This window comes from Elgaria multicarinata, chromosome 9, assembly GCF_023053635.1.
Source record: "Elgaria multicarinata webbii isolate HBS135686 ecotype San Diego chromosome 9, rElgMul1.1.pri, whole genome shotgun sequence".
NCBI classification, from domain to species: Eukaryota; Metazoa; Chordata; class Lepidosauria; order Squamata; family Anguidae; genus Elgaria; species Elgaria multicarinata.
In genome coordinates, this window is record NC_086179.1 from 2,415,399 (window position 1) to 2,480,857 (window position 65,459).

At 47.7% G+C, this 65,459-nt stretch overlaps 4 protein-coding genes across 4 annotated transcripts in view; 3 read left to right on the top strand and 1 right to left on the bottom strand.

Annotated features, from left to right (window-relative positions):
- The window catches only part of LOC134403944 (C-type lectin lectoxin-Thr1-like), a 10,719-nt gene extending 601 nt beyond the window's left edge, over positions 1-10,118 (top strand). The window contains exons 2-5 of the mRNA XM_063134488.1: positions 836-930; positions 4,068-4,208; positions 7,243-7,357; positions 10,051-10,118. Of these exons, the coding sequence (XP_062990558.1) occupies positions 836-930; positions 4,068-4,208; positions 7,243-7,357; positions 10,051-10,118 (419 nt within the window). The remainder of the gene's footprint in view (positions 1-835; positions 931-4,067; positions 4,209-7,242; positions 7,358-10,050) is intronic.
- A 7,077-nt stretch (positions 10,119-17,195) lies between these two features.
- Positions 17,196-26,083, top strand: LOC134403945 (C-type lectin lectoxin-Thr1-like). The gene is made up of 5 exons (XM_063134490.1): positions 17,196-17,253; positions 18,145-18,239; positions 19,827-19,961; positions 22,448-22,562; positions 26,013-26,083. Exons 1-5 carry the CDS (start codon positions 17,196-17,198, stop codon positions 26,081-26,083), a joined length of 474 nt encoding a protein of 157 aa, XP_062990560.1.
- Positions 26,084-32,768: 6,685 nt separating this feature from the next.
- LOC134403946 (C-type lectin lectoxin-Thr1-like) lies at positions 32,769-40,450 on the top strand. Its single transcript, XM_063134491.1, has 6 exons — positions 32,769-32,778; positions 33,713-33,787; positions 34,422-34,516; positions 36,940-37,080; positions 38,304-38,418; positions 40,383-40,450. The coding sequence occupies exons 1-6, from the start codon at positions 32,769-32,771 to the stop codon at positions 40,448-40,450; spliced, it is 504 nt and encodes a 167-aa protein (XP_062990561.1).
- A 10,082-nt stretch (positions 40,451-50,532) lies between these two features.
- On the bottom strand, positions 50,533-56,170 carry LOC134403947 (regenerating islet-derived protein 4-like). Its single transcript, XM_063134492.1, has 5 exons — positions 56,104-56,170; positions 55,231-55,343; positions 54,246-54,386; positions 52,294-52,414; positions 50,533-50,606 (listed from the first exon to the last, which is right to left on the bottom strand). The coding sequence occupies exons 1-5, from the start codon at positions 56,168-56,170 to the stop codon at positions 50,533-50,535; spliced, it is 516 nt and encodes a 171-aa protein (XP_062990562.1).
- Between the last annotated feature and the right edge of the window lie 9,289 nt (positions 56,171-65,459).

Here is a 65,459-nt window from a genome sequence, read left to right on the forward strand (position 1 = left end):
CAATCACAATACAGTTTTGCAACACAGTAACAAATGATAGACAAGGCATTTATGCATGTGCAGAGTGTAAATAATTCTAAGACTAGAAAAACAATACGTAGATGGGTACTGCAATCCTGGAACCTCTGTTCCTTTGTGGTTACTACTTGCTGGGAGGCTCACACTCTGACTAATGTGTCAACACTTCTTGTTGGTTGAGCAAGTGTTGCTCAATATATTTTCAGCTACAGTTTGGGTCAAATTGCTATAGAACTTAATTTCTAATAGAAAGGGCTTACGTCCAAACAGGGTGGGCACAGACAAAACAGCCCATTCACACATTTCCTCGACAGCTACCTTCTTCTCCAGGCGAAGGAGCCATTCAAAAAAGTCATCTGTGGACAAAAGCGTGACACTGCAAGTGGTTCTTGGCTCATGGACAACTTCCTGGAGGAGAAGGCTACCAGTCACTACTAGTCCTGATGGCTATCTGCTGCCACCAGTATCAGAGGCATCTATGCCAGCTGCTGGGGGAGTCGAGCAGAGTGTGTGGGCTATGGCACTCATGTCCTACCTGTGGGCTTCCTCTTGGGGGATCTGGTTGGCCCCTGTGTGGGAGCAGAATCCTGGACTGGAGAGGCCTTTGGCCTGATCCAGCAGGGCTTTCTTTGTGATATTGTTCAGGGGACTCCTGACAACAGGACCATTCTTTGCCCATTCCCCAGCTGCAAATTCCCCTCCCCTCCATCCAGCTGCTGCACAAATTCAGAGAGTCATTCAGTGTGCACCCCATCCCCCCACCGTTGCAAGCCCAGGCCGGCCTCTGACTGGACTTTCCCTCTGACCCCCTGCTCAGGTGCCGAAGCCAGCTGCTGCCCCATGGAATGGCTGCCCTACCAGGGCTATTGCTACAAGCTCTTCCATGAAAAAGTGAGCTGGTCTGATGCAGAGGTGAGTGCTGCTCTGTGGCTCCTCTGGGCACCCCTCTCCCAAAGCACGGGAGATTTCTCCGTGTAATCAGTCTTAAAACGGTGTGTGTCCTGCTCCTTTTATGAAGGGCAGCCCTGCATTTGAAGTGCTGCCAGAGGACCCTCTTCTCTTTTGCGCTCTGCCCTGTCCAAGTCCAGTTTAAAGATAAAGAGCCATGAAAACTGTTGATCAAGAGCAGGGCCTTCTCTGCTGTGGCACCCCGACTGCGGAATGTGTTCCCTAAAGAGGTTTGCCTGGCACCTACGCTATACTCTTTCAGACGCCTTTTTATTGTCTCAGCATTTTCTCAGCATTTTAACAGTCTATCAAATTAATTTTAACTTTTTCGTTTGTATTTTAAATCGGTATTAATTTCTGAATTGCTGCTTGATTTTTTCCTGGCTGCGTTTTTATATTGTATTTTATATTATGCTTTTATACTGTTTGTTTTATATTTTGAATGGTTTCTACGGTTTTAATTTTTGTAAACCGCCCAGAGACCTTCAGCTATTGCTGTAAAAAAATGCAATAAATATTATTATTATTAAACTTTATTGCATATTAGCCGCATGGGCCATTTGCAAACAGATGAGACAATAACTTACCCTCCGCGAGCTTGCCACTAGCCAGCAAAAGTGCTACAAAAAAGAGAGTTAATAGGATAACAATCATCCAGGTTATAATTACGATGTTAACCAACATATAATATTGTTTATTAGAGTTAGGGTTAAATAAATCATCAATTGTTTGCACCTGGGCAGCAGGCTAAACAAGCAGCCTTTCACAGTATAACGAGATGTACTGTATTTCTATTTAATTTTATTTATTTATTTATTTATTGCCTTTCTATACCGCCCAATAGCCGGGGCTCTCTGGGCGGTTCACAAAAATTAAAACCATTCAAAGTATAAAACAACAGTATAAAACCATAATATAACATGCAATATAAAAGCTCAACCTGATAAAAACAGCAGTAATGCAAAATTACAAATTTAGAACACTGAGTTAAAATTTATTTATAGACTGTTAAAATGCTGGGAGAATAAAAAGGTCTTCACCTGGCGTCTAAAAGCATATAATGTAGGTGCCAAATGAACCTCCTTAGGGAGCTCATTCCACAGCCGGGGTGCCACAGCAGAGAAGGCCCTCTTCCTGGTAGCCACCTGCCTCACTTCCTTTGGCAGGGGCTCGCGGAGAAGGACCCCTGAGGATGACCTTAGGCAGGTACATATGGGAGGAGGCGTTCCTTCAGATAGCCTGGCCCCAAGCCGTTTAGGGCTTTAAATGTTAATACCAGCACTTTGAATCGGGCCGGACCTGGACTGGCAGCCAATGAAGCTGGGAAAGGACTGGGGTGATGCGGTCTCGTAGGCCAGTCCCTGTTAGTAACCGTGCTGCCCTGTTTTGTACCAGCTGAAGTTTCCGGACCATTTTCAAAGGCAGTCCCATGTATAACGCATTGCAGTAATTCTAACAAGAAGTTATCAGAACATGGATAACTGTATCTAGGCTCTCTACGTCCAGGGCGTGGTTGGTATATCAGCCTAAGCTGATAAAAGCTGATAAAGCTGATAACGTAGATTACTAAATTTGCACTTATACACATAGACCAGCATATGCAAAATTGCACACATCACTGTCCTCTTTTGATGTCTTATTTTGAGATTCATACTTGGCCAATCTATCTGTGAAGCAGGTTGAGCGTGGTCCAAGGGCAAGCTAGAACCAGTTGGAGGCAGCAGAGGGCCATCTCCAGATAGCCAGTTTACAGTCAGGTAGCTTGATAAACCTGGGCTTTGTAGGACCTGGGATACTCAAGGACTTTCTGGACTGGAGTGGATTTAACAGTGTCTAAAGCTTGGGTGTCACTAGTCTCCACTAGTGACACCCAGGTGACGTTCGACTGGGGAATTCGCAGGGGTGTTGCTTTGGCCTGGAACTTTGTACTGTGGCACCCAGATATAAAATGTACAAAGCCCACATACAAAGACAGGAAGGAAAATACAAAGACAAACGAGGAGTAATTCGTAGATGCAGAAATGTGAGTTTGCACAGATGGGCACCTGGTATAGTGCCCATTTCGACAGGTGAGTCATTCACCTGTTCGACCAAATTATTATTATTATTATTATTATTATTATTATTATTATTATTATATTTATTTGTATCCCACCTTTTGCCCAATGCTGGGCCTCAAGGCGGCCTTACAAAGTTTAAAATATACATGGGGGGGGGGGAGAGAAACAAAACCATAAACATTTAAAATACACAACAAAATTATAAGACATTAACATAGATGGAGGGCCAGACTATTCTCCAAAGGCCTGCTAGAACAAAAAAGTTTTAGCCTGCTTCCGAAAGCCCACCAAGGAGGGAGCCAGCCTAGCTTCCCCGGGAAGAGAGTTCCAGAGCACCGGAGCAGCCACCGAGAAGGCCCTCTCCCATGTTCCCACCAAGCGTGCCTGTGAAGATGGTGGGACTGAAAGAAGGGCTTCTCCAGAAGATCTCAAAGCACAGGCAGGCTCATAAGGGAGAATACGTTCTTTCAAATAACCTGGACCTGAGCCACATAGAGCTTTACAGGTCATAACCAGCACTTTGAATTGTGCCCGGAAACAGACTGGAAGCCAGTGGAGCTGTTTCAACAGGGGAGTTGTCTGCTTCCTGTAACCAGCCTTGGTCAACAATCTGGCTGCAGCTCTTTGAACCAGCTGGAGTTTCCGAACACTCTTCAAAGGCAGCCCCACGTAGAGCGTGTTACAGTAATCCAATCAGGACGTAACTAAGGCATGTGTCACCATGGCCAGGTCCGACGTCTCTAGGAACGGGCGCAGCTGGTGCACGAGCTTTAACTGTGCAAATGGCACGGCTGCTGGCACCATTTATGATTGTCCAAAGATGGGCATGTAAAATGGAAGCAGCTGGCAAGACTTAGCAGGAGTAAAAACATCTGACTGGGTTTGGCTTTGCTAAATTCTAAGCTGTGGCTTAAGTGGAGGAATAGCTTTCGTTATTTCTGATGAAGACTGTTGAAACAGGCCCTCTACCAGATGCAGCACGTCTGTGTCTTCCGTCCCTCCTGGGTAAAAATGCCTTTTCTTTCCATCGCCCCCTCTCAGTTAGCCTGCCGGTACAACATGCGTGGCTCCCACCTGGCCTCCATCCATAGTGATGCAGAGTCAGCTGAGCTGGCCAAGTACATTGTCAAGTATCGCAAAGATGGCGGTAATGTCTGGACTGGACTACGTGCCCCCTTGAAGGTGGGTATCTGTGCTGGTTCCTTTGCTGCTTTTTAAACTTTTACCGTTTCTGACGTGCTTTTTCGGCAGTTTAATCCATAGCCGAGTCAGGGTATATATACTGTGTATAAAAAAGATGATTGTATTTATTTATTTAAAAGATTTATCTCTTGCCTTCTGGCAAATGTTTCGAAGGCGTATAACAATAAGAATGCAACATTCAATAACTAACATGAATTTAAAACAACGAAACCTTCCAGTTGCAGAACAGCAGTAAAAACATTTAATTCTGCAGCTGTTGATAATGAATGAAATCTTTATTGCTAAAAGTTATAAGCCATCACAATTCGACATAATAAAAACAAGTAAAAAGATAAGCTAAAATAAGTAAGTTAAATAGGTTAAAATGGATAATATAAAATTAAATTAAAATAATGAACACAATTGGAATATAAAGATAAAAATCATATTTACATACATTAAGAACCCGTGAGTGGGGAACTAGATCAGTACATATATCAGAACAAAATCTCTTGAAATCAATAAAACAACTTGATTGTATTTATTTATTTAAAAGATTTATCTCTTGTCATCCAGCAAACATTTCCAAGGTGACTAACAATAAGAATGTAAAAAACCATTTAATTTCGCAGCTGTTGAATTTCAGAAGCCAGAGATCTGTCATTTGATCTCCAGATGTAGGGATGTTGTTTCAATACCACATGCAGCTCATAACCTCTCCCAACAACTAAAAAAGCTGGAATAAATTATGCAAAGTAACAAATTAGTTACCTGTGAACATAGTTTGTGGAGAAAAATCAAATCTAATGAAAGGTTTGACTTAGCTAACTGTCTTAGAATCATAGAATCATAGAATAGCAGAGTAGGAAGGGGCCTACAAGGCCATCGAGTCCAACCCCCTACTCAATGCAGGAATCTACCCTAAAGCATCCCTGACAGATGGCTGTCCAGCTGCCTCTTGAAGGCCTCTAGTGTGGCGCAAACCTTTCCACCACAGCAGAACAGAGTGGATGATTCGCCATTGAAAAGCAAGGCATCACAGCGCTCACAAAACTTGACGTGGTTGCTGGCATCAAACCTGTCAATAGTGGTTGCAGGAGGCACAGTTTGCCTCCTACGCCTGGGCTGGTTTGAGTTAAAGACCGATCCAAGGTCAGCCAGAGCTTCACAGTCTTCAAAAGGCTGACAGGTCACTTGTAGAAGCAGGCTTGGCAAGGTGAGTGTGGCAGCATTCAGGCAGGGGCTGGAGGGGTAGAATTAGCACAGCAGGTAGATTCGCGGTTCACCTGCTGGATACTTAGGGTGACCAACTGTCAGGATTTCCCCGGATTTGTCCTGTTTTTTGTTCTTTCCATGGTGTCAGGGGGGATTTTCTATAATTTTCAATAATGCCCTGGAATGACACACCTTCCTCTTTAAGGCTGCCATTAGCATGGCAGGAGGGAATGACATGCTTTCTTGAGGCACATCATTCCCCCACCCCGAGCTCCAATTGAGGTCTTAAAGGGGAAAGTGGGTCATTCGTGGACATTATAGAAAAGGCCCCAATTGGAGTGGATGGTGGTGGTGCAGAATGAAATCCTTTCCCCCCTTCCACTCCAATCGGGTTCTTTAAGGTGGCGGGGGAATAACGTACTTTCTGCAGGACTCAGAAAGCTGCTTCCCCACACACATACTAGGTGTCCTCTTTTTTGGGTTCCCAAATATGGTCACGCTATGGATACTGTTCCCAGTAACCATGTGACCTGTAGGCATGTGAGTAATGTGTGGAATGTATAAATGTTCTTTTGTTAAATGTAGCAGCTAGATACTTCCTCTAAGTGTCTCTTAATCCCTTCATGATTTGTTTAAAGGCCACGTATTATTGGCATATCATGGTTCTTTGGCCTTCTTCCAGTGCTTATAAAGATGTTTACAAAGGTGTTCTTATTCCATTTTGCCCTAATTTACAATGGATTATGTTTATTTAATTATACGTGACTTTTTAAATTAAAAATAAAACTTTATAGTACATTATTGAGAGCCTAATTCTTAAAAAAAGAAAAGAAAAAGAAGAAGCTTTGTAGACATAAAAAAACTGCCAAGTTTGAATTACAGTGAAAACCGTTGTCATTTGTGGAATTTGGACCTCAAGGGGTTTCCAGTGAAGCAGGTTTTGTGAGAATTGGTCAATGGGAAGGCAGTCAGAAAGAGATGCCCAACTAACACCTGACTTTGAATAATAGATAGATAGATAGATAGATAGATAGATAGATAGATATAGATATTACAGAATATAAAACTACAGGTTGGGGATTGGTGTAATGGTTGCTGATGTCACAAAGGCAATGATCATTTCCTAAAGCAGGAGAAACACACAGTATTCTCCAGTGCAGTTCTGGGGGGCAGTTTTCATAGAATCATAGAATAGCAGAGTTGGAAGGGGCCTACAAGGCCATCGAGTCCAACCCTCTGCTCAATGCAGGAACCCACCCTAAAGCATCCCTGACAGATGGCTGTCCAGCTGCCTCTTGAAGGCCTCTAGTGTGGGACAGCCCACCACCTCCCTTGCAGATGATTGCTGGTTTTCCAAACACAGTGTATGATCTTCCTTTCTTTCTTAGCTGCTCTTTGGTGCCTCTCACATCCATGCAGGGAATGTGGTTCATGGGCAAAAGATGGAAAGACCTCAAGGTGTGTGAGATGTTTATAAATCCAATGGTCAAATCCACACATGGGCAAACCAATCCTCTGGTTCATTTTGAGCCCTCCAAGGTCAGAGCACTCCAACATTTCCTATGCCCTGCCAGGCTCCTAAGTCCTGGCCAATCATCCCAGCCACCCACCCCATTTACATTTCCCTCCCTTTGTGAGCATTTGGGGCGGTTCTTGGGCTGGTCTAAATACCCCTCCCGCCTTTGGGAGCATGGTGATAGTAAACCCTTCTGCCATGGCCGCCCCCACTGCCATTCCATGAGCCTTGATTTGGCGTATGGACCACTAAGCGCCAAGCTCTCGTCATGGGTTAACCAAAACGGCTTTGCTGTCAATACAGGATAGAGTGTGGAGGTGGAGTGATCAATCTTCAGCCAGCTATAAGGCCTGGAATGATGGAGAACCGAACAATCTGAGGAATGAGGAGAACTGTGTTGAACTTTGGTCTCCCTCAGGTGAGCTCCTGTGTCATAGAATCAGAGCACAGTTTTATTTATTTATTTATTTATTTGTTTATTACATTTCTATACCGCCCAATAGCTGGAGCTCTCTGGGCGGTTCACAAAAATTAAAACCATTCAAAGTATAAAACAACAGTATAAAACCATAATATAAAATACAATATAAAAGCTCAACCAGATAAAAACAGCAGCAATGCAAAATTACAAATTTGAAACACCATGTTAAAATGTATTTATAGATTGTTAAAATGTTGGGAGAATAAAAAGGTTTGAATCCTAACAGCAGTGGTTTGCATTTCCTGTAGACCTGGCGAACCAATAGTCTCACAGAACACTCTGTCATTGTCATGACCTGGAGGGGATCTACACTAGTGTATGAAACATTGTTTTTACAGGCATTGAACGTTTTGTTTTTGAACGATTTAAAACGTAGCAATTTTTAAAACGTTTTCTTACTTTTCTCTTTCCCTGGGAATGCATTCCTTTTGGCCACACTAGGAAAAGAAATCAGTTTGTTCTTTTTCCCTGTCTGCCGATTTCCCCTCCCACTTCCTCTTCTCTCTGAGAACCCCTCACTTACAAACGATCCTGCAGCCCCCCAAAAGTGAAACTGGAAGTGTCTGCAAAAAAGAGGCTTGAAAGAAAAAAATGGCTCCAACTTTGGGTGTGGAAATTACATAAACATGCCCCCCCCTCGGAATGCAATTGGCTAATTAAGGACTATAGGAAACCCATTTAATACGATGAAATCAGCCACATCATACCAAATAGAACAACTTATTTCAGAGAAGTTCAAAATAAAAAACGGAGAACAGGCAACAATAAAACGTCACAAACTGAATGCCATGTGGCGAAATACTACCAAACGCACACTTAAAAACGGTAAGACACGTTCTAACTTGACTAGTGTAGATCCCCTCTAGGCCTGTTCCCATTAGGCTTGGGGAAGGAGTTTCAGGTGATCAATCAGAATTAGGTGATCAGCCAGAAACATTCCAGCCTATACGGGGCGTGGAGGAGGTGACTCTCATGGGCTCTTCGCCAGCTGGGAGCAAACTTTCTCCAGACCTTATCTCTGAAAGTGTAAACAAAACACAGTCCGTGGGAAGTCAGTATTCTTCCAAGGGGGAGAGCACTGAAAGGCTAGCTGATCCTAGAGTACGCCGCAGACTCAAACAGGTGGAGCGAAAGGAAGATGAGAGAAGACCGGCCTGGCTGGCTTCTCGCAAAGTCTTCTTCAGAACCAGCCTCCCTGAAGTTAAAGCATTCTGGGAAAAGGGTTCCCGTTCTTCTTGAAAGGACAATTGTCTCGCTTAGTTTGCCTAGTTTTGCCTAGAGGAAAGTTCTAGAGGTTGGACTCTCTTCAGGTGGGAAGAGATGTTTATTGCCTGAATAAAGCTTTGTGGATTACATGGCGGACCTCTGTATTGTCTCCCAGTAAGGCAGGAGGTTTTGGGAAGCACAACAGTCATCTCCATATCGGCATATCTAGTAGAGATGCAGGGCTGGCCCTACCATTGGGCAGAGTGAGGCATACACTTCAGGCAACAGATGCTGGAAAGTGGCCACATGGTGTTGGAGGAGAGAGCTGTGGGCCCCCTGGCCTGCCTTGTCCCTCATAAGCAAGCCTGCTGCCTTCAGATGTGGTGGAGGAGGATGACATCCCATTTCCAGTGTTGAAGTGTTTAATTTTTGTGAACCGCCCAGAGAGCTTCGGCTATTGGGCGGTATAAAAATGTAATAAATAAATAAATAAAAATAAAGAAATATTCAATTACTAATGCAGTTGGTTTTTGTACATTGAATCAGAAGGGCTGAGGATCTATGTTGGGGTCAGTATTTTTTAGCGCATTCAAAAATTACCTGGAGTTAGTGATGCAAAGTGAGGTAGTCTCATTTGTTGATAACACCAAATTATTTAGAGTGGCCAAAACAAAAGGGATTGCAAAGAGTTCCAAAATGATCTCTCCAAATGGGAGAATGGGCATAAAATGGCAAATGGGGTGTAAGCAAGTGTAAAGTGATGGATGCTGGGGCCAAAAATCCTAACTGTGTGTACTCTGATGAGATTTGAGGTAGCAATGACTGACCAAGAAACAGATGTTGGGGTTGTGGTGGACAGCTCAATAAAAATCACAAGCCAGTGTGGCCTGAAAAAGGCAAATTCCAGCAGCTCTCTATTTTTATGAACTGGAGATGCATAGCTGCACATTATCAAAGTAAAGGAAAACAGATCCTCCACAAATGCAAACAGGTGGAATTTTGCAATTAAGAAAGACACACACACTGCATTGATGCCTGAAAGACTGTCAGATAATTTTGGGGACAATAGAAGCTCTGATTGGGCACAGTAATTGCGCAGTTTCAGGCTGCCGTACTATTGTATTTGCCCCAAAATAAAAACATAGAATAGATAGACAGACAGACAGACAGACACACACACACACACATTGCAGGTGGAAGGAGAACGTAGGGGCTGGGGTGGGAGATTTCGCTGGCACAGTAGCGATACAGGTGAAAAGGTACATGAGCTGAAATAGCGCAACGACACACAGAGATGAAAGTGCCCAGCGCTTGACTCACTAAGGAAATGGAGGGGGAAACCGCAGAAACTGTGTGTGAGGGGGAAGTAGGTGTGATGTAGCTCAGAATAGAACATCAGCTGCTGATTCTGTTTTGATTTCTAGGGTATATGCTCTGGAACGATGAGAGCTGCAAATCGGAGCGTGCGTTTCTCTGCAAGTACAAACTCTAGGACAGGCAACTGCTTCACCTGTTCAGCATCTGAGGAGGGGCCACGAAGATGACAGACCCAACAGGCAAGGAGGTCTCTGCACAAGGAGAGGATGCCTTCCTGCCAAGAACCCCGATCTACACCCTTGTGTTTTAACGTACTCTCTGTGTGGCTGTGGGTTAGTTTGTTTATGGCCTTATCTACACCAAGCAGGATATTGCTGTATGAAAGCGGTATATAAAAGGCAGGAGCCACACCAAGCAGCATATAGGCATATGAAATTGGTCTATGGTCTGTGTCAATGGGTCCCAACAGTTGTCAGTGCACTTCAATAGCACTATAAAGCAGTCGTGTAGCTCCTGCCTCTTATATATCGCTGTCCTCCCAGAGTGCAGGACACGGAATAACGGGCTCAAGTTAAAGGAAGCCAGATTCCGGCTGGACATCAGGAAAAACTTCCTGACTGTTAGAGCAGTACGGCAATGGAATCAGTTACCCAGGGAGGTTGTGGTCTCTCCCACCCTAGAGGCCTCCAAGAGGCAGCTGGACAACCCTCTGTCAGGGATGCTTTAGGGTGGATTCCTGCATTGAGCAAGGGGTTGGACTGGATGGCCTTGTAGGCCCCTTCCAACTCTGCTATTCTATGATTGTATGATTTATACCACTTTCATACTGCAATATCCTGCTTGGTGTAGATGAGGCCATTGTCTCTTGACTGTAGATTAACGTTACCACCAATTAAATGCTGCCCTCATTTCTTTGTTAATTGAATAAAATTAAATCAGATTCTATTATTAGCCTCTTTATGGTCCAAATTACAGCCCACACATATGGGACAACCTCTGTTCATTCTATAGGATGATGGAGCCAGTTTATTAGGGTATTAGACCTGGCTGAAGCCCCTTGAACACAGTCCGACAGTGATGACGGGGATTGTGAGGCTGTGCAGGCTCCTGAGAGTGAGGGACCAGTGTCAGCAGACTGCCAGAGCTCAGAAGCAATGGAGCTAATTGCCAGCACCTGGTGCCAGGTTGTTAGGAGTTAAAAGGTTCTGAGCAGCCCAGGGAAGATGCTGGAAGCAGCGTGTAACGCCCAGCGCTCGGCCCATTCGGCTCTCCATGTGTTTGGACTCCCTGGTGAACCTAGACCCCTTGGACTGCAACCCCAACTCTGCCTGCCTCTAAAGCCCTACTTGGGGACTGGGTTATTCAACTCTGCTGGCGCCCCGAGCAACTAAGGAATTCCAGCTGCAGTTTTCCTGGCTTGGCTTCCACGTTCGATGAGGACCGTTGTCAATCTCCACTCTCTGGGCTCATCTACACCAAGCAGGATGTTCCACCATGACAGTGGTATGAAAGCATTATATAAAAGGCAGGAACCACACCAAGCAACATATAGCAGTATGGAAGCATTTTATGGTATGTGTCATGGGCCCCAACAGTTGTCAGTGCACCAATACCATTATAAAGGAGGAGATTATGCACAGGAGCCCCCAGGGAAAAGGGATGTTGCAACTGGCATTTGGGGAGAGAATCTCAAGAAGGGGGTAGGCGTTTGGTCTCATGGCACTGCTGCGTTCAAGGATCTGGGGTGTTGCCAGGTGGAGTCTTAACCTCCCCAGTCACTGAGGGCATCATCCATTCATGCCCCAAATGCTGGGTGCCCATGCCAGAGTCCACGCCTAGTACGAGGTTTTCTCCTTGCAAACATATGGCAAGGTGTTGGAGCAAGGGCACCATGACCATTTGGAGGATGGACAAGACTGGATGTTAGCAGCCAGACCATATATGGAGACAGCAAGGTGGGAGGCTTGAGGATTTGATGTAGTCAAAGTCCAGGGGGTGCCTTGATGGTAACACATTTGCACCACCACACCACATTCCCCCGAAACCCACGGTTTCACCCCTGCAGGGCTGCGCTGGATAATCCCCACGCCAAGGAATTACTGGACCGCTTCAAGTCTATTTCCCCAGTACTTTCCAAAAGAGGGCAAAATGCTTCACAGAGTCAGCATTTCAGAAATCTTTCTGCATGTCCTAAGTTGGGTGTTTGTGTTTCTTCAGGCCTTTGAAGTTCCCCTCCTGGCTTGTGTCCCCCTCTCCAGTGAAGCACTATGAGTTGGGGTCCCCAGGGCATTTGCAGAGTGGGAAGTCTGGCCTAAGCCACTGGCATTGAGACCCCAGCCCCCACATCCTTTGGACTTGTTAAGTCCCAAGGCAGAAGACCCCAGGGTAAATGGATCTTGGGTTAAGCTGTATGTCATGTCTAGGCCTGTTCCCCTTAGGCTAGGGCAGCCTTCCTCTACCTGGGGCGTTCCAGCTGGGGCGTTCTGGGAGTTGTAGTCCAACACATCTGGAACGCCCCAGGTTGAGGAAGGCTGGGATAGGGGAAGGAGTTTCAGGCAATCAATCGGAATCAGACCCTGAAGCAGAAGAGACAGCACCAGAAACGTGCCAGCCTACACATGGGGAGTAGCGGAGGTGACTCTCACAGGCTCTTCACCAGGTGGGAATGAACCTTCCCCAGACCTTATCTCTGAAAACGTTAACAACACACAGTCTGTGGGAAAGACTTCAGAAGGGGAGGGCACTTCAGGGCTAGCTGATCCTAGAGTACGCCGCAGACTCAAACAGGCAGAGTAAAAGGAAGGCGAGAGAAGGTTGGACCAGCTAGCTTCTCACCAAAGGCTTCTTCAGAACCAGTCTTCTTGAAAGTTAAAAACTTCTGGGAAAAGGCCTTCCGTTTTTCTTGAAAGGTCTCGCTTAGTATGCATAGTTTTGCCTAGAAGACAGTCCCTAAGGGTTAGACTCTCTTCAGGTGGGAAGAGATGTTTATTGCCTGAAAAAAGCTTTGTGGATTACGTGGCAGACCTCTGTATTGTCTCCCAATAAGGCGGGAGGTTTTGGGAAACACGACACAGTGATGGTCATCCCTAATGGGACCCCATAGGCTACACACACCCTCCCCCATCTCAGTGCATGTGGATACCTAGATGATAAATTCTAAAAGTTGCTGGGGAGCCAATCAGTGCTCTCCTCCTCATCTGCCAACTGGTGCCAACCAGCTGGGCACAATGGAGGCACACAAAGCAGCTGAAGTTGGCCAAGTGGCATATGGGGCCTGGGGGCCACCAGGTGCCTATGCGTGCTCCCCATAGTTGGATTTTGGATGAAGGGCACCTCTAGGAGCAGTGCCTGCTTTTCGGGCAGGCCAGGAACACCCTCGCTTGCGAGAGCTCCTGGTGGGCACTGAGACAGAAGGGAGGGGGTGCCCACGGGCCAAGGTTTGCCCATCCATTCACATTCATAGCTTGCCCCATACTTGTCCCTCCCCAACCCAGTCTTCCCCCAGACCAAACCACAGCAGCAAAATGCCTCTTTCCAAAGCCACCTCCCCACCCCAACCAAAGGATTGCCCAATGTTCTTGTACAATGTGAAACCTGTCTTCATTGCATTCATGCAAGCAAAACACTTCCTGGTGGCTGAGCCAACGTTCTGTGTTTGTTTTCATAAGTAGCACCTGAGACCGTCCCCATCCTCTCTGCCTCTGATGCAGCCCCTTTAAATGGCACCGTTGGCGTAGCATTTTGCACAGGTGGAGCGTGAATTGCTGCCACGCCGGAGTAGCTAACCAAACAGAGAGATAAAGAGGTGAGTACCTAATGGACCACTTGGTCCAGCTGTGGGACAACTGCCCTGAGGGCTCCGTAGCAGCCAGGTCCCTGGAAGAAGAGTGCAGATGAATCCCGCGGTGTCTTTTTAGTCTTCTGGACACCCCAATGATCTCAGCCGCAGCTGCCATCAAAACAGAGGGCAAGAAGAGAAGCAGCAGTGATATTTCAAGGGGGGATGAGAGATGGTTTCCAAGACATGATCAGGACACTCTCTGTCTATCGGGGTCTAAGCTTGCATATGGGTGTGTGCATGTGTGTATGTATGTATGTATGCATGCATGTGCATCTTTCTGTATGGGTGAGAGGGACAGAGTCACTCTTCTAATTGATCAACGGGGAATGAATGCCGGACCTCTGCAGAAGACAGAGCTGTTGGGGTAGACACCGGCCACTTAGGTACTAGATTGAGCAATTGTGTAGCACCAAAAGACCATTGTGGTAAACTCATGATATGAGATAGGCCTTAGCTAGACCTAAGGTTTATCCCGGGATCATCCCTGTTCATGTAAATGACACACAGGATATCCCGGGAGCAGGCAAGGACGAGCCCTGGACAATCCCGGGATGAAACTTAGGTCTAGCTAAGGCCGAAGACGTGGTCTGCAGATGCTTCCAGGAACCTTTTCTTGGTTGTTGTTCTTGCCTGGAGCTGGAGGGACGTGGCACTGAAAGTAGACCCCAGGACCTGTGGTAAAGCCTAGAACTGCCCCATGGTGGTTTCTGACCTAGGTAGGATTGCCAGGTTCCATCTGTGACAGTGTTATGTACGTGGACCCCACTTATTATTATTATTATTATTATTATTATTATTATTATTATTTATTTATATAGCACCATCAATGTACATGGTGCTGTACAGAGTAAAACAGTAAATAGCAAGACCCTGCCGCATAGGCTTACAATCTAATAAAATCATAGTAAAACAATAAGGAGGGGAAGAGAATGCAAACAGGTACAGGGTAGGGTAAGCAGGCACAGGGTAAGGTAAAACTAGGGTGACCAACTGTCAGGATTTCCCCGGATTTGTCCTGGTTTTTGTTCTTTCCATGGTGTCAGGGGGGATTTTCTATAATTTTCAATAATGTCCTGGAATGACACACCTTCCCCTTTAAGGCTGCCATTAGCATGGCAGGAGGGAATGACAGGCTTTCTTGAGGCACATCATTCCCCCACCCCGAGCTCCAATTGAGGTCTTAAAGGGGAAAGTGGGTCATTCGTGGACATTATAGAAAAGGCCCCAATTGGAGTGGATGGTGGTGGTGCAGAATGAAATCCTTTCCCCTCCTCCGCTCCAATCGGGTTCTTTAAGGTGGCGGGGGAATAACGTACTTTCTGCATGACTCAGAAAGCTGCTTCCCCACACACACGTTAGGTGTCCTCTTTTTTGGTTTCCCAAATATGGTCACCCTAGGTAAAACTAACAGTAGAAAGTAACAGTAGAAGTCTGCACAACATCAAGTTTTAAAAGCTTTAGGAAAAAGAAAAGTTTTAAGTTGAGCTTTAAAACTTCTGAGTGGTAAGAAGTTCTAGAGGTACAGCCCCTGCCCTCCAGCCTTCAATTTCCCCAAAGAGGGAACACTGGGGACAAATTGCATTTTATGATGTAACCTTTACACACACACACACACACACACACACACACACACACACACACACACACACACTTAGGCCATAGCTAGACCTAAGGTTTATCCCTGGATCGTCCAGGGGTCAAACCTGTTCATCTAGGTGACACACAGGGGATCCAGTGCTCAGGCAGGGGCGAACCCTGGATGACCCCAGGAGAAACCTTAGGTCTAGCTATGGCCTTGGTTTCACAGCATTAGCACTCCAGCAGATTCTTGTTCCCATCAGATGCCTAGAGGAGCCCTCATTCATTCATTCATTCATTCATTTCATTTGATTGCTGCATTGCTCATTAGCCGGAACTCCCTGGGGTGTGTGTCTGTTTCCGCAGGATTTCCTACAGAGTCATCTTTCTGACTTCTTTCCAGACCTTGTTCCAGCACTAATTGCTTGCTAACCCACCTGCTTTCTATGTACTTACCTTAGGTTCAACTGAAAGTTTCCTTGGGGTGGGTCGCCTCCCATGGGCTAGATGGAACAACTATTAGGTGGATTCATAGTTGGCTACAGAATCAGACTCAAAGAGTCCTTATCAATGGAACCTTCTCAAACTGGGGAGAGGCAACGAGTGGGGTGCCGCAGGGCTCAGTCCTGGGCTCAGTGCTCTTCAACATTTTTATTAATGATTTGGACGAGGAGGTGCAGGGAACGCTGATCCAATTTGCAGATGACACAAAATTGGGTGGGATAGCTAATACCCGGGAAGACAGAAACAAACTTCAAAGTGATCTTGATAGGCTGGAGTGCTGGGCTGAAAATAACAGAATGAAATTTAATAGGGATAAATGCCAAGTTCTACATTTAGGAAATAGAAACCAAGAAGCACAGTTACAAGATGGGGGATACTTGACTCAGCAATACTACAAACGAGAAGGATCTTGGAATTGTTGTAGATCGCAAGCTGAATAGGAGCCAACAGTGCGATATGGCTGCAAGAAAGGCAAATGCTATTTTGTGCTGCATTAATAGAAGTATAGCTTCCGAATCGCGTGAGGTACTGGTTCCTCTCTATTTGGCCGTGGTTATGCCTCATCTAGAGTATTGTGTCCAGTTCTGGGCTCCACAATTCAAGAAGGATGCAGACAAGCTGGAGCATGTTCAGAGGAGGGCAACCAGGATGATCAGGGGTCTGGAAACAAAGCCCTATGAAGAGAGACTGAGAGAACTGGGCATGTTTAGCCTGGAGAAGGGAAGACTGAGGGGAGACATGATAGCATTCTTCAAAGACTTAAAAGGTTGTCACCCAGAGGAGGGCCAGGATCTCTTCTCGATCCTCCCAGAGTGCAGGACACGGAATAACGGGCTCAAGTTAAAGGAAGCCAGATTCCAGCTGGACATCAGGAAAAACTTCCTGACTGTTAGAGCAGTACGACAATGGAACCAGTTACCTAGGGAGGTTGTGGGCTCTCCCACACTAGAGGCCTTCAAGAGGCAGCTGGACAACCACCTGTCAGGGATGCTTTAGGGTGGGGTTGGACTCGATGGCCTTGTAGGCCCCTTCCAACTCTGCTATTCTATGATTCTGTGATCTAAGATCTGGAGTTGGCCAGGCTAACCCGGACAACAGGATCGACCTATTCTGCCTGTCTCTTTTTGAAGCCACAGTTTCCTTCATGGGAGAAGCTGGACTGGCTGGAGCTCTTTTCATATAGCAAAGGTCCCAAGAATATTTGCACTTGGCAAGTGTGGTCACAGCACGCCATTGCTGATGGAGGCCACTCCAAAAACGTTGGCATTTCTCTCTGCCCCCTCTCCTCCACTGCCCTCTCTTGCTCTCCACAGGGAAGGAAGAAAAAAGATGGGGCTTTTCGCCTACTTCAGTTTTGGCTTCCTGATTTCTGGACTTTTCCTAAGAGGTGAGTTCCTGCAAGGAACCTCAGACTTGCAGCTATTATTCAGATTAGGCACGGTTGGATTTACACAGAACCTTTTTTTTAAGGATTCCCACAAAGGTGTGTACATGGCGAACCTTATGTCTGCACATCCATCCTGATTATTGTGGGAAAATCCCACAAGTAGGGCTGGTAGAAAAAGTCATGCAGGTTGTATTTTAACACAAATTTACTTAATTTCGCACCTTTGAATTATGATGCAAACCAAAATTGTTATCCTTTGAAATTTGCACTTTTCCAAATTTTTCAGTGGAGTTCTCCAATCAGAAATTACATACAAAGTTTCATATCTTAGGGGGAAATAACATTGAAAGCAGTATTATCTTAGAAAAATTGCTTGGAAAAATTGTGTATATTTGGCAAAAGTGTATACAAAAATGAGAAATATGGACAAAATTTGGAGAAATATGGACCAAAATGCTCCTGCGAGCTTGGGAAAAAGAACACCTCAAAGTTTGCGATGAAGCTTTCTTAAGACAGGAGAAATGCTGTAAGAGTGAGATGAAACAAACTCAAGACTGGAGAAACTAGAAACAAAAAAGCGTCTGGAATCGGCAGATTTATCCGCCGCTACTCATAAGCAGGACTCTGTCCTCTCCCGCTTACAAGGTGCTGCCAGAAATGTCCATGTTTCTGAGCTGCCTTTTTCTCCAGGCGAAGGTCACTGAGTGAACCACTGAGCAAAACTGTTATCCTGGAAGCCACGCTTGGTTTTTTGCCAGTTTCCCTGCGAGGAATCCCCATCTCCTCCATCCAGCTGCTGCCCAAATCCAGAGACATTCAATGTGTGCCCCCTGCCCTTCCCCCCACCATAGCCAGCCTCTGACTGGGCTTTCCCTCTGCCTCCCTGCCCAGGTGCTGATGCCGACAGCTGCCCTGTGGGATGGTTTCCCTTCGAGACCTTCTGCTACAAGCTCTTCACCGTTAGGATGAGCTGGCCTGATGCAGAGGTGAGTGCTGTTTTGTGGCTCTCGACCGCTCACTCCCAAGGCACGGCTCACTGTCCTGCAGAACCTGTCCTAGCGTGCCTGTGTCCTGCTCTGGCTGGGCTGGTGGCCTGTGGGTATGGTCCAAGGTCAACTAGAAGCAGTCAAAGGCAGCAGAAGGGCAAGTTTGCAGGCAGCTGGAGAGAGCTGGGCACTGCAGAACCTGGGAAACCCAAGCGTCATCTGGACTGGAGTGGATCTGACAGACGCCAAAGCTCTGGTGAGTCCTCCTTGTAAGCCCATCAAGACCCATTCATGATGTTCTACTGGGGAATTCAAAGAGGTGTTGCTTTGGCTTGTGGTTGGAGTCTACTACCCAAGTAATGGGTATTCTGAGATTTTTGCTCAAGTGAGCTAACCAATGCATAGAGTAAAGATGTCAGGATTGGACCTTGACTCCCTCCAGAGACCATGGTTATCAGAGTCAGAGGATGAGATGGGCCAGGAGGTGGGGGAGGAAACGCCTCCAAGAGACCCAGGAGACAAGGAGGGATCTTCTCAAGGGAAAGCGAGCCAGCTAGAGCCAGACACAGACACCACGTCTCCTTCTGCGGAAACTCAGCAACCAGCAGAAGGGGAGGGGGTGGGTGCAGCAGATGCGTGGAGCAGACGTAGAACTAAAAGGGCTGAACAAATGAAGGGAAGAAGGTGGTCAGCCTGATTGACCTAACACAATAAGTCTTTAGGGGAAGCTCCTGAAAAAGCCTGTCAGGTTCCTGGAGGCAAAGGCTATCAGCGGCTACTAGCCCTGATGGTTGTGTGCTATCTCCAGTATTTGATGCAGTAAGCCTGAGTGCCCCAGTTGCTGGGGAACATGGGTGGGAGGGTGCTGTTGCACCATGTCCTGCTTGTTCATCCCTGGCCGATGTCTTGTTGGCCACTGTGTGAATAGGGTGCTGGACTAGATGGACCCTGGGTCTGACCCAGCAGGGCTCTTCTTAGGTTCTGTGCTGAGGCGTAATGTTAGGATTGCAGCAACTCTCTAACCTGCCATACTGCGTCTATCCGAGAGAGTTTCATAGAATCGTAGAATCATAGAAAAGCAGAGTTGGATGGGGCCTACGAGGCCATCGAGTCCAACCCCCTGCTCAATGCAGGAATCCACCCTAAAGCATCCCTGACAGAGGGTTGTCCAGCTGCCTCTTGAAGGCCTCTAGTGTGGGAGAGCCCACAACCTCCCTAGGTAACTGGTTCCATTGTCGTACTGCTCTAGCAGTCAGGAAGTTTTTCCTGATGTCCAGCTGGAACCTGGCTTCCTTTAACTTGAGCCTGTTATTCCGTGTCCTGCACTCTGGGAGGATCGAGAAGAGATCCTGGCCCTCCTCTGTGGGATAATCTTTAGTTTCAAGCAAGCCCGTTAGGGTGGAGCAGCGTAGTCAAAGCACTGGCAACTGAATTGCTGTAAGACTCACTGCTTAGCCTACGTAAAAGGATCTCCATTGCCTAAGAAAATGGGGCACACCGTAGAGGGACACTGAACACCTGCCCTCCAATTCCCTGGTTTCTGTCCTTCCCAGGTAAAAAAAGTCTTTCTCTATCACCCTCTCTCAGCTAGCCTGCCAAAGCTTCAACTCCCACCTGGCCTCCATCCATAGCAAAGAAGAGGGAGTCCAGGTGGCCGGCTACGTTGGCAACCATCTCAAGTGGTTCGATCATGTCTGGATTGGACTGCGGGACATGTGGAAGGTGGGTGCCTGCTCTGATTGCTTGCTTATTTTTCTTCAACCTTTTCTAAGGTGCTTTTCGACAATTGTATCCAAGGTGGCGTACGGGCAGCCCTTGAAAAGTTCCTGCAATCAATAACACAACTTATGCTTGGAATTCTCTTCCAGAGCATTTGTGGAACACCACTTCAACTACTGTTTTTAAAGCTCAATTGAAAACTTTCCTTTTTTCTACGGCTTTTAGAACTTGACTTTGTTCTTACTTTTACACTGTTAGTTTCATTTATTTATTTATTTATTTATTTATTACATTTTTATACCGCCCAATAGCCGAAGCTCTCTGGGCGGTTCACAAAAATTAAAACCACAGTAAAACACCCAACAGTTTCATTGTCCCCTGTGCCTAATTGGTGCATTCTCTTACCTCTCTTATTGTTTTATTATGATTTTCATAGAATCATAGAATAGCAGAGTTGGAAGGGGCCTACAAGGCCATGGAGTCCAACCCCCTGCTCAAGGCAGGAATCCACCCTAAAGCATCCCTGACAGATGGCTGTCCAGCTGCCACTTGAAGGCCTCTAGTGTGGGAGAGGCCACTACCTCCCTAGGTAACTGGTTCCATTGTTGTACTGCTCTAACAGTCAGGAAGTTTTTCCTGATGTCCAGCTGGAATCTGGCTTCCTTTAACTTGAGCCCGTTATTCCGTGTCCTGCACTCTGGGAGGATCGAGAAGAGATCCTGGCCCTTCTCTGTCTGACAACCTTTCAAGTATTTGAAGAGTGCTCTCATGTCTCCCTTCAATCTTCTCTTCTCCAGGCTAAACATTTTAGTGGAATGTAAGCCTATGTGGCAGGGTGTTGCTGTTTTATTCTTTTACTATGTCCAGCACCACGTACATTGAGATGCAGCCTGGCTACTCATAAGCCTCCGAACTCGGAGACCGATGACGAGTATCCTAGGCAGAGCGGGAGGCGCTTTGCATCCCCTACTCTGCATTTTAGCTAAACAGGCAATTTCGCCCATCTAGTGGAGGCTTCCAGAAGGGGGAGGGAAGGCAGCTGGGGACTGCTGGGGAAATCTTGCATTTCCTCACCCCACTCCCCGGTGTCCTCCCTCCCTGCCCTGGGAAAATTTAACCATGATAATTAAATTAAGGCATTCAAATCACTTAAAACGCAATACATTAAAATAAATCTGCAGCTGCTGAACCTCAGAAGTCAGAGAGGAGGTGGCACTGGCTGACCAGAGTTTGGGGTGGGGTGGGGTGGGGTGAATTCAATGGAATGTACAGCTACACACACACACACACACACACACACACACACACACACACACACACACACATCACTACTAAGAAAGATAGAATACATTATGCAAAGCAGTCAATGTTGCAGGATAAATTATATCAAATGACAGAAATGATGTAACTTTATTTCCTTTGTGTGAAATGTGGTTACTAATCAGGCAAATAGATCTGAGCTGAGGTTGGGGATTGGCGTAATGTCTACGCGTGTCACAAAGGAAACAGTGGGTCCCTAAAGCAGGAGAAACACTCTATAATCACCCGTGCAATTCTGGGGTTTTGTTTTGGTGGGCTCATTCCCAGATGATGGGTTGCAGTTTTTCCAAATACAGTGCATTACTTTCCTACTTACCTTTCCTTTGGTGTCTCTCCCACCCACACAGGTAATAAGGTTCATGAGCAAAACATGGACAGAAAGATTTCCAGATGTGTGGGATGTTGATACACCATGGAAGTATTTGTTTCCCACTTTTCTAGACAAATACTCCCCACAAAGCAATTTACTCTATAATCAAATTAATATGCATTTTAAACCTACGGGGAGGTCAAGGCTCCAGTAGGAGCAGGGCCTTTTCTGCAGCAGCCCCAATAAGATCCCATGGAACTCTGTTCTGAAGAAGGCTGATACTGCCTCTCCCCACTTCTGGCCCTTTGAAGGCATGTATGTTCCCACTGGCTTTTGGAATTAAAAATTGGGAACTAAACACTAAGAACTGACTACACCATAAGTCCTTGCCTGATATTGCTGTTGTGTTTGTTTCTTTATTTGCTGATGTTTTTCTTTTCTGTTTTTTCATATGCTTTAATTTTTTCTTAGGCCATGGCTAGACCAGGCCTATATCCCGGGATTGTCCCGGTATCATCCCTGTACATCCAAATGACACACAGGGGATCCCGGGAGCAGGCAGGGACGACTCCTCCATTTGCCTGGGATAATCCTTCGGTCTAGCTAAGGCCTTATTTTATTGTTGGGTTTTTAATCGTAAACCACTGTGATACACACACACACACACACACACACACACACACACATGCACGAAGAGCAGTGCAGAACTATTTTAAAATGAAATTAGTAACAAAAACACCAAGCCCCTCCATCGCCCCTGCCCACTGCCTAACAACAGCTTTGACTTGGCATCTGGACCACTAAGTGTGGCGGTGTCTTTCTTGGCTAACCAACGTGCTTTGCTTTGCTGTCAATGCAGAATGGAGTGTGGAGCTGGACTGACAACTCCCCGTCTAACTATACAGCCTGGAATATTGGAGAACCCAACAATCAAAGAAGTCAAGAGAGCTGTGTGGAGCTTTGGTCTTTCTCAGGTCAGCCCAAGTGACATGTTGCAGACAGAGACTTTGGCGGTCAACAAACAGGATGAACCAACTGTCGGTCTTCCAGGAATGGGAGTGTTTTCACACAATGAGAGTGCAGTTTTGAACCCCACCCTAGTATTGGTTGCTGTACCATTCGTTTGGTGTGTCCTGTGACTTACTAGACCATTTGTAATCAGGAGTGATATTAGTTAACCCTTCCAGAATTTTCTGTCATGCTTTATAGCTGCTCTAATAGCAGTGGTTTGCATTTTGTATAGACCTGGCAAATCAACAGGTCCGCAGAACACTTTGCTACATAGTCAGGAAAACATAGGGCGTTGCTAGACCTACCGGGTGTTCCGTCGTTGAGGAGCGGTGAAAGCGGCTTTTCCCGTTCAGCCGTGACGCCTCATGCTCCACACCTGCCTTCGATTTGTGGCGGAAGTTTGCGCCGGTTGTGCTGCTGCCGCCGCGAGAACGGTTGCGCAGCCACACCGGCCTGATTGCCGCGGCTTTTTTTTTCGCTCGCTGCACGGTTTGCGCACGTCCGAAAGACCGCAAACTTGCGCAGCCGTCAGCGATGCCGCCGCCGGCCCTGGCGGCGGCAGCGGCGGCAGTGCCAGTGCCAGCTGAAGTGCTGCTGGTGCTGTTGAGGGTCAACATTGATGCGCTCACTTCCTGATGGGGGTCGTGGCGGGTGTCATATGACCCGAGGTCAATCGTCTGCATGGCCACTCTGTGCCTACATCTCCCATCATGCCTCTGAGGTGTCGGCGGCGATGATCGCCTCTGTGCCCTGTGCCCCATCCCAAGGAGCCAACCCACATCTGGCCGTAGCCATGGCAGCAGCCCACAAACAGCTCTGCCCTCTGCCAGCCTGGTACCCACACTAACAGGCAGCGTACAGCACCGCCATTATGCGGCCACGGTAGCTGCCCACCGCAAGGAGTCACCAGCCACTTTTCCGTTCCTCCGTTCCTGCGCAAACTGTCACTGGGGAAATAAAAAAAAAAAGCCGCTCCGCCACGCTGCCCCAGCTGGCGGACTGCGCGCAAATGGCGGAGGCGGCTTGACCGAAGCCGCTGACCACTCCCCCTTAGCACGCCTTTTCCTGACCAGTGCCGACCGCAGTGACCTCACATCCTCCCACACGTACTCCGAATTACCGCGGGACAGCAGGAAAAGGCGCCCTAAAACTCACTTTTTTAAAGTCGGGAGAAAGAGGCTTCACCGCGGGATAACGGCGGATCCTCGTGAACGTCATCTGGAAGCCTCGACGTGACTGCGGAAGGTAACGCGCGCTAGAGCCTCGTCTAGTAACGCCCACAGTCAGTGCTCCCAACGGGAGGGTGTAACCAGGAGTCTCTCCCAAGGATCTGTTTTGGGATTGGTGCTTTTTAACTTGTTTGTAAATGATCTGGAGTTAGGGGTGAGCGGTGAGGTGGCCATGTTTGCTGATGACACCAAATTATTTGGTGTCATCACCAAATACTTAAAAGGTTGTCACACAGAGGAGAGCTAGGATCTCTTCTTGATCCTCCCAGAGTGCAGGACATGGAAAAACGGGCTCAAGTTAAAGGAAGCCAGATTCCAGCTGGACATCAGGAAAAACTTCTTGACTGTTAGAGCAGTACGACAATGGAAGGCTCTCCCACACTAGAGGCCTTCAAGAGGCATCTGGACAACCATCTGTCAGGGATGCTTTAGGGTGGATCCCTGCATTGAGCAGGGGGTTGGACTCGATGGCCTTGTAGGCCCCTCCCAGCTCTGCTATTCTATGATTCTATGATTCTATTTAAGGTGGTTAAAACAAAAAGGGGCATTGAAGAGGTTCGAAAAGATCTCTCCAAACTGGAAGAATGCATTTAAATGGCAAATGCAGTTCAATGTCAGCGAGGCTAAAGTGATGCACATTGGGGCAAAAGTCCGTAACCACATATGTGGTGAAGGAGTCTGAGCTGGAGCTGACTTTTTACGGAGGGATCTTGAGGTTGTGGTGGATAACTCAATTAAACGTTGACCCCGTGTGCAGCTGCTGTGAAAAGAAAAAGCAAATTTCATGTTAAGGATTCTTTAGGAAAGGGATTGAAATGAAAACTGTCAATGTTGTGAGGCTGTTGTGTACAAAGCTACAGTGGACCCAGACTTGGAGTTGCACCGTTCTGGTCACTACACTTCAAACAGAATATTGTAGTGCTGAGAAAGTGAAGAGTGAAAGGGCAACCACAGTGACCTGGGGGCTGGAGCAACTCCACTATTACACCAACAGCAGAGCTATTTAATTTGCAGCTATTTCATTTAAATAAGAGCTGAGTAAAGGAGCATGAGTGAGGTGTACAGAATTATGCATCATGTGGAGAAAGTGGATAGAGTATTCTGTCACAATACTAGAATGGGGTCATCCAAAAATGCTGAATGGTAGGAGGTTCAGGACAGTTAAAAGAAAAGAGTTCTTCACACAGGGCATAGTTAAACTATGGAATTTGCTACCATAAGATGCAGAGATGGCCACCAGTTTGGATGGCTTTAAACAGGGGACTGGACACATTCATGAAGGAGAAGGCTGGCAAAGGCTGCTAGTCCTGATGACTACAGTGCAGCTGGACAACCATCTGTCAGGGATGCTTTAGGGTGGATTCCTGCATTGAGCACGGGGTTGGACTTGATGGCCTTGTAGGCCCCTTCCAACTCTGCTCTTCTATGATTCTATGATTCTATGTTACCTCCAGTATCGGAGGCAGTATGCCTATGTAAATGAGTCAGTGGGGAACTTGGGCAGGAGGGTGCTGTTTCACTCATGTCCTGCTTGTGAGCTTCCAAGAGGCATCTGATTGGCCACTGTGAGAAACAGGATGCTGGATATGATTGGCCTTTAGTCTGATGCTAGCAGGGAATCTTCTGAAGTTTTCATCTTGTGATAAGCTGTCGTAGGACTTCTGCTGTATCCTAAAGTCTCCCAGCAGGCACAGTGATGATTCCAGCAGTGCATGGTACTATATAGAATAAATCTTATGGTTTTTTATCAGTAGGATCTTCGGGATAGGATTAAACTGTCCGTCTGAGTAATATTTATTTGATACCCTACAGTGGTGCCAAACGCAGCAGCAATTCCAATTTCTTTACATCAAGAGCTGTCTGAATAATAAAAAAGGAGTGTCTTACTTATTAGGACTCAGAAAGCCCCTTAGAAAACCGATGGTCCAAACATCCCAACACACCCTCAGTGACTTATCTAAAACATTCCAGCTTCTGAATGCATTATCAGGCTTCCAAACATCTTTGCTGATGGGAAAAGTTATCGGGTTTTGCTCCTTTTGACTCCAAGCTTTGTATTTCTTGTTGTCTGAGCGCCTAGGGCAACTCATTTCCTCAGCCAATCAGGGACTCAGCACCTCTTAAACACTGCTGGGGTCCATTTTAGAGTGGAACATCAGACGCTAATTCTGTTTTGCTTTCTAGGGTATATGTGCTGGAATGACAAGAGCTGCAAATCAGAGCGTGCGTTCCTCTGCAAGTACAGACTCCAGTGAAGGAGTGGTTGTTCAGCATCTGAGGAGGGGCTACCAAGATGATAGACTCAACAAGCAAGGGAGTCTCTGGGCAGGGAAAGAGTATTTCCTGACAAGAACCCAAATTGCCCCTCCTCTGCTTTAATATGCTCTCTCTATGGATTGGCTGTGGGTTAATTTGTTTCTGTCTCTTGATTGTAGATTAGTGTAACACCAAATAAACTCTGTCCTTATCACTTTGTTAACTGAATAAGGTTAAAAAGGATTCTAATTATTTTGTGTTGTTATGGTCCAAATGACAGTCCACAAGAACAGCACAAACCCTGTTCCTTTCATAGGGCCATGGAGCTGGTCTGTAAGGCCAACCTAGAGCCCTCCGGATGTTTTGGATTACAACTCCCAGAATTCCTGATTCTTGGCCATGCAGGCAAGGGATGATGGGATTTGGATTCCAAAGCACCTGGACTGCACCAGATTGGGGAATGTTGTATTGGGGGGGGGGGGAAAGGAACATTATGTATTGGACAATGAATATTCAAAACTATTAGAGATAACTGGAACAGAATGTGGCTCTTCGCAGATGTGGGCCACACTCCTGCCACCACTGCTGTGACAAAAATAAAAAAATAAAAAATGGGAGGGGATTTCTGTTATAAGGGCCTCCATAGCTAATACCAAGGCATAGAATGGACCGTTTTCATTTTTATACAAGCTAATCCTACCAATTCTAAGCCTCTATAGTGGTTTGCTGCCAAATTTTGATGGCAATCCATGACCCATCCCACCTTTCTTCCAGGGGCAACAGCTGGGGGCAGAGGCTGGAATGGGAGGAGGTGGGGGGGCTGTGTGTTGCCCACCCCGGGCTATTAGGATGATAAAGATGCAGGTTTGGCTTACCAGGGTTAGGACAAAACCCACAGCTTTGGGGACAAGGCTCAATGTTCAAACATCCAAATAGATTAAGAAGCCCATGCAGGTAACCGAGTAAGTCCCGGGGGCTGCTGTCTATATGTCTTCTAAGCTCCAAAGTGGCTGCACAATGGCGCTGGGTTATTTATACAATGCACCCACAGACTTGCAGCCACTGAGGGGCTTTTTGTCAAAGTTGCATGGTCAGAAAGTTGGGAACTCTCCCACGCTAGAGGCATTCAAGAGGCAGCTGGACAACCATCTGTCAGGGATGCTTTAGGTAGGGTGACCCTATGAAAAGGAGGACAGGGCTCCTGTATCTTTAACAGTTGCATAGAAAAAGGAATTTCAGCAGGTGTCATTTGTATATATGGAGAACCTGGTGAAATTCCCTCTTCATCACCACAGTTAAAGGTGCAGGAGCTATACTAGAGTGACCAGATTTAAAAGAGGGCAGGGCACCTGCAGCTTTAACTTTGGTGATGAAGAGGAAATTTCACCAGGTTCCCCATATATATAAAATGACACCTGCTGAAATTCCCTTTTCAATACAACTACTAAAGATACAGGACCCCTGTCCTCCTTTTCATAGGGTCACCCTACTTTAGGGTGGATTCCTGCATTGAGCAGGGGGTTGGACTCGATGGCCTTGTAGGCCCCTTCTAGCTCTGCTATTCTATGATTCTATGAACTTACCCCCAACTTTTTTCTTCAAAGCGAGGCCACCACAGCCCTTCTGATGTGTGTCCTTGCTCCAGGGTCGAGCAGGGTGTGTGGATGGCAGCCCTGATTGGTTGCCAGAAGCCAGGCAGAGGACAGGGTTGTGTTCTTTGATGCTGCATTAATTCTGTCAGGAATTGACTTAGCAGAGATTAAGCAGCAACACAGCAGCTTCAGCATTTGATTCTTCTGCTTGGTTACTGAGCACTGTCCCTCCAGGAAGAAAATATACTCACAACACGTACAGCTTTTATTCAGCAAAGATTTTACTGAGGCATATAACGTCTTCTGTACAAAATACACCCAGCATACACGATATCACCAACCAGCATCCACCCACACCACCATTACATCTGTACAACTTTATATACATTTCATACATGGTATTGCACACAGTTTCCTCAGCCAATTATTCAATCAACAGTTGAGTCAGGAGGCCTTGACATTTTACAGTCCAGTAATGATGTGTAACACCTGTAGAGAATTGAGGGTCCAAAGATTGTGCCAAAGTCCATTTTTTCTTCTTCCAGGAGGGGATCTACACATTGTCGTGAAGGCGCTTGAGTGCGCCTGCAGTGTGCCCTGAAACTCATCTTGTAGATCCTCCCCTATCCTGGCCAGAAGAGGAGGAGGAGGAGGAGGAGGCAGCAGCCCCGCATCGCCCCTTGCCGGGACAGGGCGAAAAGTTTCCAGGCTCGGTGGCTTCGCTGGGGATTCCGGCCACGTCCTTGCCGCCGCCGCCACCCACCTCCCAGCCGGCCTCCTGCTGCCGGTGAAAGAGCCACCCGGGTCGGAGAGCTCGGCGGAAGAAGCCGCCGCCCCACCTTCTTCCGCCAAGCTCTCTGACCCGGTTGGCTCTTTCGCCGGCAGCAGGAGGCCGGTGGGGAGGTGGGCGGCGGCGGCGGATTCCCCAGTGAAGCCGCCGAGCCCGGAAACTTTTTGCCCCATCCCTGCGAGGGGCGATGCGGGGCCGCTGCCACCTCCTCCTCCTCCTCCTCCTCCTCCTCCTCCTCCTCCTCTTCTGGCCAGGATAGGGCAGGATCTACGCAATGAGTTTCGGGGCGCACTGTCCGGTTTATCTGTGAAGTTTACCCTGTCCTGGACAGGATTGCACTCTCCCTAAAGGATCAGGTCCGTAGTTTGGGGGTGCTCCTGGATCCAGAACTATCACTTGAGGCACAGGTGAACTCAGTGGCAAAGAACACTTTTTATCAGCTTAGGTTGATATACCAACTGCACCCTTATCTGGACAGATGAACCACCCGCTAACAGTACCTCCGTCTTGTCTGGACTGAGTCTCAGTTTGTTAGCCCTCATCCAGTCCATTACCGTGCTTGATGGCAGCAGAAGCATACCATGCAAGGGGGTCTGGGGAGGCAAAAATGTATTCAAATGTAGAACCGTGTATTCGATAAACGGTATATCGGGGCTTTTTAATGCTGTGGTCTGGTTTCATCTAGGTATCACCAGAATCTGTTTTGACTGGGCCCTGAGTGGATCAGGCTTCCAAATCAATAGGGCTTCTAAGTGCATCTTGGCCTCCATGCAACATTTAACTCTGCCTTCAAATAACTAGCAATGCCACTGAAATCTATAATTAGTCTGTCTATACTATGAATCTAGTTCATGATATGCAGTTCCCATATATAGAAAACAATCCCTCGATTGAAACGGCAACATCTTAGTAATTGGAACTGAGATTGATTAAAGGTGATATTGATGTTTCTCAAAGCTGCAGCCTGTAGCAATGTATCGATCTGCTTGAATAGGACAGATCACGGTCCGTGGAGCAGGACGAGGACATGGACCGGGGTAGCACGATCTGTGCCTGTGTGACTTATCATGTCATCCAACCCCAGCGGTCGTAGGTGGCACGAGGATTAAACAACCCTTACATAATCCTAAAACAGCCCATGGTTTCTGGGAGGGTTGTTTAATCCTCACACAACCCACCCCAGATGACTTGAGTATCCCAAATACCCGCCCGCATGCACCACAACCCACTGTGGCTTATTTAAAAACCCACTGTGGCTTATTTAAGCTTGAGTGGGTTGTTTGATCATGCAAACAGACCCATCCTCTCTGCTGTTCCAGCAATTTTCGGTAAATGAATATGATACGGTGGGTCTTAAGCAGGAATGGAATAAGGAACTGCCTAATCAATGCCTAATCAATGGATCAGGGCTTTAGTGTCTGCATCTGAAGCGTCTATGTGGATTCTCCACATCCTTTTTACAGCAAAAAGACTAATATTACAATAATGCTCACAGTCAATAATGCAATGTATTGAGGACTTAACAATACCTCGAATGGGTAATAAATAGTAGTCATGAATGGATAGGTATATAGATATTTGATTGTTCTTTGTTGAAGTTAATGTATCTATATATCTATACACACACACACACACACTCATACATACACGTTTCATATGCACCAATGGAAATTGATATATTCAAATTATGGAGTCATCGTTTTTTTCTCTTCTTTTTATATGGTGTTATTTTGTTTTGTTGAAATTTACAATAGCAAAATGATTATTTTTTAAAATTTCCCAAAACAGGACACTTAAATTATAATTCACATCTGAGTTCTCTTCCTCAAACTCTGTTGTCTTTGGATTATATCTTAGCGGTGAAGTGTTTTCTATTCACCTCCCAAAATATTTCATATCACCTTCACTAATTTCCACCATAAGCAGAAAATATTTACACTACTGTCTTTACTACCCAACCAGTAACCCTTTCCTTCAACCTCCTTATCTGAACCAGATGTTATTTTTTCCTGAGTTTAGGTTCACGAAAATTCAATCTTGTTTTTCACTTGTCATTTGGTTTAATAAATGGAGGTCAGAAGAAAAACACAGTGAATCATTACAGTATGTCAAAGTCAATGCATTTGCTTGAATCAAAATGATGCAAGTGTAATCTGATAGTCTATCTAAGAGTTTGTATTTTTCTGAGACATGTAGAGAACAAAATATTTAGTTAGGATGAATATGTGTGACAATGCATCTCCAAACTTCTAACTTGGTTCTTCAGAGAGGGAGAGGAATTCTGGCCAGAACAGGGCTGTATGCCCAACTTCAGGTCAGCTTTCCTGAAGGTCAACATTAATCCCATAAGAACATAAGAACGTAAGAAGAGCCCTGATGCTGGATCAGACCGAGGGTCCATCTAGTCCAGCATTCTGTTCACACAGTGGTCAACCAGCCATCGGCCAGGGACCAACAAGCAGGATAGAGTGCAACAGCACCCTCCCACCCATGTTCCCCAGCAACTGGTGCACACAGGCTTATTGCTTCGAATACTGGAGATAGCACACAACCATCAGGGCTAGTTGCCATCATTAGCCTTCACCTCCAGGAATTGATCCAACCCCCTTTTAAAGCCATCCAAATTGGTGGCCATCACCACATCCTGTGGCTTGCCTGGATTAGCATCAGTGTGTTAGTTGACACCCAATCCATCACTGCATGTGGACACTGATGCATAATCTTCGCAACCTCCTTGACATTACATGGAGAAGAGAGATAGAGCTGGGGGTCACCAGCATATCCATGGCACCCAGTCCCAAACCCCTGGACCACCTCACTCAGGGCTTTCTGGTCGCTCTAGTTAAATGGCATGCAGGCTAAAGCAGAACCCCAAGGAACACTACAGGCTAGGAGTGGACCACCATTTTGGGTTTAGGGGCTGCATGACTGGGCAGTGCTGTTGGTCTGTGGGGCAGCAGTGGGTCGGTCCAATACACACGGAGCCATTCTTCTCTCTCCCCCCCACACACATTATCTTCCTCTCCTCCCCAGTAAGACTTCTGGGGGAGGAAAGACTTTCACTTTGCCCCCCTCTCAGTGATCCTAACTGAAATTGCTATTTGCCTACTACTACTACTACTACTACTACTACTACTAGCAACAGAGAAACAGTTCTCTGTTCCTCAACACTCAGCTGGGAAAACTGGGCAGGACCCCCAGGGCCAGCTGGCTGTACAGAGAGCACCCAAAGGCCAATGGTGAAGGGGTTGAACAGTGGTCTTCTAGCACCATAATGATCCAGAATGTGGGCCCCTTGGGGTCAGGACCTGTCACAGGGAATGGAGTTAATTCTGCAGTTTCCAGGAAAGGCAGCAGCAGCAGCTGCACCACTTTATCAGTTTCCCAGCCCTTCAAACGTCCCACTTTCCTTGACCTTCTCTCCACATTTCTGTTCAGCTGATCTTGCATCTCCACATGCTCTGTTCCTGCTGGAGGGTGGGGATGGGGGTGTGGGGCAGACATATGGCTCCCTCCCACTACTTCTGCAAGCATAAAAACAGTGCGCCCTGGGCTGTGCAGAACGTGTCTTCCTTGGAGTGAACATTGCCTCAAAGGTGAGACCAATGGGCTTCATCGTTCTTTTCTTCATGGTGACATCTAACTAGATGCTGGAGATCAAAACAGGGGTTTCATTCAAGAAAAAAACATGTCATGAATAACCTGTATTTATCATTTTCTCTAGGTCATAAATATCGATCACTATCACCAGAAATCTTTGGGTAAAAGATGCAGCTGTCTGTCTGTCGGTCATTTATTATACAGCACCAATAATGTACACGACACATTACACAGACATCAAAAGGACGGGTTTAATCTGTGAGGAGCTTTCTGTCTATAGGGGACTTAATCAATCCATTCAGACCATGTCATTTTATGTCAGTAATATTAGGCAGTAAAGATGGCTCACATGAAGATTAAAAATGCAAACCAAGGGAGAAGAGTGGAGGGAGAATAAAGAGGCCAGTAGGTCAAAAGGGGTGGACGGGAGCAAAGTCAGTTCCACGAAATTAAGGTTTGAGTCAGGTGGGCGCTGGAGAACTACAGGAGTATCATTTTCCAAAATGACTGTAGGTGGTACTCTCTTTCTGCCCAGTTCCTGAGATCCAGGCCTTAGCTAGACCTCAGGTTTATCCCGGGATCATCCCGGGGTCGTCCCTGCCTGCTCCAGGGATCCCCTGTGTGTCATTTACATGAACGGGGATGACCCTGGGACGATCCCGGGATAAATCTTAGGTCTAGAAGTTGCCTGGTTTTCAAACCATGCAGCCAAGTGAGAGGGGTAGGATTAAGAGGGATCAATGCCAAGTTCTACACCTGGGAAAAAGAAACCAAATGCACAGTTACAAGATGGGAGACACTTGGCTCAGCAATAATACAAGCGAGAAGGGTCTTGGAATTGTTGTAGACCACAAGCTGAATAGGAGCCAACACTGTGATGTGGCTGCAAAAAAGCAAATGCTATTTTGGGATGCATTAATAGAAGTAGAGCTTCCAAATTGCATGAGGTACTGGTTCCCCTCTATTCAGCACTGGTTGGGCCTCATCTTGAGTATTGTGTCCAGTTCTGGGCTCCACACTTCAAGAAGGACGCAGACAAGCTGGAGCATGTTCAGAGGTGGGCAACGACGATGATTAGGGATCTGGAAACTAAGCCCTATGAGGAGAGAACTGGGCATGTTTAGCCTGGAGAAGAGAAGATTGAGGGGAGACATGATAGCACTCTTCAAATACTTGAAACGTTGTGACACAGAGGAGGGCCAGAATCTCTTCTCGATCCTCCCAGAGTGCAGGACACAGAATCATGGGCTCAAGTGACAGGAAGCCAGATTCTGGCTGGACATCAGGAAAAACTTCCTGACTGTTAGAGCAGTACGACAATGGAATCCGTAACCTAGGGAGGTTGTGGGCTCTCCCACCCTAGAGGCCTTCAAGAGGCAGCTGGACAACCACCTGTCAGGGATGCTTTAGGGTAGATTCCTGCATTGAGCAGGGGGTTGGACTCGATGGCCTTGTAGGCCCCTTCCAACTCTACGATTCCTCTACGCCCCAGGTTGAGGAAGGCTGTTCTAAAGAGAGAGAAATTGTGTCTTGAGAGTCTGTGACCACCACTCAGCGAACCACGGGGACCTGCCCTTTCGGGTCCCACCACACAGGCTCCCTCCCTCAGCCCCATCTCCTCCACTGCCCTCTCTTGCTCTCTGCAGGAAAAGAAGAAGCAAAGATGGGGCTTCCCCCCTACTCCAGTCTTGGCTTTCTGGCTGTTGCCTTTCTCCTAAAAGGTGAGTGCTGGCAGAGTTCCTCGGAGCTGCAGTTCCTAAGCTCAGTTGTGCTTTGCACAGAATACTCTGGAACAATTCCCACACAGGCAAAATTCCATATTGTTCAAGAGCTACCTTCTTCTCCAGGTGTGTGTTACTAAAGGAGCCATTCAAAACAGTAATCTGTGGACGAAACACTTCGACTGCAAGTGATTCTTGGCTCATGGAGAAATGCTTGGAGGAGAAGGCTACCAGACGCTACTAGTCCTGATGGCTAAGTGTCTCTTCCAGAAGCAGAGGCATCTTTGCCAACTGCTGGGGGAGATGAGCGGTGTGTGTGTGTGTGTGTGTTTGCTATGGCACTCATGTCCTACCTGTGGGCTTCCTATTGGGGGATCTGGTTGCCCCTGTGTGGGAGCAGAACCCTGGACTGGAGAGGCCTTTGGTCTGATACATCAGGTTTCTCCTTGTGATATTGTTCAGGGGACTCCTGACAACAGGACCATTCTTTGCCCATTCCCCAGCTGCAAATTCCCCTCCCCTCCATCCAGCTGCTGCACAAATTCAGAGAGTCATTCAGTGTGCACCCCATCCCCCCACCGTTGCAAGCCCTGGCCGGCCTCTGACTGGACTTTCCCTCTGACCCCCTGCTCAGGTGCCGAAGCCAGCTGCTGCCCCATGGAATGGCTGCCCTACCAGGGTTATTGCTACAAGCTCTTCCATGAAAAAGTGAGCTGGTCTGATGCAGAGGTGAGTGCTGCTCCGTGGCTCCTCTGGGCACCCCTCTCCCAAAGCACGGGAGATTTCTCCGTGTAATCAGTCTTAAAACGGCGTGTGTCCTGCTCCTTCTATGAAGAGCAGCCCTGCATTTGAAGTGCTGCCAGAGGACCCTCCTCTCTTTTGCGCTCTGCCCTGTCCAAGTCCAGTTGAAAGATAAAGAGCCACAAAAACTGCTGATCGTCATGTGTTTGCACCTGGGCAGCAGACCGAGGAGGCAGGCACAACTCATCTGATTTACAGTCTTTCATATTATAGTGAGATGCACTGTATTTCTATTCAAATTATGTTAATTTCTAAATTTGCTCTTACAAAATACTAGAACCCAAGGGGGATCATTCCATGAAGCTGATTGGTGGGAGATTCTGGACAAATAAAAAGAAGTACTTCTTCACACAGCACATAGTTAAATTATGGAACTCACTACCCCAAGATGTAATGATGGCCACCAATCTGGATGGCTTTAAAAGGGGGTTGGATCAATTCCTGGAGGAGGAGAAGGCTATCCATGGCTACTAGCCCTGATAGTTGTGTGCTATCTCCAGTATTCGAGGCAGTCAGCCTGTGTGCACCAGTTGCTGGGGAACATGGGTGTGTGTGTGCTGCTGCACCATGTCCTGCCTTGTTGGTCCCTGGCCAATGGCTGGTTGGCCACTGTGTGAACAGAGCCCTGGACTAGATGGACCCTTGGTCTGATCCAGCCTCAGGGCACTTATGTTCTGAAGAACCTGGGGATCAAATCGGGAACCTTTTTCATACAAAGCATGTGCTCCATCACACTGAGCTATGGCCTCTTCCCCACCCCACACCTACCCAAAAGAATGTTTTTTCCCAGCACTGAAAAGCTGGTGTTTTAGGGCTGGCTGGCTCCGCTGTGTAACATTGATGGGGCAGAGCTGATTTCATTATACTGCGAAGAATAAGAGCAATGCACTTTCTTCCTGTGCTTGTGAAGATGGGGGTGGGTTTGGCTTGGTCCAAGGGCAACCTATAGCCAGCTGGAAGCAGCAGAGGGCCATGTCTGGATAGCCAGTTCGCAGGCAGCTTGATAACACCGGCCTTTGCATAACCTGGGAAACTCAAGGGTTATCTGGACTGGAGTGGATGTGACAGAGTCCTATTATTATTATTATTATTATTATTATTATTATTATTATTATTATTATTATTTTATTTGTTACCCACCTCTCCCTTTGGATCCAGGTGGGGCGCAACACAAATGCAACATCATACAACTAATTAACACGTTTAAAACCAATACATCACTAAAAGCAGTCCAAAGCAGCGTCCTTCTTATACAACCATCAAGGCCCAATTATTGCACTAAAGCTGAAACTAATTATACAAAGCCCATATACAAAGCAAGGATGAAATGCAAAGACAAATGGAGATTAACTGGAAGTTGTGCAAAAAGCTGAGAATGCACAGGTGGGCATCCGATAAAGAGACCTTTCCACAGGCGAGTCACTCACCTGTTTGACCAAAACACAGGGCTACCAGCAACATTTATTATTGTCCAAAGATAGGCATGTAAAAAGGAAGCAACTGGCAAGTAGTAGGGATGTGCTCCGCTTCTCTTTGTTTCAGAGAAGCAGGAGCGAGGCGGCCTAATTCGCCTCCAGAAAAGGCGGAGGCGAAGAGAGTCAAGGGGGCTGCGGATCGAGGTGAAGAGGATCGCCTCAATCCGGAGCTTTGCCTGCAGGTAAGTGGGGGGGAGGGGGACTCATCTGGCGCTGCCGGCGCCACCATCCATGCGGAGGTGGCGGCGGTGGTGCCAGGTAAGGGAGCAGGGAGGAGGGATGCTTACCTGCCTCCGTTGCGGGCTTCAATTGAGGCCCTGGTTGAAGGTGGAAGTGAAGGCTGAGGCCTCTTCTGGCTTCAACCGGGGCCTCAATTGAACCCCGTGACGGAGGCAGGTAAGGGGGCGGGGTGTGTGGCTTATCTTGCGCCGCTGCTGCCGCCGTCCATATAGCGACGGCGGCGAAGCCGGAGACGGGCGAAGCGGTGCGAAGTGGATTGGGCCCGATCCGGATTTTCCGGATCGAAGCGGATTGGGGGGGTCCGTGCACACCCCTAGCAAGTAGTATGAGGGTGAAAATCATCTGTCATGTTTGGCCTTGTTAATTACTTTCATGATTTCTGATGAAGATTGTTGAAATAGGCATTCTAGCAGACGCACGTCTCTGCTGTCTCGGATTTGCACATTTCCCAGTGAATCCCCATTTGTATTTATATTTCCCCTTTATTTGTATTTGGGCATAATCATTTCCACCTTTGGTACAATAAATGGCATTTTTTTGGGGGGTGCACACCTTAGAGGACCACTAAATCCCCCTTTCCCTGACTCCCATCCCACTTGGGTAAACGTGCCTTTTCTTTCCCTCGCCCCCTCTCAGTTAATCTGCCAATCTTTCATGCCTGGATCCCACCTGGCCTCCATCCATAGTAACACAGAGGCATCTGAGCTGGCCAACTACATTGTCAAGTATCGTAAAGATGGCGGTAATGTCTGGATTGGACTACGAGACACCAGGAAGGTGGGTACCAGCCCTGGTTCCTGTCTTGCTTTTTATTTATTTTTATCATTTCTAAGGTGCTTTTTGACACTTTAATCCACATCAGAGTCATGGTACAACATTTAAAAAACCTTGAAATCAATAAAACAATTTGATTGCATTTATTTATTTAAAAGATTGATCCTTTGTTTTCCAGCTAAACATTTCTGAGGTGTCTAACAATAAGAATGTAAAATTCAAGAAGTAACATTAACTTAAAATGATAGAACATTCCAATTACAGTACAGGAGTAAAAACATTTCATTCTGAAGCCACAGAGCTGTCATTTGATCACCAGAAGTTAGAGGTTTTGTTTCAGGGTCACATGCAGCTCCTGACCCCTCTCAACAACTAACAAAGCTGGAATAAAATATGCAAATATTTCATAATGCATTAAATCCAATACCAAAATTATGCAACTTCATTTCTCATTGCTAGCCATGGAAATTGATCTGAGATGAGCTTGAGGATTGGCGTAATAGCTGCCAATGTCACAAGAGTCCCTTAAAGTAGGAGAAGCACACAATATTCTCCAGTCCTGGGGAGGGAGTGTTTTGATGTGCTTCCTCGCAGACGATAGGTTGCTATCCAAACACAGTGTATTATCTTCCTGTCCCTCTTAGCTGCTCTTTGGTGCCTCTCACACGCATGCAGGGAATGACTTGAAGGTGTGTGAGAAGTTTATAAATCCAGTAGTCAAATCCACACATGGGCAAACCAATCCTCTGGTTCATGTTGATCCCTCCAAGGTCAGAGCACTCCAACACTCCCTAAACCCTGGCAGGCTCCTAAGTCCTGGCCATTCATCTCACCCACCCCCATTTTCATTTCCTTCCCATTGTGAGCATTTGGAGTGGCTCTTGGGCTGGTCTAAATACCCCTCCCACTTTTCAGGGCATGGTGAAGGGCTAAGAGGGCTTTGGATACTGCATACGATAACGAAATTAGTGAACCCATCCATCACACATGCCCCCTTGAAGTCTGAAACCGCCTAACATGAGCCTTGACTGAGGCCATGGCTAGACCAGGCCTATATCCTGGTCTTGTCCCAGGGTCATCCCTGTGCATCCAAATGACACACTGGGGATCCCAGGAGCAAGCAGGGATGACCTTCCATTTGCCTGGGATAATCCTTAGGTCTAGCTAAGGCCTTACTGTGTGGTTCATCTTCCTTTGTCAACCAAAGCGCTTTGCTGTCAATACAGAATCGAGTGTGGAGCTGGACTGATCGATCGTCAACCAGCTATAAGGCCTGGAATGTTGGAGAACCAAACAATCTAAGGAATGAGGAGAACTGTGTCGAGATTTGGTCTCCCTCAGGTGAGCTTTGTTGGAGACAGAGATGTTGGCGGTCAGTCATAGAATCATAGAATCATGGAGTTGGAAGGTGTCTCTAAGGCCATCGAGTGCAACTCCTGCTCAATGCAAGAATCCATCTTAAAGCATCCCTGACAGATGGGATGCTCTGTGTAGGAGAAGTGTTGCGATAAAGACAGCCCACTGAACGGGCCACGTGCACTTTTTTACTTCCTCTTTCACCTCTCTGAGAGAAAGAGGAAGTATCGAGCAATGACAGCGACGGTAGGCAAGCGTGATCCCCCCACCCCAGCTCTACAACCCACCCAAACCGCAGGGGAAAAAAAAACCCAAGGAGCTTTCACCAGTTCTCCTTCCGAGCTCCCAATTAAAAGACTGGCTTTGTACTCCTGGCAGTGGGCCGTGCATTTTCCCCAGGGCATGGCTGCAGAGATGCGCAGGTAGCACGCGTGTCCCCACTGGATCCAAGGCTCTTCGCACACTTTACAACTCAAAGCTGGGGAGAGAAAGGGCAGGGGGTGAGGCTGGCTGCTCTGCTCCACCCCAACCCCCAGCAACGGTCCAGAATGCTCCCCTTCCCCAACACTCATGCACTCCAACCAAAATGTAAGTTAAAATAATAAAGCCCTGACCCCTCTCTCCCCAACCCCCGATTCCTCCCAGCTCAGTTCCTTCCCTCTACTGATACCCGCTACTTGCAGGGAGGAGAGAAGAAGCCAAGACTGGAGGCCACACCTCCCGCAGTCTCGGGACAATCTCGAGACTGTGTGAAGTATCGGATTTTCTTAGGGATTATTTATCCCTGGAAAAACCCGTTCTCGTCCTCCCTCCCTCCCAGGAGTCCCTGTGCATCATTTGGACGCACAGGGACTCGGCTGTGACCAGCCCGGATTTGGGGGCAGGTGTAGAAACGGCCTAAGGTTCCTCATAAGCTTACGAGGCAACCGGGATGATCAGGGGTCTGCAAACAAAGCCCTATGAAGAGAGACTGAAAGAACTGGGCATGTTCAGCCTGAAAGAACTGGGCATGTTTAGCATGTTTAGCCTTCAATTATCCATTGAAGATGGAGGGGAGACATGAGAGCACTCTTCAAATACTTAAAAGGTCGTCACACAGAGGAGGGCCAGGATCTCTTCTCGATCCTCCCAGAGTGCAGGACACGGAATAACGGGCTCAAGTTAAAGGAAGGCAGATTCCAGCTGGACATCAGGAAAAACTTCCTGACTGTTAGAGCAGTACGACAATGGAACCGGTGACCTAGGGAGGTGGTGGGCTCTCCCACACTAGAGGCCTTCAAGAGGCAGCTGGACAACCATCTGTCAGGGATGCTTTAGGGTGGAGTCCTGCATTGAGCAGGGGGTGGACTAGATGGCCTTCTGGCACCTTCCAACTCTACTATTCTATGATTCTATGATTCTACGATGCCCATGAACATAGATGGCTGTAGAAGTATATTAGACAAATCCATGGGGAATCATGTGATCAATGGCTACTAGTCCTGATGGCTGCTATGTTCCACCTCCAATATTAGAGGCAGTATGCCTTTGTACACCAGTTGCTGGGAGATATAAGTGGGAGGGTGTTGTTGCACTCGTGTGCTTCCCATGAGTTTTCCAGAGACATCTCCTGGGCCACTGTGGGAAACTGGATCCTGGAACAAATAGTACAAGTGCAGGATCTCCAGTACAGGATTGCACCATCAGTCTTCATAAAACATTTTTGTTATATCTTGCAATTCTAAATGTTTCATTCTAAGCACTATTTAATTGTATTGAAAAATCTGCTTCCAGACATCTTTGCTGAGTTGAGGTTAAGCTTTTTTGGTTCCTTCTAAGCCCGTTGAATTAGCCCCACCTCCAGGGCAAGATACATTTTTACAGCTCATCTGGGACTCAGCACCTCTTAAAAGCTGCTGGATTCAATCTCAGAATGGGGCATCAGCTGCTGTTTTTCTTCTGCTTTCTAGGGTATATGCTCTGGAACGATGAGAGCTGCAAATCGGAGCGTGCTTTCCTCTGCAGGTACAAACTCTAGGACAGGGAACTGCTTCACCTGTTAAGCATTTGAGGAGGGGCCACGAAGATGACAGACCCAACAGGCAATGGGGTCTCTGCACAAGGAGAGGATGCCTTCCTGCCAAGAACCCAGATCTACACCCTTGTGTTTTAACGTACTGTCTGTGTTGGTTGGCTGTGGGTTAGTTTGTTTATGTCTCTTGACTGTAGATTAGCGTTAACACCAGTTAAACGCTGCCCTCATTTCTTTGTTAATTGAATAAAATTAAATCTGATTCTAATATTAGCCTCTTTATGGTCCAAATTGCAGCCCACACGAATGGCACAAGCTCTGTTCATTCTATAGGATGATGGAGCCAGTTTATTAGAGTATCAGAGGGAAAGCAGCATTAACTATTTAATAGTAAACATTAAACGTGCGTTCCTCTGCAAGTACAAACTTCAGTGAAGGCAGCTACTTCTCATCTCCAGAGGCTGTTCAGCATCTGAGGAGGGGCCATCAGGGGGTTGGACTCGATGGTCTTGTAGGCCCCTTCCAACTCTGCTATTCTATGATTCTATGACGGATTCAACAGGCAAGGGGGTCTCTGCACAAGGAAAGGATGCCTTCCTGCCAAGAACCCCAATGTACGCTGTTGTGTTTTAACATAGGGCCCATCCACACATCGTACTCAGTCCGCTTCCATCCGCCCCCAGTGCACCCCGAAAACGATCGTGTAACTTGCCTGTAAAAGAGACGAGGAAGAGGCGTCCTTGCTGGTGCCGCTGCCGCTACCCACCTTATTATTATTATTATTATTATTATTATTATTATTATTATTATTATTTATATAGCACCATCAATGTACATGGTGCTGTACAGAGTAAAACAGAAAATCGCAAGACCCTGCCGCATAGGCTTACAATCTAATAAAATCATAGTAAAGCAATAAGGAGGGGAAGAGAATGCAAACAAGCACTGGGTAGGGTAAACAGGCACAGGGTAGGGTAAAACTAACAGTATAAAGTCCAAGCAACATCAAGTTTTAAAAGCTTTAGGAAAAAGAAAAGTTTTTAGCTGAGCTTTAAAAGCTGCGGTTGAACTTGTGGATCTCAGATGTTCTGGAAGAGCGTTCCAGGCGTAAGGGGCAGCAGAGGAAAATGGACGAAGCCGAGCAAGGGAAGTAGAGACCCTAGGGCAGGCGAGAAACATGGCATCAGAGGAGCGAAGAGCACGAGTGGGGCAATAGTGTGAGATGAGAGAGGAGAGATAGGAAGGAGCTAGACCATGAAAAGCTTTGAAGGTCGACAGGAGAAGTTTATATTGGATTCTGAGGTGAATTGGAAGCCAATGAAGAGATTTCAGAAGTGGAGTAACATGGTCAGAGCGGCGAGCCAAGAAGATGATCTTAGCGGCAGAGTGGTGGGAGGGAGAGCTCAGCAGAAGAAGGCGGGCCGGCAAGGACGCCTCTTCCTCGTCTCTTTTACAGGCAAGTTACACGATCGTTTTCGGGGTGCACTGGGGGCGGATGGAAGCGGCCTGAGTACGACGTGTGGAATCCCCCACTCTCTCTGTTTAGGTTGGCTGTGGGTTAGTTTGTTTATGTCTCTTGACAGTAGATTAGCTTAACACCCACCCCCCCGTCCTCATTTCTTTGTTAATTGAATAAGATTAAAGGGATTTGATTTATTATTGTCTTTATGGTCCAAAGAAAACTGGTGGGAGTGGGGCAGAAGAGGAACCCACACAGGTCATATTAGGCATGCAGTCCGGAAGTTCCCCGTTCCATTTTTAGAGGCTAATCAACTGCCTCCTTCTCTGATTTTTCCGTGGAACTTGTGGGTGAAGTTCTTGGGCATTAGCTAGGGTGACTATATGACTAGATTTGCCCAGATTTGTCCAGGTTTTTGGTGACAAATCCAGGAGGGGGAGGGGAAATCCGGATTTTTCCAATCTTCCCCAGCCAAAGAGCAGCTCTAATGAGAATTAACAAAAATGCTTATAATTCTGTCATTTTTAAAGATAAAGACATGAAACTTGGCACAATAGTAGCACTTAGGAAGGGCTTTAGTCATTCCAAATTTGAAACAGATCTGTTTATCCATTGATTTTTTAGGATTTTTTTAATAATTGAGGTTTTAAAATTATTATTTTTAAAATCATCATTTTTAAAGATAAAGAGATGAAACTTCACACCATGATAGGTTTTAGGTAGAGCTTTAGCCATACCAAATTTGAAACAGATTCATTCATCCATTGATTTTTTAGGAATTTTTTAAAAATTGAGGTTTTAAAATTATTTTGTAGAACAGATTTGTCTTAAATGTGTGCTGTAAAATCAGACATGTGACCAAGGCTATGTTTGGGTGGGCACGCCCCCTTGGTGCTAGACATGCCCCCTTGGGTGCCGACCATGTTGTCCTCCTTTTTGGTTTCCAAAATATGGTCACCCTACATTAGCTGAGAGGAAAGTTTGAATGTGACACGTGGACCCTAAATCCTCTGCCGTGGGCATTAGCTGAGAGAAGAAATGGTGGACAACTTGTCCTGACTCAGATGGTTTCCTGCCAGCTCCCCTGCAGAAGTCAGGTTAAATCAATTGCATCTTCAACGCCATGGTGAACATTTGTGGCTCATAGGCTGTACCCGTTTTTGAGACAACAAAATAGCTCGAGGGCACATCTAACTGAATATCTAGTTAAATAAACACCATTACATTTTGAAGCCATATACAAAGTTAATGTGTTTGGGACACCCTATAAAAGCAGGGAGGGCAGGGCCACCACGAGTCTCTCAATGGTGGGTGGTTTTCCTAGCTCACCCACCCAGCCGTGAGGCAGCTGGACCAGGAGAAACTAGACACACTCAGGGCTGCCTGCTTGGATGGAGATTTCATAGAATCATAAAATCATAGACTGGTAGAGTTGGAAGGGGCCTACAAGGCCATTGAGTCCAACCCCCCTACTCAATGCAGGAATCCACGTCACAGCATCCCTGACAGATGGTTGTCCAGCTGCCTCTTGAAGGCCTCTAGTGTGGGAGAGCCCACCACCTCCCTAGGTAACTGATTCCATTGTCGCACTGCTCTAACAGTAAGGAAGTTTTTCCTGATGTCCAGCTGGAATCTGGCTTCCTTTAACTTGAGCCCTTTATTCCGTGTCCTGCACTCTGGGAGGATCGGGAAGAGATCCTGGCCCTCCTCTGTGTGACAACCTTTCAAGTATTTGAAGAGTGCTATCATCTCTCCCCTCAATTTATTATCCCAGAGGAAAACAGAGACACCAAAGAAAGTGGAAGCTGGTCAGGAGGACAACATACAGTGTGCATAATGTGCCTTATCAGCCACGCTCCAAGGGCCACATATAAGTGCATAGTCAAGTCAATACTTTTTCAGGATGGTTTATTATCAGTCCCCAAAACCTCCCACTGCTATACACACACCTTGCAGCAGACAAAAGGTATGTTTCCTTTGCAAAAACAGATCACATAGTTCAGGCTGAGTTTGACCTGAGACAGGTGAAATGTCCTTTGGAAGAACATTTATATTTCATAACACAGGATGCATTTCATACCCCCCAAAAAATGTAACAATGATTCAGCTTTCAAAAGTAGTAGCAAGGCTTTCCCCCGGGGGACCAAAAGCGATGTTTGAATCATCTGTTTAGAGGAGCATCAAAGGTCTGAACTGGCTTTAGCCTAGGAAACACCCTCCTTGATTCTTCTCTAGGCTGATCTGGTGCAAGAGTGCAGCACCAGGTCAGGATCCTGCATTTTCAGGATCATTTATTATTAGTTCCCACCTCACCAACACACTTGGGGGGATTCCACACGTCGTACTGAGGGCGCTTCCATGCGCCCCCAGGCCGCCCCCAAAGCGATCGTGTAGCTTGCCTGTTCGAAGAGACGAAGAAGAGACTTCTTCCGCTCTCCACCCTGCCTTCTTCCGCCGAGCTTTCCAACCCGGCCGGCGAGGAGGTTGGTGGGTGGCGGCAGCGGCGGCGGCGGCAAGGACGCCTCTTCCTCGTCTCTTCACAGGCAAGCTACACGACCGCTTTGGGGGCGGCCTGGGGGCACATGGAAGCGCCCTCAGTAAATCCCCCTTGGTTTGAAAGGTGTGCTTGCTTTGCAAAATGGGAAAGATCTCACAGTTTAGGTTGAGCTCGAACTGAGCCAGGTGGAATGTCCTCTGCAAGAACATTTTATGTTTCACCACTCAGGATGCATTTCCTACCAAGAAAAAATGGGATGGTCTTCAAAACAAGCAGCAAGGTCCCCCCTGCCCCCACATTGGACAAAAAGGGATGTTTGAATTTGCTCTTTTAGAATTAAAACCCAAGCTGGCTTTAGACTAGAATCATAGAATAGCAGAGTTGGAAGGGGCCTACAAGGTCATCGAGTCCAACCCCCTGCTCAATGCAGGAATCCACCCTAAAGCATCCCCGACAGATGCTTGTCCAGGTGCCTCTTGAAGGCCTCTAGGGTGGGAGAGGCCACAACCTCACCAGGCAACTGATTCCATTGTCGCACTGCTCTAACAGTAAGGAAGTTTTTCCTGATGTCCAGCTGGAATCTGGCGTCCTTTAACTTGAGCCCGTTATTCTGTGTCATAGAATCATAGAATCATAGAATCATAGAATAGCAGAGTTGGAAGGGGCCTACAAGGCCATCGAGTCCAACCCCCTGCTCAATGCAGGAATCCACCCTAAAGCATCCCTGACAGATGGTTGTCCAGCTGCCTCTTGAATGCCTCAAGTGTGGGAGAGCCCACCGCCTCCCTAGGTAGCTGATTCCACCGTCGCACTGCTCTAACAGTCAGGAAGTTTTTCCTGATGTCCAGCCGGAATCTGGCTTCCTTTAGCTTGAGCCCGTTATTCCGTGTCCTGCACTCTGGGAGGATCGAGAGGAGATCCTGGCCCTCCTCTGTGTGACAACCTTTTAAGTATTTGAAGACTGCTATCATGTCTCCCCTCAATCTTCTCTTCTCCAGGCTAAACATGCCCAGTTCTTTCAGTCTCTCTTCATAGGGCTTTGTTTCTAGACCTCTGATCATCCTGGTTGCCCTCTTCTGAACACGCTCCAGCTTGTCTGCGTCCTTCTTGAATTGTGGAGCCCAGAACTGGACGCAATACTCTAGATGAGGCCTAACCAGGGCCGAATAGAGAGGAACCAGTACCTCACGTGATTTGGAAGCTATACTTCTATTAATGCAGCCCAAAATAGCATTTGCCTTTCTTGCAGCCATATCACACTGTTGGCTCATATTCAGCTTGTGATCTACAACAATTCCAAGATCTTTCTCGTTTGTAGTATTGCTGAGCCAAGTGTCCCCCATCTTGTAACTGTGCCTTTGGTTTCTATTCCCTAAATGTAGAACTTGGCATTTGTCCCTATTAAATTTCATTCTGTTGTTAGAATGAGCCAGCCATATCGCACGGTTGGCTCATATTCAACTTGCGATCTACAACAAGATCGCAAGATACAACTAGAAACATGATCTCTGTTTCTATTCTAGATTGACACACTGCCAGAGTTACAAAAAGGAGGAGATACTGCATAGGAAAAAGGGATGTTGGGGGTAGAGGGTTTGCTCTCTCTACACTGCAGTGTTCACGGATCTGGGGTGTTGCCAGGTGGAGCCTTAACGTCCCCAGCTGTTGATGATTCATTCATGCTCCAGATGAACCTAATTCATGTGGATCAGATTATTATTATTATTATTATTATTATTATTATTATTATTATTATTATTATTATATTTGTATCCCGCCTTTTGCCCAATGCTGGGCCTCAAGGTGGCCTTACAAAGTTTAAAATATACATGGGGGGGGGGAGGAGAGAAACAAAACCATAAACATTTAAAATACACAACAAAATTGTAAGACATTAACATAGATGGAGGGCCAGACTATTCTCCAAAGGCCTGCTAGAACAAAAAAGTTTTAGCCTGCTTCCGAAAGCCCATCAAGGAGGGAGCCAGCCTAGCTTCCCCGGGAAGAGAGTTCCAGAGCTCCGGAGCAGCCACCGAGAAGGCCCTCTCCCATGTTCCCACCAAGCGTGCCTGTGAAGATGGTGGGACTGAGAGAAGGGCTTCTCCAGAAGATCTCAAAGCACGGGCAGGCTCATAAGGGAGAATACGGTCTTTCAGATAACAGGGACCCGAGCCAGATAGGGCTATTCCCCAAAGACATATATCGGACCCGATAGGACGGGTCCAAAATATTATCCATGATGCTACTAGAACGGGTCACCCACTGACATTCATTTCACTTCATGTATTCAAGGCCTTTGACTGTTTGGAATGGCAATATCTGTTAAGAGTTTTACATTATTATCAGCTAAGAACCAAATTTGTGACTGCAATCTCCAAATTATATGTTGCTAATACTGCAACAGTGCATACTAACAATATAGACTCTCCACTTATTCATTTGGAACGGGGAGCAAAACAAGGCTGTCCTTTTGTCACCTTTGTTCGTCGCCCTCTGCCTGGAACCATTGGCTAATATGATATGTCAACACCCAGGTAGTATCGGATATAGAAGAGGGGGTGAAGAACATTTATTTTATTTTTATTTTTAATTTATTTATTATTGCATTTATATCCCACCTTTTTTCCTCCAAGGAACCCAAGGCAGCGTACATAATCCTCCTCCTCTCCATTTTATCCTCACAACAACAACCCTGTGAGGCGGGTTGGGCTGAGAGTCTGTGACTGGCCCAAAGTCACCTGGTGGGTTTCCATGGCCAAGGGGGGACTAGAAGCTGGATCTCCTGACTCCCAGTTCGACACTCTAGCCACTACACAATATGTATGTGGATGACATAATAATTATGCTAGAAGATCCACACCAATCAGTTTCCAATCTAAAGGAAGAACTTAAAAATTTTTGACAACTGGCAGGATTAAAAGTTAATTATGAAAAATCTGCCATAATATCATACAATATGCATCCTAACCATCAACATTATATTAGCCATACCTTGGAAATGTCAGTTAGAATCATAGAATCATAGAAGAGTAGAGTTGGAAGGGGCCTACAAGGCCATCGAGTCCAACCCCCTGCTCAGTGCAGGAATCCACCCTACAGCATCCCTGACAGATGGCTGTCCAGCTCCCTCTTGAAGGCCTCTAGGGTGGGAGAGCCCACAACCTCCCTAGGTAACTGATTCCATGGTCGTGCTGCTCTAACAGTCAGGAAGCTTTTCCTGATGTCCTGCCAGAATCTGGCTTCCTGTAACTTGAGCCCATTATTCCCTCCTCTGTGTGACAACCTTTTAAGTATTTGCAGAGTGCTATCATGTCTCCCCTCAGTCTTCTCTTCATCAGGCTAAACATGCCCAGTTCTTTCAGCCTCTCTTCATAGGGCTTTGTTTCCAGAGCCCTGATCATCGTGGTTGCCACGCTCCAGCTTCTCTGCATCCTTCTTGAAGTGTGGTGCCCAGAACTGGATGCAATACTCAAGATGAGGCCTAACCAGAACTTCTTTTAGATACCTGGAAATTTATATTCCCAGGAAAATTAACATGCTATTTAAAATAAATTATGCCCCCCTTATTAAAACTATGATTACAAATCTGAAGAAATGGAGGGGAGGGCTGTTGCAGATGAAGTGTAGTGTTGGAGGCTGAGCCCTGAGAGTGTCTGTCTGCTCCACCCATCCTTAATGGGTGGTTGGTAGTAGGCTCCAATTATCATGTTCTTTTTATTCCTTGCCCCATTTATTTTGATCCAGGTGCTCTCGATGGGGCTCCCAGGCTCATCCTCCTGTATTTCTGTGCAGGGACAGGTATTTTTAACGTATAGTGCAACTCCGCCTCCCTTTCTATTTCTTCTGTTCTTTTTGAACAAGTTATATCCTTCAATTGCTATATTCCAGTCATGGGAGTCATCCCACCAAGTTTCAGTTATACCTATCACAGCCCCAATGAAATCACAGTGAAGTCACCAGCCTCCACTGAGTCCTGGGCTACACGGATGAGTGCGCCGGCTCAGTGGGTGTGCACATGAGCAGGCAGGTGCAGGCATTCACAACAAGGATGTCTACCCGATGCTTACACACGGCACCCTTTGTGATGTAGAACTTCTTGTATATTATTCACCAGCCTCCACTGAGTCCTGGGCTACATGGATGAGTGCGCCAGCTCAGTGGGTGTGCACATGAGCAGGCGGGTGCAGGCATTCACAACAAGAACCTCCACCCGATGCTTACACACGGCACCCTTTGTGATGTAGAACTTCTAGTATATTATTTTGCACATGGAACTCCCTGCTGGGGAATTGTGGCATGCTTTGCATCATTTTAACTCTTACTAAAGACATGTTTGTTCAGTTATATCTTTGCAAGTTTTATTCCAATTAGGCCCTTAAGACCCACAAAAGGAGAGGTTGTATTATACATACATATCAGATGTACCTTGTGACCGAAGAAACGTGGTAACCGGACCCACTCACCTTTCAAGAAAGAGCTGGAGCTGGGGCGGGGAGCCTTTGCTTCGCATGGAAAGACCCCAGATTTAATCCCGGGCACCTCCAGGTAAGACTGGGGCAAGCCTCTGACTGAAGCCATAGAGAGCTGCTGCCAGTCAGTGCAGGCAATGCTGTCTGAGTCTGATGAGTCCAGGGTCTGCTAAGCTAGATGGACTTGACTGGTCCTCTGGTGAGCTGGGCTAAATTCCCCCAGCTCAGACGATGGAGTAGGATGAGCAGTGAACTGCCCACTCCCCCCCTCATAAGGAGGAGCTTCTGCCTGTGCCCCCCTCCCTCCACCTCCTTCTCCTCCATCAGCAGCTAAGCGGGCTGTGTTGAGTAAAAATTTTACATACAGTGGGTTAAATGACTGTAAAGGGTTAAAAGCTTCGTAATCATGTTTCTGGACATGGCAAGATTGCAGCTGGAGCATGGAGGACGTGGCCTACGTGTCTGACATGGACAGATGAGAATTGGCTAATTGGACAATGTTGCAATACTAGTGGTGACATGTATTTAAGATGCACAGTGTTTAATGGGATCTTGTTAGGTTTAGGTTGTTAGGTGATTAGGTGATTGAAGAACCGTGTTGATGATGATTATGATGACCATGCGTGTAATGAAAGTTTATCCTAAACTGATGAGAAAGCCTCAGTAAAAGAACTTTACTGATGAGTAAGGCCTGTGAGTATTATTTATTTGCCTCAACGAGTCTCTCAAGGTAAAGTGCAAGGACTTTGCAGCCAAAACTTTCGTTGTGTGCTACGCACTCTGTTCTTATCATTCGGATAGGCTGAAGAGCCTTGATGCCCGGTGAAGTAACCAGCATGGTGTGGTTCTCATTCGTGTGCCCCCTTGCAGTGGGCAGTGTCCCCCTCTGCCCCACGTGTTTTCCCTGCTCACCCCCCCTCCATGTGCATCTAAACAGGGCCTGAGTGTGGGTTGGCGTATTGAACTGTAGCTGCTCTCGCCATGTAGGGTTTTAGTTCTGTTTAGGTCAGATGTTTTATTAATGGTTTTATTGTTTTTTGCTGTTTCATTCCTGTATTTGTTGTGGGCTGCCTTGGGAGGGCTTCTGCCTTGAAAGGCAGTCTAGAAAAAATAATAATAATAAAGAAACTAATAAAATGAGCTGGCTCAGGACAAAGGTGACACATCCAAGAGCTTCATGCTGAGAAGAGAGTTTATTGTAATATAACTGGCTGAGATAGTGGTGGGGAGAGGCAGAAACTGGACAAAGGTAAGCAAACATCATGCATTGTACTCCCAAGGGCACTTCTGAAAATGAACCAAGGTCGTACGTTTTCAGTGCACAGCTCACAAGATGATACGTCTTTCTCTCACAGTTCAGTGCAGAAAGGGGCATTTCCTAGACCTTCACAGAGCTGGACTGAGTGATCCACGATTTCTATGATGCTCAAAGGAATAAAACTGAAAAAGAGGGTTGGTTTTATGCACATTTTTGAAGCAGGAGACAGGTGAAAGGGACATTGCAGCTGAAGTCTGGGCGTAGGTCTTTCAAGAAAGGGGGCAGCAATCGATCCCTTGGCATTGCAGCAACCCAGGATCTGCGGCATTGCCCAAAACTGCTGGATCCATCCTGGTCCCTGGGAAGATCCGTTCAGGTCCTGGGTGCTGGGCACCTACCGCAGACCTAAAACTTGGCCCTATATTTGCACAGGTATGGCAAACTGTCTGAGCAAGAGCGCTGCGACCATTTGTGGGTACCTAGAGAACAGAGGAGTAAGAGTAGATGTTAGGGACTAGCAGCGTGTGCAGGAGGCCGGGAGACTCACTGGGGATGTCCTGCAGCCAAAATCTTGTTCTTCTGTGGATGGCATAAATCAGGGATGGGGAGCCTCTCGCCCATGAGGTTTCAAACGAGAGCCCCTCACCAAAGCCTTCCTCCCTGAAGCCCCACCCTTTCAGAAGGAAGCGCAGCTGAGCCGTATCTCAGCTACTTCGCTCCCCCATCTTCCCTGCACCAGGAAGGCAATGGAAAGACCGGAATTGGTGCCTCCGTGGGCTTTGCTCCACCGGGCTGTCCCTGGCTGGGGATCTTGAATCATCCATTCTCGTTTGGCCAGCTGTGGCGGAGGGACATCAAGTAATGCAGAGCTACCCTGCTGCCTGCCTGACCCATGGCTTTCTTATGGCTTCTGAGGTTTTACCAGGCCCCTGTCTTGATGGCCTCGTCATTTATTTCTTTGCGGTGTGGAGCCCGGAGATCCCTGTCCACCCCTTTCCAACACCCCCTTTAATTCCCCCCCTTAAAAAGGCTCCGCAGATGTGCTGAGCCTGACTTCAACCTAAAAAAGTCAGGGTAATAGCATGGAGCTTTGGGGCCTTGCTCCTGGATTACTTTGGAGTGGCGGCTGCATCAAGTAGATCACCTGCCGCCACTCAGAAGCTACCCCGGGTAAAGTGCCCGTGTAGATGAGCCTGGGGTCCTTATTTTCAATCTTTACTTTGAAGACCTTGGTGTGGTTTTTCTTTTGGGCTTTCCACCTTTTCATGGTACTATCACGGGCATGCAGAGTTAGGGCCAGTGCTACCATAGAGGCCACTCAGGCAGCTGCCTAGAGCGCCAAGCTAAGAGGGGCGCCAGGCACAGCGCAGCACTCACGCGCGTTGGCTGTGAGCCGACCCAGCCCAAGGTTTCAGCTGGGCCTGGGTAGGCGAGATGGTGCCCCGTGCCCACCCAGCTGAAGCGAAGCCAGGGACGCTGGAGTGAGGGTGGGGCGGCTCCACATTCGGACTTCCGGAACGCGCCCGGAAGAGAGAGAGAGAGAATGTATGGGTGAATGGGGTGCATCATGGGGTCTTTGAGTGAATGCATGTGTTCATGTGTGTGTTTGTTTGGAGTGAGTGATGCTGAGTGTGTGTGTGTGTGCGCATGTGTGAGTTGGGGGGGATGATTTGGAGGTGATATTCCTATTAAATAATGCATTTTAGACCCATAGACGTTCCTTTCCAATTTGTTTGCTATAATTGGCATGACGTATTTCTTGTACTTTAAAATAAATTTAGCAGTTTAAAGTTTTGTGCTTCTTATTTTTTCCAGGAAATATCTGTTCTTAAAAATCAAAGTTGGCATTTTTGGTGTGTGTGTGTGTGTGTGTGTGTGTGTGTGTGTGTGTGTGTGAAAGTAGCTCACCTTGCCTAGGGCGCAAAATAGTCTGGCACCGGCCCTGTGCAGAGTACACAGGGCCCCAAAGCACCAGAGATTCACTCCTTTCTCTCCCTGGAATGCATGGATAGCCGTGTGGGAGCCAAGGCATTGCTCTCCCTGGGCGTATCTCCCCACCTTTGGCCCCCAAACAATACCATCATTTTTTCCTGCCGAAACCATTATTATTATTATTATTATTTATTTATATAGCACCATCAGTGTACATGGTGCACTCCTGCCTACTTGAGTTCTGGAGGTTGTTCAGGGAGATGCACTTGTTCGCGGAGTTGGAAGTGCTGGGGCCGAATCCATCCCAGAGAGGCCAACTGTACAAGGATCCATCACTCCACTGCCAGATCAGATGCTGCCAAGAGAGAAGCAGAAAGACGCTTCTTTAAGGAAAGCAGAACTTGAGGAATTGCTCCCTGGAGCAAGCGGCAGGCAACCAGCAGAGCTAACATGGTCAAGGCTCCGGAGCACCTTCCCAGAGATAAAACATGCCGTGGTTGGGGTTGTCTTGGTTAAAATAACCTCCTCCGATGCCGTGCCCTCCAGTGGTGTTGGACTGCAACTCCCATCATTTCAGTCAGCATGGGGAAGGCTGCGTTAAAGATCTCTTCTCGATCCTACCAGAGTGCAGGACACGGAATAATGGGCTCAAGTTAAAGGAAGCCAGATTCCAGCTGGACAACAGGAAAAACTTCCTGGCTGTTAGAGCAGTATGACAATGGAACCAGTAACCTAGGGAGTTTGTGGGCTCTCCCACCCTAGAGGCCTTCAAGAGGCAGCTGGACAGCCACCTGTCAGGGATGCTTTAGGGTGGATTCCTGCATTGAGCAGGGGGTTGGACTCGATGGCCTTGTAGGGCCCTTCCAACTCTGCTATTCTATGATTTGATGATTCTATGAACTGAAGTGTGACCATGCCCTGGGCGGGGGAAAGACGTGCAGCGAAGATTTGCAAAAACAACAAACGAAGGGCACAAAGAGGGTTGTTAAGGCAAAACCATGAACATCTGGCGCTGCCCTACGGTGAGCCAGGCCACTCGTCCGTGTAGCCCAGGACTCAGTGGAGGCTGGTGACTGATTTCATTGGGGCTGTGAGCCAGAACTCTAAAGCAAACAATAAGAGATGCAAAAAAGCATTTTGAAGAGCACATCACTAATAATATCAAGTCCAACAATAAAGGATTCTTTAAATATATCGGAAGCAGGAAACCAGCTAGGGAAACAGTTGGACCAGCCTTCCTCAACCTGGGGCACTCCAGATGTGTTGGACTACAACTCCCAGAATGCCCCAGCCAGCTCTGAAGGCTGAGTTGGACCGTTGGATGACAATGGAGTTAAGGGAGGACTAAAGGAGGGCAGGGAGATTGCAGATTCTGACTTTCAAAGGGGGTTGGATAAATTCCTGGAGGCGAAGGCTATCCATGGCTACTAGCCCTGATGGTTGTGAGCTATCTCTAGTATTCGAGGCAGTAAGTCTGTGTGCACCGGTTGCTGGGGAACATGGGTGGGAGGGTGCTGTTGCACCATGTCCTGTTTGTTCATCCCTGGCCGACGGCTGGTTGGCCACTGTGTGAACAGAGTGCTGGACTAGATGGTCTGATCCAGCATCAGGGCTCTTACGTTCTTAAAGCAGCTATCCAGAGTGATGAACCTATTTTAGGGCTATGGTTCAGCACCCTGGAGAGCTCCCTGGCAACTAACAGGACGGAGTCTGCAAGTCTCTCCCACAAACACTTTACTAAATGACATTTGAGGAACCAGTTTCAGAAACTTCCCACAGATAACCAAAGCAATAATCTCCTCTCCCAAAGAATACAGTGTCCTTAATTCCCCCCCTCAGCACCCCCCCACGTATTAGGCAAAGTTTGAAGGTTTTGATGGATCTTTGCAGAGAATCCTCCACACAATCCGGAGCTCAATCGTGTGGGGCTCCTGGTCATGTGGATGAACCTACAAAAGGTCCCCCCCCCGCCAGACCTCTGCCCAACACGCAGAGGCTGGAGGTTGCAGAAAACAGAGCATGGGAGGCGGTGAGGTCAAGCACAGGGCCAGGACTGGGAGTTCAATTCTGTGCCCTCCCCATGCATAAACCCTCGACGTGAAGGGCTAAAGATGAAGGGGGCGTGAAAAGACATTGACTCAGAGTGAAGAGAGATCAAATGGGTACACCTGAAAGTGGGCGCCCACCATGCTGCTGTGTGTCGCCTGCAGGCCAATCCAGACGCTGTTGAATGAAAAGTTTTTCAGGTAGTCGCAAATTATTTCTCCCTCGTTTGCAGAAAGAATGGAAGCCAGCTGAGACCCAGAATTCCGCTCCTGGCACTTGATCTGCAGAGAAGAGAAAAGAAACAAATAGCAGCATTATCAACACTGTGCAGCAAGCAGGGCTGAAATATCTCAGACCCCGAGAATTATCTTTATAGAATCATAGAATAGTAGAGTTGGAAGGGGCCTATAAGGCCATCAAGTCCAACCCCCTGCTCAATGCAGGAATTCACCCTAAAGCATCCCTGACAGAGGGTTGTCCAGCTGCCTCTTGAATGCCTCTAGTGTGGGAGAGCCCACAACCTCCCTAGGTAACTGATTCCACTGTCGCACTGCTCTAACTGTTAGGAAGTTTTTCCTGATGTCCAGCCGGAATGTGGCTTCCTGTAACTTGAGCCCATTGTTCCATATCCTGCCCTCTGGGAGGATCGAGAAGAGATCCTGGCCCTCCTCTGTGTGACAACCTTTCAAGGATTTGAAGAGTGCTATCATGTCTCCCCTCCATCTTCTCTTCTCCAGGCTAAACATGCCCAGTTCTTTCAGTCTCTCTTCATAGGGCTTTGTTTCCCCTGATCATTCTGGTTGCCCTTCTCTGAACACACTCCAGCTTGTCTGCATCCTTCTTGAAGTATGATGCCCAGAAGTGAATGCAATACTCTAGATGAGGCCGAACCTTTTTTTTTATCTCCCACAAAGTGGGGAAGAATGCCACACAAACCTGCCAGCCTGTTCCCAGAGATGCCTCATGTCTTGTCCTGTCCGATTATGTGTCCAGTCCGTTTCTTTGCCCTCACCGCTGCTCTTGCTGTCCCTCCTCCTCCTCCTCCTCCTCTTCCTCCCTCCCCTCCTCCTCGCCACGCCACCTCCCCAGAAAACAACGACCTTCTCCCACCAGAGCTGCACGTACCTCTGCTGTTGCCCAGGAGACAGAACGGCCCAGCAGCTCATAGCAGTGCCGTTTGTAGTAGAGCACCCCATCGCCGCACAGAGACCGAGAGGCCACGGTGGAATTGCTGGCACCTGGGAGAGACACAGAACTCTTTGGGACCGGAGCGAGCACCCCAAACTCCTACAGTGACATGGGCATTCAAGACCAGAAAACTGTCTTGGACAGGTGGAGCCCTGCTGGGCAGTCGGGCATTCAGGTATCCAAGTTGCCAGGAAGCCACTCAAACAGTGGAGGCTGGTGGCTGTGATGACAATGGAGCAGTAAATCCACTCTCAGTCCCAGTCAGAACTCTAAACTCCTAAACCCCAGAGCAGATTCATCGCCCCACTGCCATTCGAGTCTCCACCGCACTTGGATCACGGCTCTTAAAATGACCAATTAAGCAGAAGGTGTTGCACCCCTGTCTCTCCTCATAGGGCTCTCTTTCAGTATCTCTTCATAGGGCTTTGTTTCCAGACCCCTGATCATCCTGGTTGCCCTCCTTTGAACCTGCTCCAGCTTGTCTGCGTCCTTCTTGAATTGTGGAGCCCAGAACTGGACGCAATACTCTAGATGAGGCCTAACCAGGGCTGAATAGAGAGGAACCAGGACCTCAAGTAAATTGGAAGCTATACTTCTATTAATGCATCCCCAAATAGCATCTGCCTTTCTTGCAGCCATATCGCACTGTTGGCTCCTATTCAGCTTGTGATCTACAACAATTCCAAGATCCTTCTCGTTTGTAGTATTGCTGAGCCAAGTATCCCCCATCTTGCGGTTGGGGAATGGTGTCCTAGGCTAAAACAAATTAAAACACCCCCTACTTGATTTAGGATTCCTTGAAATACTCACCTTCCACCGAGGGGTGAAAGATCAGGCAGCCCAGCAGGCAGAGTCCAAGGTAGGGGACCTGTCCCATCTTCCTGGGAAAAGAGCAGGTGAGCAACTTTAGCGAAGAGGAGAAGAAGGAGCGGGCAAGGGACACTCCACTTGCTTCCTGTAACAGCCACCCTCTTCTTCAGCTGCTTATTTTCTAGCCTTGACTGCCCAAGAGTTGCTCCTGCCCAGATGCTACCTATGGGCAGTTTGGGGAAGGAGGAGGAGGGGGTGGCAGTTCATGGGGCCAGAATTGCCTCCAGGGGGCTCCAGATGCTGACCTATAATGAAGCCCTTGGAAATTGTTCTCCAAAATTAAAGGGGGGACCTGTCAGTCACTAGCTGAGCTCCCTCCCCCTGCAGCGCTTAGAGAAAGTAAAGTAAAGGTGCTATTTGGAGACATCGAGTCTGCGCACCTGTATCATATCCGATACATGAGCTGCAAATAAAGGCCTTGTCTTGACGAGAGGAAAGCCCCGGGGTGGCTCCAGGTTGTTTATACGATGCAGCCGCCAGTGCGGAGCCATCCCAGGGCTTTCCCCTGAGGACCCGAAATTAAAAAAAAGTTGGGTACTTACCCTGAGGTTTTTCGCATGCAGCAAGGTAATGCCGCCTTGCTCCAGGGTGGCATCGGAGGTGTGTCCGGTCAGATGGCGGCCCCTGATTTGTCACCATCTGACCGGACAGGGAGGAGGGGACAGGCCAGTGAGCCAGATGGCTGCTGGAATGCCTCTGGGCTTCTCCAGTGTGGGGAGAATCATAGAATAGACCATGGAGTCCAACCTCCTGCTTAATGCAGGAATCCACTCTAAAGCATCCCTGGCAGATGGTTGTCCAGCCGCCTCTTGAAGGCCTCTAGTGTGGGAGAGCCCACCACCTCCCTAGGCCATGGGTTCCATTGTCATATAGAATCATAGAATAGTAGAGTTGGAAGGGGCCTACAAGGCCATTGAGTCCAACCCCCTGAACCGCCCAGAGAGCTCTGGCTATTGGGCGGTATAGAAATGTAATAAATAAATAAAATGAAATAATTAATGCAGGACTCCACCCTAAAGCATCCCTGGAAGATGGTCGTCCAGCTGCCTCTTGAAGGCCTCTACTGTGGGAGAGCCCACAACCTCCCTAGGTCACTGGTTCCACTGTCGTACTGCTCTAACAGTCAGGAACTTTTTCCTGATGTCCAGCTGGAATCTGGCTTCCTTTAACTTGAGCCCATTATTCCATGTCCTGCACTCTGGGAGGATCGAGAAGAGATCCTGGCCCTCCTCTGTGTGACAACCTTTCAAGTATTTGAAGAGTGCTATCATGTCTCCCCTCCATCTTCTCTTCTCCAGGCTAAACATGCCCAGTTCTTTCAGCCTCTCCTCATAGGGCTGTGTTTGCCATAGGATGCTTGCCCCCCCCCCAAAAAAAGTTAAAAACAAATAAAAAATCTGGAGGGCTACCAGGAGGCGTGGGCACCCAGGTGCATGGGTGATGGTACATGGGACGGCCGCTCCGCCTCACATGCAAACTCTGCGCTCACTCCTTAGGTGGGGACAACCCAAATGAGCGCAAGCATGAGGTTCGGGGTGGGGGCTTGAGGCACCAAAATGCCTTATCAAAATAGCCCCAAAGTCTCATTCTGGAGCGGCTTCAGTTCTGTTAGCATCACAGGCTTCAAAGACTAGGCTGACAACCGTTACCCAGGGGACCTTCTCTTCTGCTGCTCCCAGACTGTGGAATGGCCTGCCGTAGGAGACTCATCAGCCTGACAGTCTTTCAGCATTCAAGAAAGCTATCAAGACTGATCTCTTCCGGCAGGCCTATCCCATGGAATTTTAGTATGCTTTTAGTATGCTTTTAGGATGTTTTTTTTTAACAGTATGTACTATGTTTTTAATCAGTATTTTATGTATTTTATGCTTGCTGTAGTTCCCCACCTCGATCTAATCAGAGAGGTGGGTAAGAAATATATTATTATTATTATTATTATTATTATTATTATTATTATTATTATTATTATTATTATTTAGGGTGACCATATGAACAGAACAGGGCACCTGTGTCTTTAACAGTTGCATAGAAAGGGGAAATTCAGCAGGTGTCATTTGTATATATGGAGAACCTGGTGGAATTCCCTCTTCATCACAACAGTTAAAGGTGCAGGAACTGTACTAGAGTGACCAGATTTAAAGGAGGGCGCGGCACCTGCAGGTTTAACTGTTGTGATGAAGAGGGAATTTAACCAGGTTCTCCATATATGCAAATTACACCTGTTGAAATTCCCTTTTCTATGCAAGTGTTAAAGATACAGGGGCCCTGTCCTCCTTTTCATATGGTCACCCATCATCATCATTATTATTATTATTATTATTATTATTATTATTATTATTATTATTACCCTTTTCTATGCAAGTGTTAAAGATACAGGGGCCCTGTCCTCCTTTTCATATGTCACCGTATATTATTATTAATAGTAGTATTATTCACAGGGAAGCCCACTTCATCTTGGGACCCAACAGAACCGGGCTGAAGCTGCCGGAGTCTGCTCGGTCCAAACCCAGTGCACATCCCTGGCTATTAGTCACGATGGCCTCTAGCCCACCTCCTGGATCAGCAGCAGCAGGACTCTCCACTTCCAGCGCCTGGGGACCCACAGCAGGAAGGGGCTCTTGTGCCCGTGCCCTGCTTGTGGGCTTCCCAGGGGCAACTGCTGGCCTGCTGTGGCAAACAGGATCCTGGACTTGATCGATCCTTCCCGTGATCCAGCTCGGGTCTTATTTTCTTGACCGGCAGGGGGTTGGAGAGCGGGGTGGTGGTGGGCAGACTTGCAGAGACTCACCTGCTTGCCTGTCTGTTCTTAGAAGGCTGCTCCAGAGGGGTCGGTGCCCCAGGACAAACCAACGCAGGGTGACCGTGCACGCTTCCTTCGTCTATTTATAGGGAAAGAGATGCTAAGCGAACAAAGCAAGGCATCCACCTGATCCCAGACAAAAAGTGATCGGAGGAACCACCCCATCCAGTTTGGCAGATTTCCCAGGAAATTGGGCACACACAAAAAATCCAGGAACTTGGGATCAGGTGGCGGGGTGGCCATGAGGTCATGAGAAAAGTTTGGTGTCCAGGGCTGCTGGACTGAGGTCATCTTGGGCCACGTGGCAAAGAAAATGCAAGCCATTGCCAGGGTTACTGCTATTGGTTTCCGAGAGATATGTGAGGAACCAGTTCCCTAGGGAGGTTGTGGGCTCTCCCACACTAGAGGCCTTCAAGAGGCAGCTGGACAACCACCTGTCAGGGATGGATTCCTGCATTGAGCAGGGGGTTGGACTTGATGGCCTTGTAGGCCCCTTCCAACTCTACTATTCTATACGACAATGGAACCCGTGACCTAGGGAGGTTGTGGGCTCTCCCACACTAGAGGCCTTCAAGAAGCAGCTGGACAGCCGTCTGTCAGGGATGCCTGAAGGTGGATTCCTGCATTGAGCAGGGGGTTGGACTCGATGGCCTTGTAGGCCCCTTCCAACTCTGCTATTCTATGATTCTATGATTCTATGAATCTCCTACCATGTCGTAAATGGACCATGTGAATCCACAGAAGTGGACTCTGGCTCAGGCAGGGTGGGGGCTTCACCTGGAGCAAGAACCTGGCTCTGGGGTTGGAAGTGAAGAGGCAGCCAAAAGCAGTATCTCCTCTGTTGACCAGGATAGGATCTACACTACTGCTTTAAAGCACTTTAAAGCGCCTTATAACAGGTTTGACAACTGTTGGGGCCCAGGACACACTCCATACCGTTTTCATAGAATCATAGAATAGTAGAGCTGGAAGGGGCCTATAAGGCCATCGAGTCCAACCCCCTGCTCGATGCTGTTCAAAACTGTTATAAAGCACTTTAAAGCAGTAGTGTAGATCCAGCCCTGCAAAGGCACTCAGCCTAGTGAATCCCGAGGCCTCATCCTGCTTCCCAATCACAGTGATCAGCAGGGGCGTTGCTAGACCATGGGTCTTCAGCCCCGAACCCATTCCCTAAGGCCCTGGATCTCTTCCCCAGAGCCCTGAGTGCCCATTGGTGCCAACAGGAAGTTATTGCCTTAGCTTATTTGCCATGCAGGGGGCGATTTTCAAGGGTGATGATTGCAGCTGGGAAGGAAAGGGTTAACTCTCCCCCACCCTGGAAAAATCTTTTTCTGCATAGCAATTAAGCTCAGGGGCAGGGATCCTCACTGATTGGGATGGTGTGGGGCAGGATGCAAACTAATTGAGGATTATTTTATTTGGGATTACATGGGTGAGAAATCAATGAGCTGCCTTTGGCAAACGTAAATAAATCCTGGTAATCCTTTCTACTAGGGATGTGCTCCGCTCCGATTAGGAGCGTAGAAGCAGTAGCGGATTGGCCTGCTCCGCCTTACCCAGAGGCGGAGTAGGAGCGGACCGCGGACCCCCTAGAAGCAAGGCGAAGAGAAGCGACCATTTTTCGGAGCTCCGAGTTCAGGCGGAGCGCTCCGGTCGCCATCTTGAAAACATTTCGCCATAGGATTGCATTGCGGCAAATAATCGCGCATAACTACGTTGTTTTTGAAGCTATCGTTCTGGAAATTCTTGTGCACAGAGAGTCGTGGATGGGGGTCATTTTGAGACCACTCTCACCTCTCTGCGTGCTGTGGTTCACGTGCAATATTTTTTTAAAAATCGGGTCAACCGCGGGGCTCAAACTGCGTTTCGGCTTTTCGCCCATAGGATTGCATTGAGGGAAAGAATCGGGGATAACTGGGGGGGGGTTTAAGCTATCGTTCTGAAAATTCTTGTGCACAGAGAGTCGTGGATGGGGGTCATTTTGAGACCACTCTCAACTTTCTGCGTGCTGTGGTTCACGTGCAATATTTTTTTAAAAATCGGGTCAACCGCGGGGCTCCGTTTCGGCTTTTCGCCCATAGGATTGCATTGAGGGAAAGAATCGGGGATAACTGGGGGGGGGTTTAAGCTATCGTTCTGAAAATTCTTGTGCACAGAGAGTCGTGGATGGGGGTCATTTTGAGACCACTCTCAACTTTCTGCGTGCTGTGGTTCACGTGCAATATTTTTTTAAAAATCGGGGTTTGGGTTTTTTTTATTTTTTTTTTTTATTTTTTTGGAAGCGATGACAGGCACATTCAACTCCCAATCCTGATGAGAATTGATCTCCTCAGAAAGCATCCTCCTCCAATCCCAGCGTTGGAGGGGGGACTAAGGCAGACCCACCCTGAGAACTTTCTGTTTTGTGTCTCTTTGTGGGTTGGCGTTCGTGGAGGGAACACTTACTTAGCTAGTGCTCCTGCTTTGGAGATAGATTAATTTAATATAGGTTTAGTTTGGCGCGTGTGTGTGTTTGTTTGCTTCTTTCTGACTTGTAGCTTAGTTTGCCCTGTGTTTTCCCCTTACTTTGATTTAATATAAACTTTATTTTTGAATTTTGGAGTGTGTGGTTGGGTTGGTTGCCCCCCCCTTCCCTGTATTAAAGCCTGACTGTTCTGCTTTTGTGAAAGCTTTCTTTTGAAAGCATACACACACTTTTTGTCCCATTTCCCTACATTTATATTCTTAAACATATTTTATTATATTCTTTCACATAGTCCATTAGTATATATTCTCATACATATTATATTAGTATTCATATTTTGTTCTTCTTATAGTAGTGGTTGGTTCTTTTCCCCCCTCCCCTCTCTTAAATCCTGATTGTGTTTCCTTCTATCTTCTATATACCAAATATACCAAAAAAATTGGATTCTCTTTTTCTTCTCTGTGTAACTTCGACGGAGTGGGCTGCTTTTGTCAAGTTCAACAGGCAGCCACAGATTGAGCATTTTGGGGAAAGCATACGCACACCATTTCCCTATTCTTAAACATATTATTATTATATTCTTTGACATAGTCTTAGTAGTCTATTAGTATACATTCTCATACATATTATAGTAGTGGTTGGTTCTTTTCCCCCCTCCCCTCTCTTAAATCCTGATTGTGTTTCCTTCTATCTTCTATATACCAAATATACCAAAAAAATTGGATTCTCTTTTTCTTCTCTGTGTAACTTCGACGGAGTGGGCTGCTTTTGTCAAGTTCAACAGGCAGCCACAGATTGAGCATTTTGGGGAAAGCATACGCACACCATTTCCCTATTCTTAAACATATTATATTATATTCTTTGACATAGTCTTAGTAGTCTATTAGTATACATTCTCATACATATTAGTAGTAGTAGTATTCATATTTTGTTCTTGTTATAGTAGTGGTTGTCCCATTTCTTGTCCCATTTCCCTACATTTATTAGTAATATTCTTAAACATATTATTATATTCTTGTAGATATTCTTAGTAGTAGATATATATATATATATATTAGTATATTCTCATACATATTAGTAGTAGTATATTTTATTGTTCTTGTCCCATTTCCCTACATTTAAACATATTATATCTTCTTATACATATTCTTAGTAGTACCTTATACATAGTATTAGTAGTATTAATATTTTGTTAGTCATCATGAAAAGAGGAAGCAGGCGTGCTGAAAGCAGCAAGGCTCAGTCTGCCAGCAGTAAGCAGGCTTCCTCTCCTCCTGTGAAACTCAAACGGGCAACTCCTTGGCTGACTGCTCCAAAACAGAAGCAGGACAAGCAGCAGGCAGAGCCACTCTCTTCTGCAACTTGTGCCCGGCGTTCTCTTTTTGAGGGTGGGAATGGGAAAAGTGCCCGTTTGCAAGAGGCACGTGGCAGCAGTGCCATTAGAGGAGGAGGAGTATCCCCAACTCCTTCATTCTCCTTTCAGCCCACGAGCCCGATGATGGACCTAGACGAGGTCCTCAGCACAGTGGAGGGGGGGGAGGAGGAGGAGGAGGCGGTGGGCCTCCAGGATGTGGGGGCTGAGGAGGAGCAGCAGCAGGCCGAGGCTCTCTCCCCAGTCTCATCCCACACCCCTGTTTCTGTGGCAACACCAGAGAGCTCAGGCGGGCAATTGGTGGTGTCACCACGGAAACGAAAGACAAGCATCGTGTGGGACCACTTTGAGTTGGGAGCGGATCCCCGCTTTGCTGTCTGTCGCCACTGCAAACTCAGCCTAAGCAGGGGTTCATCGACAGGGCATTATGGAACCAGCAGCATGAAGATGCATCTTAAGAGGCAGCACCAGTCGGTCTTGCTGGGGAAAGAGGCGGGCAAGGCGACTGGTTCCAGGGGAAAGCCGAAGGCGGCGGCTGCTGCTGCTGCTGCTGCTGCTGCTGCTGCTGGCACTTCCAGTCTCAGCTCTCCATCTCCCATCCCCACAAGGGTTAGGCAGGCAACCCTGCCGGAAATGGGGTGGGGGAAGTATGGAACCACAAGATGGCGTTTTCCAACGCCCTCCCAGATCACCACGTCAATCGGTGAGATGGTGGCGTTGGACGACCAGCCATTCAGCCTCGTCGACAACGCAGGCTTCAAGAGGCTGATGGCGCTTGTGGTGCCATACTACAAGCTGCCGTGTCGCACCACCCTGAGCAGGCGGGTGGTGCCTTCCCTGTACCGTTCCTGCAGGGAGTTAGTGCTGGGTCGTCTGTGCCAGGCAGAGGCACGGATGGTGCACTTCACCTCGGACATTTGGTCCAGCGAGGGCGGAGTGCACGCTTACCTGTCCCTGACGGCACACTGGTGGGCAGCCGTGGGGCAGGAAGGATCCAGCACTACAGGGACTGGCAAGGAGGGCTACTGCTGGGCCCTCCTCCACACGCAAGTGATGGACCAGTCCCACACGGCAGGGGAGATTACGGAGGCCATGAACCGCATGGTGGATGGGTGGCTAGCTGGGCAGAAGGTCACCCGCGGTTACATGGTCACGGACGGGGGAGCCAACATGGTGAAGGCGGTGCGCGACGGCGGATTCGAGGGCGTCCGCTGCATCGCGCACGTCTTGAACCTGGTGGTGAGGGATGGCCTTGGGATGGGCAGCAGCAAGCCCAACCTCGGTCCCCTGTCCGGGATCCGTAACCTCCTGGAGAGCTGCAGAAAGGTGGCAGGCCATTTCCACCACAGCGTCAAGGGCAGTCGCTTGCTGCGGGAGAAGCAGGAGGAGTTGAATCTCCCGCAGCACAGGCTAGTGCAGGATGTGGTGACACGCTGGAACTCCACCTACCTGATGCTGGAGCGGATGGTGGAGCAACAGCGTGCCATCCACGACTTGTTCAGGGTCAGGGACATGGGCGTCCACCACCTGGGCAAGCAGCAGTGGGACGCCATGTCCCAGCTGGTGGCGGTCCTCAAGCCGTTCCTGAACGCCACCGAGACCCTGAGCAAAAGCTCTGCCCTCCTCAGCCAGGTGATCCCTGTATGCAGGCATCTCCAGAAACAGATGGGCGACTTTCTGGAGTACAGGGATCCCGTCACCGGCAGGCGCTTTGAGCCCGAGGTCCGCGAAGCGGTGACTAGGCTGAGGGACGGCGTGACGCGGAGGCTGGAGCCCATCCAAACCGACAGGGTCCACATGTTGGCAGCCATGTGCGACCCTCGTGTGAAGGATGGGCTTTGTGGGCCAAATAGCAGGCAGCACTGGGTGGAAACGCTGGTGGGCGAAGTGCGGGCGGCATGGGCCAAGAGGGTGGGGCAGAGTGAGGCAGAGGAGCAGGCCACCCCTCCCCGCAGCAGCACCAGCAGCACCAGCAGCAGCCTCACCTGCATCCCTCCCAGCAGCAGCACAGGCGAGGGGTATTGGGAAGAGGCTCTGCACACCGTGTTTGGGCAGAGACCCTCCCCAGCCACCAGCCAGGATGACGCTGCAACCACCGTGCAGCGTTACCTGTCAGAGCCCATCGAGGACTCCTCCATGGACCCCCTGGCCTACTGGTCATCCCGTTTTCAGATTTGGCCGGACCTGGCGCGGGTGGCCATGGATCGACTCAGCTGCCCACCCACCAGTGTTCCAAGCGAGAGGGTGTTCTCTATGGCGGGCGACATAGTGACCCCTCACCGCTCTCGCTTGGAGCCGGACTTGGTGGAGCAGCTGGTCTTTCTGAAGGGCAATCTGCCCCTGCTGGGATACCCCACCCTCAAGCCCTCGTGGGAGTGACAGGCAGGCTCCCTTTAATTCCACCCCTCCTTGGGTTGGCAGGCACACTACAGTTCAGGCAGGCTGGTTTTTTCTCTGTAGGCACTAGGCAGAGTTTGTCACCGTGCGTGTGTGTGACTGACTGTGAGGGCAAAGCACCGCACTTGAGTTCATTTCATTTCTGTGGCGTCCGGTACAGCTTAGTCAACTCATCCGGATATTTTTCCACCCAGTTCCAAAAGACTCCATTTATTTATTTATTTATTTATTTATTTATTTAATTAATTACATTTATATACCGC

What these genes read in the sequence shown, in the direction of transcription:
- LOC134403946 (XM_063134491.1), top strand. An exon ending in TGTTGCCTTTCTCCTAAAAG is followed by an intron (nt 33,788 to 34,421) that starts GTGAGTGCTGGC and finishes CCCCCTGCTCAG; the next exon opens with GTGCCGAAGCCAGCTGCTGC. An exon ending in TGAGCTGGTCTGATGCAGAG is followed by an intron (nt 34,517 to 36,939) that starts GTGAGTGCTGCT and finishes GCCCCCTCTCAG; the next exon opens with TTAATCTGCCAATCTTTCAT.
- LOC134403947 (XM_063134492.1), bottom strand. Translation starts at nt 56,170, where the DNA reads ATGGGACAGGTCCCCTACCTTGGACTCTGCCTGCTGGGCTGCCTGATC. An exon ending in AGGCGACACACAGCAGCATG is followed by an intron (nt 52,415 to 54,245) that starts GTGGGCGCCCAC and finishes CTCTCTTGGCAG; the next exon opens with CATCTGATCTGGCAGTGGAG. An exon ending in GAACAACCTCCAGAACTCAA is followed by an intron (nt 50,607 to 52,293) that starts GTAGGCAGGAGT and finishes TCTGTTCTCTAG; the next exon opens with GTACCCACAAATGGTCGCAG.
- LOC134403945 (XM_063134490.1), top strand. Translation starts at nt 17,196, where the DNA reads ATGGGGCTTTTCGCCTACTTCAGTTTTGGCTTCCTGATTTCTGGACTT. An exon ending in GACTGCGGGACATGTGGAAG is followed by an intron (nt 19,962 to 22,447) that starts GTGGGTGCCTGC and finishes CTGTCAATGCAG; the next exon opens with AATGGAGTGTGGAGCTGGAC. An exon ending in GGAGCTTTGGTCTTTCTCAG is followed by an intron (nt 22,563 to 26,012) that starts GTCAGCCCAAGT and finishes TTTGCTTTCTAG; the next exon opens with GGTATATGTGCTGGAATGAC.